The sequence below is a fragment of the Myotis myotis genome, unplaced genomic scaffold, assembly GCF_014108235.1.
Source record: "Myotis myotis isolate mMyoMyo1 unplaced genomic scaffold, mMyoMyo1.p scaffold_m19_p_9, whole genome shotgun sequence".
Lineage (NCBI taxonomy): Eukaryota > Metazoa > Chordata > Mammalia > Chiroptera > Vespertilionidae > Myotis > Myotis myotis.
The window spans coordinates 56,000,937-56,061,884 of record NW_023416401.1 but is presented as its reverse complement, the minus strand read 5'-3'; the positions used below and the strand labels follow the sequence as shown (position 1 = coordinate 56,061,884).

General features: G+C 51.2%; 1 protein-coding gene across 1 annotated transcript; it reads right to left on the bottom strand.

The window, feature by feature from the left end:
* Positions 1–13,410: 13,410 nt before the first annotated feature.
* On the bottom strand, positions 13,411–48,300 carry KIAA1755 (KIAA1755 ortholog). Its single transcript, XM_036323745.1, has 14 exons — positions 48,120–48,300; positions 35,037–35,234; positions 32,644–33,982; positions 31,712–31,900; positions 30,202–30,325; positions 27,759–27,852; positions 26,811–26,897; positions 25,441–25,557; positions 23,754–23,852; positions 22,451–22,599; positions 20,229–20,367; positions 19,956–20,078; positions 19,225–19,446; positions 13,411–14,632 (listed from the first exon to the last, which is right to left on the bottom strand). Exons 1-14 carry the CDS (start codon positions 48,120–48,122, stop codon positions 13,949–13,951), a joined length of 3,567 nt encoding a protein of 1,188 aa, XP_036179638.1. The 5' UTR covers positions 48,123–48,300; the 3' UTR covers positions 13,411–13,948.
* Positions 48,301–60,948: the final 12,648 nt, after the last annotated feature.

Here is a 60,948-nt window from a genome sequence, read left to right as displayed (position 1 = left end):
CCATACCGGCTAGGGCTGAACCAACATTGTGGAAAGGAGACTTCTAACACTATTGCCAAGGTTTGGCAGGGTCACTTCAAGAGAATGCCACGTTGGAAACCACTTTCTTTCACAGTCAGCTTTCAAGAGACAAAGACAGTAAAGATCATTTGACTGTCACCTGTAGATTCTGTTACTGGAAAGGACATCAAATAAAAGACACTCTCATTGGAAGGGACCTTGTCAGGCACCTATCCGGGAATGGACATCTACCCCAGTTGATGGACATCAAGGATCACTGGAGGACGAGAAGCCTTAGACATCGACAAGGCTTGTATGCCTGCTATTTGATATTGAACTCAAAATCTGTTTTGTTTGATTATCTTTAACTGCCTGATAATGATATTAGTCATCATAACAGTGATACTTGTCCTTGGGTCTTTCTACATAGCCCAACTATTTATGATTACTGTACATGTATAATATAACTATTAATACTCTTTCCAGGGCTTGTGTAAATATATTATATGCCAAATTCAGAAAAATGAAACAGAAGACAAAAGTTGGATCATGATAGCTCACAGAATAGAAATGATCCAGAGTTCTGTGTGTGTGGTTTTGTTTGTGTTTTTGAATGAAGGCCATAATACCCAACTCCCTTCCCCTTACCTCTCCTTCCTGTTTTGGGAAAAATTCAACCTCAGTTCAGATTCCATGGTTATAATACTGTCCCATTCCCAGTGGTCAACAAGACAACGTTGATGCTGAGATTTCCTAGCAATGAGCCTTTCCGGTGCTGTGAGACCACACTATCCAATCGAAAGGTTGGTCATTGGATCCTTTGGATTGATTTATGACCAAAGGTGGGAACTGTGGGTGAGAAAATGTTCTGCGGAAAGTAATTTCACAGGGTGATCTGTTCATAAGTTTCTAACTGGGAAGGTCATAGCGGGTAGCCATGCTCCATTCCTATAACTTCTTCACTGAAAGGATTTAAGCAGTTATCAAGCATCTTCTCAGATCACAATGGCCTAATTAGAAATCAACTACAATAAAAACAATGAAGAAATCAAACACTTGGAGAAATAGCAGAAGTAATAATCCTCAAAGTGGGTATTAACTCTCAAGACAGCACATGATCTTGTTAACTCCCCTATAAGGCAATCCCTGCCTTGTTTCTCCCACCTCCTTCCATTCCCTTCTTAATTTAAGATGCACAAAAGAAGCTGCAAACCTCTTATTCTCCAGTGCATTTGAGATCTTGCTCTCTGACATATGTCATCAATTTGGCTCAAATAAACTTATAAAAAATTAAAATTATACTACAGAGCAACAATAGTCAAAACAGCATGGTATTGGCAAGAAAAAAAAAGACATACAGACCAATGGAACAGAATTGAGAGCCCAGAAATAAATGTATAATAAATGTATATGGGCAAATAAGTTTTGACAAAGGAACCAAAAAACACACAACAAAGAAGAGAAAGCCTCTTCAATAAATGGTGCTGGGAAGATTGGAGCGCCATGTGCAAAAGAATGAAACTAGACTACAGTTTGTCCTCATGTACAAAAATTAATTCAAAATAGATCAATGACTTAAATATAAGATCTGAAACAATAAATTACAAAGAAGAAAATATAGATACTAAGCTAATAGACCTTGGTCTTCGAGAAGATTATATGAATTTGACCCCAAAGGCAAGCGAAGTAAAGGCAACAATAAATGAATGAGACTATATCAAGTTAAAAAGCTTCTGTACAGCAAAAGAAACCACCAAAACACAAAAAGGCAACAATCGAACAAGAGATGATATCTACAAACAACAGCTCCAACAAGGGGTTAATATCCAAAATATATAAAGAACTCATACAACTCAAGACCAAACAAACAAACAATCCAATCAATTAAAAAATGGGCAGAAGGCTTGAACAGGCACTTCTCCAAAGACATACAAATGGCTAACAGACATATGAAAAGAAGCTCAGCTTCACTAGCTATTAGGGAAATGCACATCAAAACTACGATGAGATACCACCTCACACCTGCTAGAATGCTATTATTAATAAGACAAGTAATAACATGTATTGGAGTGGTTGTGGAGAAAAAGGAAAACTTTTCACTGCTGGTGGGAATGTAAACTGGTACAATCAATGTGGAAACAGTATGGCAGTTCCTCAAAAAATTAAGAATAGAGTTACTGTATGCCAGCAATCCCTCTTCTGGTTATCTACCCAAAAAACTTGAAAACATTTATTCACAAAGACATATGCACCCCTATGTTCATTGCAGTACTATTCATGTTGGCCAGGACATAGAAACAACCAAAGGGTTTTTAACAGATGACTGGATAAAGAAGATGTGGTACATATATATTATGGAATACTACTCAACCACAAGAAAAGATGAAGTACTACCATTTGTGACAGCATGGATAGAGCTTGAGAATATTAAGTGAAATAAGTCAGTCAGAAAAAGCTAAGAATCATATTATTTCATTCACATGTGGGATATAAAATAGAATTCATACTCACAGACAACAGTATGGTGGTTACCAGAAAGGAGGGGGTTAGGGGTAGAAAAGGGCAAAAGGAGCCAAACATATGGTGATGGAAGGTGATTTGACATTGGATGGTGGGCACACAATGTAATATACAGGCCATGTGTTGTAGAAATCTACACTTTAAATCTATGTAATGTTATTAACTAATGTCACCCCAACAACTTTATTTTTTTAAATACTGGCCCATGGTTCTCTCAAAAAATAAAATAAAATAAAATAAAAGCATTGAGCTAAGAAAGAAAGAAAGAAAGAAAGAAAGAAAGAAAGAAAGAAAGAAAAAGAAAGGAAGACAAAGCATGTGAGGACCCCATCGTGGGTCTGGGCCCAGGGTCCTTGTTGGTTCAAGGCAGCATCAGCGATGCCCTGGGAGCCCGTACTGCCCAGACCCCTCCCTCAGACCCACTCAAGCCCTTTTTGGTCAAACCCAGCCCATGTTCAATCCTGCAGTGGAAACATTCACAGTCGGTGTGGTTAAGCCTTTTTCTTACAAACAATGAAGGAAACAAAAGCAAACACCCCACCCATGCAGCTGCCCTGGTGACCCCACATTTGCAGGAAGATTGGCCAAGCAGATGGGGAAATGTTGAGACAAAACCTGCTGGGAATTGTCTCCCCAAGCCAGAGGATGTGATTATGTGTTGAGGGCTGGAGGGTGGCGTGGGGGTCCTGGCCTGGACCCACATAGTGGAGAACCTCAGAGCAGATGGTCGAAATTGGGCCCCTGAAAGAGACAGGGGCACACTAGCATCACATGACTGTGAGCAGACTTCAGCGTGGAAGGACTCATTGAGATTGGGTTTCTGAGATCCTGAGGCGGGTGTGTGTGTGAGCCAGACCAGCCCCAGTTAGATTAACAACAGCTTCCTGATCCAGCTTTTTCCAGACTTCCACCTCCTCCTCTGTCAGATACTCACCCCAGCAATGGGAGGGGAAACCAGGGCTCAGAGAAGGGGAGGGGCTTGCCTGGGTTCTCCTAGTAAACCAGGGGCTGAGCTGGGACTGGAACCCCAGGCCCTGCCTCCTTCCACCGAGGCGATCAGGCAAGGACCTCTTCTGGCTCAGGATCCCTTGTTTAAACTGGTCTAATCTATATATATATAAAGCCCGTGGCCATGACGACCAGGATGACAAAACAACTGATCCATTCCCCTGGCCCTCAGGCTCTGATTGATCAGGGGATGGTTAATGGGGGGAATCGGGGTCCCTCAGGCTCCAATCAATAGGTGGCAGCAGCGACTGGCGAGTGGCTGGAAGGCAGACCCCTTGGTCCCTCCTTCTGGAGTCCCTCAGGCTCCAATCAATTGGTGGCAGTGGTGGGAGCCTCTCCTGCCTCTGTGACAGCGCTAAGGAGCAGTGAGCAGGTGGGCGGTAAGGAGCAAGGGGTCCCGGACTGCGAGAGGGTTTTCCAACTGTCAGCCTGCAGGCGGACATCCCCTGAGGGATCCCGAACTGCAAGAGGTTGCAGGCTGGCTGAGGGACCCCTCCCCCAGTGCATGCATTTCATGCACCAGGCCTCTAGTTATTAATAAAATAGTGCCACCACCCACTCCTGGCACTTCGTGTGCTGAGCATTTCTCACCCAGCTAACAACAAAGGTGCTGGCACCCACATTTTCCAGAGGAAGACATGTGACTGTACAGGGAATAAACGGTTGAGCTGGGATGAGACCCTAAGCCTAGCACTCACACTTAGGTGCACATCGACCGGGAGGGAAGTGGCCCCCCTGAGGACGCTGAGGATGCTGGGGATTCCCAGCTCTTGCTCAGGTGCTTTGGAGCTTTCTGTCCAGGTCCTTGGCAACTAGAACTCCCAGGACCCCCAGCCAGCTGTGGCTATGTCAATAGGAGTTCCTTCAGGGTGTGGAAGTAGCTGGGCCCCATGTGAGAGAGGGATTGTTCCCCTGGCATCCTGGCAGTTAGAGCCAGGATAAATTCTCCTCGTTTTAATAGATGGGCAAACTGAGGCCGAGGGGGGAAACCAGGTCACCCCCACTTCTAGAGAACTTGAGGGTGAGGAGAAGCTGCAGCTTGACCCTGGCTGACTCCCTACCCACGGCTCCTTCTCCAGGGTGAGTGGGATGCATGGGGATGATGTAGAAACAGGAGTGAGCCAGCAGCTTTCTACTTGCAGAGTCCAGCTGGTCAGACAGTCCTCATGACTCACCCCCACATCCTGGTGGCTCTGAGGCTGCTCTGGCTCAACCCCCCTGGCCCAGCCTTGTTCCTCAGAAGTAAGGAGGGCACCAGACCTGTTAATCCCACCCCCCTCAACCCATTCCCAGGGAGACACGGCTCTTTAGGGAAAGGCAGGGTGGGCAGGGTGGCCATGTAATTTATTGTCCAAACCAAAACACTTTGGGGAGCTATTAATAATTATTTGGGGATAGTAGGCATTCACTAAGACCGTCCTAGGCAAACAGGGATGTCTGGTCACCCTAGTGATGGGTTGTTGCTTAACTTAAGTTATTAGAAGCACAAATGTCAGACACTGAGGCACCAGCTACAGGCTAGGGCCAGAGAGTTCTGAGGCAGGTAGATTTTTGAGAATTCCTCAAGTCATGGGGCAGCCCTCAGGGCATTCAAATCTATGTGTAGAGGTTTGCAACACACACTCTGAATGAAATGGCACTCACTGGGTTCACAGCCTGGTTTTACCTCTTATGGCTGTGTGAGCTCAGGCCTGTTACCTAACTTCTCTGACCCTCAGTTTTCTCATTCATAAAACCAACCGACACCTATAGGACAATTGTGAGGATGAAATTAGATAACCCAGAAATCTTCACAACAATGCTGGCATGGAATAAATGCTCAGTAAACAAGAGGCCATTGTTATTTTGAGTTAGTTTTATTTGTTATTAATTAATTATGCTATGTACCAGGAGGGGCAGACCTGCAGACCTCACAAACAGCCCTCCCCTCCAGTTGTACACAGTCCTATGGGAATGAGGGCCAGGTTAAGGGAGTGAGTGCTGAGCATGAAGAACAGACCAAGGGTTTTCTGACTTGGGTGGGGGCATCAAGGCAGGCTTCCTGGAAGAGGTGGCCTCTGGGCAGAGTTGTATTGTAGTCCAGGCTCTTTGGAAGATTAAGATCATAGCTCCTGTTTCTAAAGAGCTTCTGATGCCCCCTTTGCTCAGTATGAGTACCAGAAAAAGAGAGCTCATTGAAGTTTGGCTTTTTATCTTCATAACCAACTTCCATGCTCTCTTTGAGATGTCAAATATCAAATTCTTTGCCCTCCAATGTTCTTTTGGAGTCCTTCAGCTCACAATGCATCTGCCTAATGTTTTGTCCTGGCTGCAAGGAACATAAGGCCCTAGAGCTTGCGGAAGCATGAAAGGAGGAGTCAGGGCAAGATGGGGCAGGGTGCAGTGGCGAATGGAACCAGGGGTGAGCAGGGCAGCTTGACCTGATGTGGGGGGTGGGATTGCTGCCTCTGGGCCTCTTGAGTCCAGCTCTGGGCCCATCAGCTTTAGTCCTTCCTCACCGAGGACTACTTTTGTGCTTTCTATGGACATGGCTGGACACAGTGGCCCTCTGCCATGAGTCTACACTTGCTCAGTCCAGAAGCTGCCTAGCAAGTGTGATTTTCAAATCCGAGTGAGTGCTGAGCATGAAGGACAGACCAAGGGTTTTCTGACTTGGGTGGGGGCATCAAGGCAGGCTTCCTGGAGGAGGTGGCCTATTGAAAAGAATCCTATTGCTTATCCTGGGTCACATGTCTATGGCCTCATCAAACCAGCATGTGGTCAACAGGCCTGTGATAAAACAGAAGCAGAGAAAACAATGGGTGGGGGCCTTGGACTCTTAGCAAAGGGCCTAGGCTTTCAGGAGGAGGCCACAGCGTGGGCAAGGGCTGAGAGGTGGGGAATCTGAGGCTTTGTGTGGAGAACCTGAGTGGAGAACGTTTACATCATCCCTCTAGTGGCTGCTTGAAGGGTGGATCCGCAAAAGGGAAGTCACGAGTGAATCAGTAGCAGAACCAGAGCTCAAACCCCTTTTCTCTCCCAGCCCACGCGTGAGTGTCTGAGGCATAGGAGGGAGTGGGGTAAGGGAGCTGGGAGAATGAAATCAGGAAATAACCGCCTTCACAGGGGCGATAATGACATTTTAATTTGAAAATTGCAAGGAGACAGGGCTGTGGAGACATATGCAAATTTGTATGCAGATGAGATGTAAATGGGCCTGCCTGCTCTTGCTTGACACACCTGGATGTGGCTCAGTGACAAATCCTAATGGGCACTGCAAGGCTGTGTGATTGATGATCAAAGCCAGCTGGGATGACAACTGCACGCCTCTCCTGGGAGCTGGGAGAGAGATGAGAGTGTTTCTAGAGCGCCCTCTGATGGGAGACCCTGAGGCGCGGCCCTATCTAGTGCAGGAATGGCAAGTTTGGGACACATCGATTACCTCTATCCCTGCTGGCATCCGTGGCAGACATGATCAATCAATCATAGAATTTTTTTCTTACCAAGCCAACCAGGTGCTCTAGGCAGTCCCTACTTATTGATCAACGTTGGCATTCATTCATTCATTCATCCATCCATTCATCTCATAAATTTTGTTGAGTTTTTCCCCTGTGCTAAGGATACATTGAACAGGCAGATTCAATTCCTACTCTCATGAAAATCACAGAGTAGTAGGCAATATAAGCATTAATAAAATAATACAAAATGGCAATTGAGGTAAATACCATTGGAGTGCATGGTTTTTATAAAAGTACATGAAGAAGAAGAACATGTTTTTATAAGAGAGAGTTTTGACACATCCCGTGCAGCCCGGAAAGGTTGACCCTGTTGCTGATCTCAGAAGGCTAAGGAAGGCTTAACTAGTTGACCAGGGAGGAAGGGGGAGAAGGTTCCCGGCCTTGAGACCAGGGAGAGCTTGCAAGCAGACATTGTCTGTGCCACACCCAGATTCTCTATGATCACCTGGTAATTATTGTTAATTATCATCCTATATAATAAAGAGCTAATATGCTAATTAGACCAAACAGCAGACAGACCAACTGTCCGGACGACCTTCTGGTCGAAGCTGTGGCTGCGAGGGGCCGAGCCCCTTGCACGAATTTCATGCATCAGGCCTCTAGTTAAATGATAATTCCTCATTCTTCCCTCTTCCCAGACCCTGATAACCTCTAACCAATTAATGTCTCTATGAATTTGCAGACCTCACAAATTATAGATATTTCATATAACAGAATCATACAATATTGATCTATTTTGTCTTAATTCACTTAGCATAATGTTTTCAAGGATCATCCACATTGTAGCATGCATCAGAACTTCATCCCTTTTTATGGCTGGATAATATTCCCTTTTATGTAAATACCACATTTTGCTATCCATTCGTCTGCTGATGGACACTTGGGTTATTGCAACTTTTAGCTATCGTGAATAATGCTGCAATGAGCATTGGCATAGAAGTATCTGTTTGCATCTCTGTTTTCAATTCTTTGGGGTATGTACCCAGGAGTAGAATTGCTGGGCCATTCTCTGTTGACCTTTTAGAGGAACTGTCACACTTTTTCACAGCAGTTACACCATTTCACATTCCCACCAACATTGCACAAGGGTTCCAATTTCTCTACATCATCACCCACATTTGTTATTTTCCGCTGTTTTGATTATAGCCATCCTAGTGGGTGTGAGGTAGTATCTCACTGCGGTTTAATTTGCATTTCCCTAATGACTAATTGCAGTAAGCATCTTTTTTTTTTTTTTAAATATATTTTATTGATTTTTCACAGAGAAGAAGGGAGAGAGATAGAGAGTCAGAAACATCGATGAGAGAGAAACATCGACCAGCTGCCTCCTGCACATCTCCCACTGGGGATGTGCCCGCAACCCAGGTACATGCCCTTGACCGGAATCGAACCTGGGACCTTTCAGTCCGCAGGCCGACGCTCTATCCACTGAGCCAAACCGGTTCTGGCTGCAGTAAGCATCTTTTCTTTTTTAAAAAAAATATATTTTATTGATTTTTTACAGAGAGGAAGGGAGAGGGATAGAGAGTTAGAAACATCATTGAGAGAGAAACATCAATTAGCTGCCTCCTGCACACTCCCCACTGGGGATGTGCCCGCAACCAAGGTACATGCCCTTGACCAGAATTGAACCCGGGGCCCTTGAGTCCGCAGCCAACGCTCTGTCTGCTGAGCCAAACGGGTCAGGGCAGTAAGCATCTTTTCATGTGCTTGCTGGCCATTTGAATATCTTCTTTGAAGAAACGTCTATTCAAGTTCTTTACACACCTTTTAATTGGACGTTTATCTTTTAGTTGTTGAATTGTAAGCGTTCCTCATATGTCCTAGATGTCAAACCCATGTGATTTGCAGATATTTTCCCCCATTCCGTACGTTGCCTTTTCTCTTTCCTGATAATGTCCTCTGATAGCCAAATGTTCTCATTGTGATGAAACCCAGCTGATCAATTTTTACTTTTGTTGCTCGTGCTTTGGTGTCACATTATTTTACATTTATTTGCAAAGGTCCCTCCAATTCCTGTGTGGAGGACAGGTGAGCGGGGCCCAGGTGGCTGCAGGAAGACCATGGAGGATATATGCCACCCACGGGAGAGGGGATGGAGGCTGGGATGAGGGTGGGGAAAGTGGACGGAGAGAGAAATGGAAGGTTAGAGAGCGATTGGGGGTCGATTTAGAGGCTCTGGGGCAATTCAGGGAAAACTTGCAGGTTTCCAGCCTGGGCGCTTGAATGGATGGTGCGTGAACAGAGAGGGAGGCAGGACTAAGAGGGAAGACCAGGAGTTCCACATGCAAGATGACCAATTTGCCATCATCCTTGGTCTGCTCCCATCCCTCCCCCACCCCCATTTCACAGATGGGGAAAGTGAGGCCTAAGGAAGTACAGTGGTCCCTCCAGGGGCCTCCATCACACCCTAGACAGCAGGGAGTGAAACTATAGGAGCCCCGCCACCAGCCGGAGCACTTCCTCTGCGTGGGGTCACAGGCTCTGGCCTCAGAGAGCTATTTTTCAGCTGGGAGAGGGTGGGGTTTCAGGCCAGATGAGCTTGTCCTGGGCTGGTAGCCAGTTCACAGCCCCCAGAGAACAGAACAGCTCTGTTCCATGAGGGCTGCCTGTACCCTGACCCCGGCCAGCTGTCCTGTCTGGGTCTGATGTGGGCAACTTGAGGGTACAAGGGTGTGGGGTGCCTACCTCAAGAGGCTGACAAGATGGAGGCTCCTGGATTTGGCATTAGTCAGAACCAGGTCCAGATTCTGAGGCTTCCCCTTCTCCATCCCTTCCCTTGCCATGTGGCCTTGGGCAAGCCTCCGCCCCTCTTCAGGCTCCAGCCTCCTCAAATGTAAAATGGGGACTTCCTAGGGTATGACTCTCGGGCACTTCAAAGTTGCAGTAAACGTTGGAAGAGGAAATGGATGGAAGAAAAAGTCCTTTGAAAACTGTAAAGTGCCCACACTTCTGTTTGGACCCAGTCCTACTTGTGCTCCATGCCACTGCCCAGGGGACGTCTAAGGCTTTGCTCCTTCACAAGACGGCCACCCTTTTTCTTTGGAGAAGAAAAAGATCTGGCGTGGAGCTCAGGGATCCAGAGCTCTTACTATACTGGCCCAGCAGGCTTGACCAACCCATTGGACAGATGAGGAAAACTGAGGGGCAGCCATCTGCTCAGAGTCACCAGGCTGGTGAGCCTGGATTCAAAGGTAGGGCTCTTTGAGTCCAAAGAGGAAAACTATCCTTATCCATTCAATGTCCCCATTGGACGGGTAGGGTAAACTGAGAGCCAGAGAGGGGAAGCAACAAGCCTGGGGTCACACAGGCAGTCGGAAACAGGGCAGACGTGGCATGTGAGGCCCTGAATCCCAGGCCGTGCTCCTTCTACCACCCCTTGCCCAACCCCTAGAGCTTAAAAAGGGGCTCCTATCACAGTGGGATATTCATAGTTACTGGCAGAGTTGGGGTTCCTTGTCAGTCCATATTCCTCCCACCAGAACAGGCTGCAAACTTTCTCAAAAATTCCACAGAGACACACTCTACCCCCACATACTCTTTTTACAAATTTTTATTTATTGATTTGAGAGAGACATCAATTTGTGTTCCACGTATTGATGCATTCATTGGCTGATTCTTGTTTGTGTCCTGACCAGGGGTTGAACCTTGGCATATGGGATGACGCTCTAACCAGCTGAGCTACCAGTCCAGGCTCAGAGCAGCCTCTCAGGGGCTGAGGCTTCACTGACGCAGAGCATTGTTGTCACTAGTGGGGAATATCGGGGGAAGTCCCCCCGGGCCCCCACCATGGGCAGCTTAGGGCCAAAGTCAATAAACCAGGTCTCTTTGGACTTCAGGAGACAACTGGGGATCCAGAAAACTAATTAGGACATCTATACGATTCAAAGAGTGAAAAGCTCTTTGGGAATTTACTGGTGGCCTCTGGAGAAATTTATTCCTTAATTTGTCGGTAATGGAAGCAGGGACTGGCTGGGCTGATACCTAATTATAATACTAGGTACCATTTAATGAGCACTTACTATGTTCCAGGCACCTTTCTAAGGGCTTTCCGCATATTAACTCATTTAATACCTACAGCAAGCCTCTGAGGTCTGATTATTCTCGTTTTCCAGTGAGGGAAGCAAGGCTCAGAGAGGTAGCATAACTTGGCTACGATTCACAGCTTGTGAGTGGTGGAGCCTGGGCAGGAACCTGGTCCGTCCAAGTCCAGAGCCGTGTGACTGACCACTGGACTACACTGCCATGTGTGCTACAGGAGACCGGATATGAGTGCTGCCCAAAGGACCACGCCCAGCCCAGCCCAGCCAAGGCCCCTGGGGACAGGGCAGTGGCCAGGCACAGCAGGACTGCTGAGGGGACAAAGCCTGTGGCCACTGCAGACCCAGCAACCGGCCCAGGCTTGTCCACGGGTGAGCTAGAAGCATCAGGTGTATCAAGTCTCAGCTCTGCCGCTCGCTGGGTGTCACTGGGCAAGGCCCCCCACATCTCTCTGAGTCTCCGTTTCCTCCTTATTAAAACGGGGTGAAGTTAGCATTGGCTTAGGATCGTTGTGAAAAATTCAACAGCCCTGGAAAGCTTTTAAAGGGCTTAGCAGTGAAATAAATCAGAGAAAGGCAAGTATCACATGATCTCACTCATATGTGGAATCTAAGTAACAAAATAAACTGATGAACAGAGTGGATCCGGAGACATGGAAGCATGGAGCAGAGTGCGGAATCTCGGAGGGAAGATGGGGGTGGGTGGGCGGGAGGTAATCAACCAAAGACCTTGTATGCATATATGCATAACCCATGGATACAGACAATAGGGTGGTGAAGGCCTGGGGAGGGGGGCGGGGCAGGCTGGAAGGGGCCAATGGAGGAAAAAAGGGGACATATGTAATACTTTCAACAATAAAGAATTATTTAAAAAATAAAATAAAATAAAGGGCTTAGCAGCAGGCTAGGCACAGAGAAAATGCAGATGAATGTTAGCTATTAGTGTTATTATTATTCATTCTTTTTTGTTATTATTACTACATTTCATTTCTGGACCCCTTTTCCCCAGGGGCTGATGTGAGTGAATAGGTTGTTCTTTTTGGAGACAACGGATGCACAAGATGGCTTTGGGGTCCCCCTCCCTCCTAAGGATTCTTGGATCACCCATCCCCCTACTCAGCCCCCCTTATCCCTCACAGTAGCTCTAGTCTCTCCTCCGAAGTCAGTTTCTATCCTTGCACCCCAGGTACCCTGGCTCCCTGCCTGTGGTCCCCACTTGCTGGATGCTGTTGCTATGGCAACAGCATTTAAGAGCCTTCGGCCCCCCTCTGAGGTGACAGGCCTAGATGGAGATTGGCCGATCAAATGTCTCCTGCATTCTCAGGCCTGCCTGGATGGAAGACAGGAGAGAGAACGTAAGAATGAGAGCTGGCTTGGGGTGGGGGGCTAACTCAGCCCTCAGCCCCCTGTGTGCAGACAGCAGCCCCCATTGCTCTGTGTCGCATCACAAACACCTGAGCAGTTGGTTACAAATGCAGATTCCAGCCACAGATGGCCCCAAGGGTCTGATTTTAATGATCAGGAGGGGGACCTTCCCACCCCCTCCCCCCACCCCCAGCCAAGGAAGCTGCCTTAGATCAGCCCTGCTATTGGCTCAGAGGCAGACAGGCCCCAAACCACACTTGAGTCTTGGAAGTCCTGCAGTCACTTTGGGCGTTGAGGTTTGTGTGGCTCTCTCTGCTGTGACAACTCCTGAGAAACCCATTTTGTCTTCCTGGGCCTGCTCCAGTCCTGCCTCCCTCCTTCCACAGCCTCATCTGTGGGAGGACATGTGCCGCACCCTCTTCCCACAGCCAGGAAAATTCCGGGCTAGGCTGGCAGAGGCCATGCTGGTATGCGTCCTGGGCAGAGACCGGGCCCACGCTCTCTCAGGACAGTGACATTCAGGGAAGGGTTGGCTTACTCTGGGCGGGTGGAAGGCTCACTGTCTTCTACGCTAAGATCAGACGTGTAAAGGCCTCTGCCTTTGTCCCCCATCCCTCGGCACCACCTGCTGGCGGGGACACGGCTCCTACCCTTGTCCGGTCCCTACCGCCAGCAGAACCCAGGACTCTGGGCACCACAGGCTGTGCCTAAAGGCAGGTGAAGCCTGGGGGAGGTGGGGGGAGTGTCTGAGGAGACATGGTGGGAAGGGGAGAAGAGAAGACAGAGAACATCAGGGAGTCGAGGGTTCTCCCTGGAGGGCAAGGACCGGGCTGTGGGGGTCCTTGGATGTGAGGTCTGTGGCGGTTGGAGTTGCCGAGTGAGATGGAGAGCAGAGATGCAGCAGGCATTCCCCCCTCCCCTCTCCCTTCCCCCTCCCCTCTCCCTTTCCCCTCCCCTACCTGAAACACTAACTGGTCTCCGGCAGGTCAACGGCCAAGGCCAATGGCACAATGAGTTGCGTGCAGTGATTTGCTTGACAGCACCCCCTTTATTCCTTTCCCAGGCTCACCTCCCAGTGGTTCCTGGGGTGACTATCAAACACACATGCACCTGGATCCTTGTCTCGGGGTCTGTTCAGTGGGTACCTAAGACCAGGAGCCACTCCTGAATCTCTCACTCATGGTTCCGTATGAGGGCAGCGATGCCCCTTGTGTCCCAAGGGGAAGCTGGGTGCCCCTGACCTCCAGCTGGGCACGCGGCCTGCCTATGGCTGAGCCCTCTGGAAGGGTCTGTACTGGGGCGAGGGAGCCAACCCCACGCTCTGCTGCACCCTGCCCTGACCTCCCAGGGTCCGGACTTCTCAGAGTTTCCTGGTGCCGGTTCTTGGCCCCTCGGCACAGGCCACGCACACACCCAGTGCTCAGGAGCCGCGGCCTGACGGGTTTGGTCCCTCAGCAACAGGCCCAGCCCGCACCCCTGGAGCCTGGTACAGGGGGTGGGGGGAGGCTCTGCTCCCAGCTAGAGGGAGGCAGGGGGGCTTGTCTGGGGCGAGTCCTCCAGAGACGTCCGTGAGTCTGTCCCCTCTGAGGAGGAGCTGCCCCCGGTGGGGTGGGGGACCTGCCTCTGCCTGGGGAGCCGCTGCCAGGAGAAGAGGGAGGTGAGAAGCCGCTCCGGGGCAGGGTCAAGGGGCTCGCGAGGGCCCTTGCCTTCACCAGCCTCTGTGGCCTGGCCGGCGTCCAGGGGCAGAGGGCCCGCCTGGAGACGTCTGTTCTGCCCCCCTCTCTCGGCCCGAGGAGGCCAGTGGGGTTTTGGTGACCGATCCAGGCCTGGGTCCCGCCGTCCCTTGGAAGTGACGTCTCCATTCACACCTTGGCCCTTGGCAGCGGTCCGTTGTAGTTCCAGCTGTGCCGCATGGGCACTGGGGCCCAGTGGGCACGGACAGCGGGCCAGTGCCTTCGTCAGGAGGGTCTGGATCTCCCCGTGTCTCAGCCGGGCCTCCTCCCACAGGTCCTGGCCCAGGTCCTCCCGGCTCAGCGAGGCCACCTGCAGCCCCATGGCCGTGAGCTTCTCAGCAGGGAACTCGGACGACAGTCGCTGCAGGTAGCGGTGGAGGCGGCGCTGGCCCCCGGGGCTGGCCTTTGGGTCCTTGCCCAGCCTGAGCTGGGTCATCAGGTCCTGACAGTCCATGTGGAACCAGGCCATCTGGGAGACAAGAGAGGGAGGTGGGGTTCAGGCTGGGAGTGGGGCCAGGGGGGCTCCGTGAGGACAGGATGGGCCTCTCCGAGCAGAGAGAGGACTCGGAGGCTAGGCGTGGCTGGATTGGCTGGATTACATTAGTAACACGCCCCCAAACGTCAGCCCCCTCAGGTGGCCGTGATTTCCTTTGCTGATGGTGATGACAGTGGTTCCCTCTCTTCCCCAGGCACACACACCTGCCGCCGGGAACAGTCCCCAGGACCCTGGGAACCTCAGGCACCCATGGGTCAGTGGGGACTTAGGCCTCCCTGGGACTCAGTTTCTCCTTCTGTAAAATGCAAGGTGTACTAGGTGATCATAAAAACCTTTATGAGAGCTGAATATTCAGGTTCTTGGATTGCATTAGCCCCTTAGGAGTGGTACTCAGGGAGGAGTCTGGCTAATGTTATTGAGCACGGCCAGGCTCTTTGTGTCTCCCGCTGATCACACGCAACTGTACCAACAGCCCATTTGCCAGAGGAAGAAACTGAGGCTCAGAGACGTGAAATCCTTTGCCCAGGTCACACTGCACGTCAGGGAGGAGCTGGGATTGGAACTCAAGTGAGTATCATCCAAGCATCTCCTTGCGCAGGAGACACTGGCCCAGGCGCGAGATCATCAGCCAACCCAGGCCCAGCGGCCCCCTCACTCCAGCCCCTCTGCCCCATTTTGGGGTTCTGCTGTCCCTGCTTCACCTGCAAAATGTCTGCAGGCTGCAAAGGGGCCAACACATTCCCAGCAGCTCGTGAAAAACATCATCTTTCTCTCCATTAATTTAGAAGCTGACAGCGAGCTGTTAGGCTGTGGGGATTGGAGAACCATTTTCTCCGAGGAAACCATCTTTCCGTGGATTAAGGGAACTTGTCTTTAGATAAATGGCTTCATATTCGCGGAAGCTCACGGAGCTCATGGCTGGGAAAGGGCTCCATAAATCTCCCTTAGCGGCGCAATCGTGTTATTATTATTTAGTGCCAAAGCTGCAGCACGCAGGCTCTCCGCCCAGGGCTGGGCCCAGCACTGAGCTGTCCTGTCTGTCTGTCTGTCTAGGATTCCATCTTCTAGGCCGAGCTGGACAGAGATGGATAACACCTCAGAAATCATCTCGCCCCAACCCTTGCTGTGCAGATTAAAATTCAGGGCCAGGGAGGAGAGGGGGCTTGCCCAGATCAAGCAGCGAGAGATGGCCATGGTGGGACCTCAGGTCAGCTGGACCTCATGTACGATTTCTAGTCCTGGGTCAGACGGCATGTTCCCACACACATCCACAGCCCTCCTCCTCCTGCCACCTGGCCAGCACCCCCCCCCCGCCCCCCCAGAGTTCACCAAGCCCCCTGCTGGTCTTGCTCTGGGCACGGTGGACCAACCCAGTTGCCACCTCCGGAGCTCACCTCACAGGTGGCAGACAAGAGAAGAGCAGGTGATGAAATAACAGGATAATTTCAGATCACAAAGGGCCAGGAAGCAATAAGCACAAGGTGATGAGAGAGAATGGGGGGGGGGGGCAGGTACGGAAGGAAGGGTACCTGCAACCCAGGAAGGGTCTCTGTGAGGAGAGGACAGTGAGCTGAGCACTGAAGAAAGACAAGAAGCCAGCCAGTCAAGGGGAAGAGCATTCCAGCTGAGGGAACAGCAAGTGCGAAGCCTCAGAGCTGGAGCATGTTCGGTTTCTCCAGGAAGGGCCAATGGGGCTGAAACTGACGAGCAAGGGAGAAGGTGTGGGGTTATTCACAGTCAATCTAATTCTCTCGGCAAGGAACCTGGCAAGGCTGGCACTAGAGCCAGATGATCGGGTTCGAATCTCAGCTCTGCCACTTCCTAACTGTGTGACCCTGGGTGCTTGGACCTCTCTATGCTTCCTTGTGCACAAAATGGGCATAATAATAGTACCGGCCTCATTGGATTAGTGTGACCATCCAACTATGTGCAAATGACTGAAACCAGGGCACATCATAAGAGCCACAGAAGCATTATGTTACCATCGTCACTGTCATCGTCATCATCATCATCATCGACGAGGAGCTGAGGCCCAGAGCAGTGAGACTGTCTTTGAAGTCACACAGCCCATCTGTACATATAAAAACCTGAGCTACTGAATGACTGAACCACTGGTTGACTGGTCTCTATGACATACACTGACCACCAGGGGGCAGACGCTCAATGCAGGAGCTGGCCCCCTGGTGGTCAGTGCACTCCTATAGTGGGAGTGCTACTCAGCTGACCAATCCATCCAGGTGGTCCACCAGCCCGGTGGCAGCCACTCCCTCCCTCAGTAGTCCTGCAGGTATAATCTCCGGAGAAGGGGCCAGGCACTGGCGGACCGGCGCTGCCTTCACAATCCCGACAGCGCCGCTGGCCTCCTGGAAGTGGCCTTGGGTACTGCGGCTGCTTCCCCTCCCTAGACGCTCTGCAAGGAAGAAAGGATATAAAAGCGGCTGCCAGGTGGCTCCCAGCAACTGGCGCAAAGGTCAGTGGGACAGATCCAGATCCTGGGCCAGCAAGGGCATCCCACTGCTCGCCCAGAGGGCCAATTGTGTCCCGCCTCCCCCCCTCACCCCCCTCTCGGGACAGGCACCAGACGCAGGGCTCATGGCTGGCGAGCGCTGCTATGGCAGCCAAGCCTCTCCCAATCAGTACTGACTGGGCATGAGCCTGCAGCAGGCACAGTGGGGCGGGATGAGTGGGAGCAGCAGGCGGCGTTGGACTTCCGGTTTCAGCCCAATCCCCGCAGGCCACACTGAGGGACCCCACCTGTGCACAAATCTGTGCACCAGGACTCTAGTACAAGCGTAAGCTGCCTCACTCTCTGAAGTCTGTACAGCTGGGAGTAGGAGATTCCTTTGCTGTCATGGCCCACATCTGCCTCCCTTGCCTGCTGCCCCAGGGAGACAGAGAGTGGCCTGTCCTCCCAGAGCCCCTGGCATGATTGACCGGAGTTCTTCCCACTGCCCTCAGAAACATCCTGTGTTCTCTGTCCCGTGTGATGGGCAGGCCTGACAGCTGGGAGTCTGGGGTCAGGCTCTTCTCACGCTCGGTCCTCAGTGGTGAGGGGCAGCTGAGGTCACTGGGCCTGGGCCAGAAAGGTGGGTTCTTGTTCCAACTGGGTCACAGCTCTCCCAGGCTAATACCCATTCTCCTAGGCCTCAGTTTCCCCATCAGAAAATGAGGAACTTGGGAGAGATTTAGAAGAAGTGAGGGCTCTAAAGTCAAATCCTGCTTGACCATCAGCCCTCTGGGGGACCTTGAGCCAGCTACTTTTCTCTTTGGGCCTCAGTTTTCTCATCTGTAAAATGGAAACAATGTTGGCACCCCTCCCTCATAAAGATCTGGTGCGAATTCAGTCAGGCAAGGTTTGTGAAGCACTTACAGGAGGCTCTGGCATGAGTACACAGTCAACAAGTAGACTATCCTCATAATAATCACCTAATCTTCATCATCATCATCATCCTGGCTTAGACGTGGCTAATTGGTTGTCATTCTCCACCTACCTCCCCACCTTTGGAGAACAGAGAGCATGTTATAGGGCATGGACACATCTATGTTCACATTCCAGCTCTTCTTTTCTCCATCTATGTGGCTTTGGGCAAGGCCCTTTCCCTCTTTGGGCCTCAGTTTCCTAATCTGTAAAATGGGCTAATCAACCTTGCCACATTGGGTTGCCAAGAGATGATAGATGCAAAGTAATGGAGTTCCTCTTGCCTCTCACCCCGATACTCTGTGCTTGTCCCCCACCCCTACCTGACCATGGTAGTCCTACCCTCTCCTCCACCCTCCTGGCCAAACTCCAGGTTCCCAGCTAGAACTGAGGTCCCTGTTCTGAACATGCCACCCTCAGCCAATGGTCCCTCCCTCCTCTGCTGGCGCCATCTGTGCAGGCAAGGCATGGGAGAGAGCACTATAATGGTGCCATGGGCTTGCTGTGTGATCTTGGCTAAGTGACAGCCCTTCTCTGATGCTGTTTCTCCAAATCTGCAACAGAGGGGTGAGATAAGATCAAGGTCACCTACAGAGATCTGTGTGTGGGGAGAAAGCCTGTGCTTTTGATTGGATTCTCAGAAATCCCTAGGCTCCTTTCCCTAATCCCAACGTTTAAGAAGCAGGTGAGCCCTAGGTGGTTTGGCTCAATGGATAGAGCGTTGGCCTGCGGACTTAAGGGTCCCAGGTTTGATTCCGGTCAAGGGCACATGCCCGGGTTGCAGGTTCAATCCCCAGTAGAGGGCGTGCAGGAGGCAGCCTATCCATGATTCATTGATGTTTCTATTTCTCTCTTCCTCTCCCTTCTTCTCTGAAATCAATTTAAAACATATATTTTTTAAAAAAGAAGAAGCAGGTGATATCTGAGGGTCACTGGGAGGTTGCCTGATGTAGTGGGTTAAACTGGGTCAGGGACCAGCTGGACTTGGATTTAGGTGAGTGACTTGACCTCTCAAGCTGTGCTTCCCAGCTGGAAAATGGAGGTGATGGATTTATGGAATGAGCGTACAAAGAGACTAGTGTGAGCCTGGGCTGCTCCCTGCCTCCCAGCTGGAGGGTGGGCCGTGCCGGTGGGCTGCAAGGCTCACCTTCTTGCAGAAGTGGTAGAGCTGGAGCAGCGTCTCCAGGTCCGTGCGCTGCCGCTCAGCAGCCATGTAGAAGTGGGTCAGCTTAGCCTGGAAGGTCCGCTGCGTGGAGGCGAAGGCAGCCAGCTCCGGGGGCTCTGTTCCTCCCGCCTCGCGGGCCCCTCCCGCTGAGGCTCCCAGCTGGGCCGCCTGCTTGGACAGCTCCAGGCCTTGCCGGTACTGGGCCTGTGTGAGGGGGGGGGGGGGGCATCGCTCAGCTCCTGCCTTAGCTGAGGCCTCCCACTGCCCCGCTGCTGAGCGATGAGGTTTCCCGTGCCTCAGTTTCCTCATCTATCCAACGGGGCCCCAGGCCTTTGCCGAGGCGGCGTACTTCTCCTAGCTGGGACCCTGCTTAGAGTCACCCTCTTCTGGAAAGCTTCCCGGCCCCAGAGTCTTCGGGTCCCCACAATCTCCCCTTTCTGTCTGTTTCCCTGTTTGGCCCCCACCTCCATCCCCCACTGTTCTGGGAGTTCCCCAAGGGATTCTGAGATGAGTCGGCTTTGGACTTGGGGTCCCTGAAGCTTCCAGAGGAGATAGCATCTAAGCTGAACCCATTATATATCCAAGCCAGTCTCCTCACTGTCTCTGGAAGTCTTCTCACACTTGCCCACCTCCACACCTTGGCTCTGGAGCGCCGCCCCCTCCCGCCCTCTCTCCGTCTGCTCCAGTCCTGCCCCTCAGTCTCAGGGACTCACTGCAGCCTGCAGGAAGAAGTCCTCAAATTCCAGGTGGGCTTTCTGCACTGTCTCCAGGCTCCCGTCCTTGGGAGTCAGCGCTTGCAGGCGACGGCTTCCTTCCTGCTCCATCCAGTTGCTGACCTGGGGAGGGGAGGGAGGTTTGGACACGAGGGGCTCAGGTCCTTGCACCAGAGCAAGTGCCTGGCTGAGGCAGGGCCTGGAGCAGAAGCCCCCATGTGAGGCAGGGCCTGGAGCAGAAGCCCCCATGTCCCAGGCCGCCTCCCCTTTCACCTGGTGGATGGCAGCTTCCAGGCGGCCCATGCGGACACGGAGCTCGAGCCTCCCCAGGAGGTGATTAGATGTGGTGACCAGGACATGCAGCTGTTCGTCCACGAGGCTATAGAGGGCAGTGGCTTCAGCCAGATGGCTCCTGGGAGGCAGTGGAGGGTGAGAGAAGGCCTAAGATGTGCCCCCCACCCCAATACTCCTGCCCAGTATAGGCCTGCCTCGCCCCCCATCTTCCAGCGATTCTGTGGCCCAGACCTGGGTATTCTAGCTGCTGATTTGTTGTGTGACCCTGGGCAGGTCCGAACACCTCTCTGGGCCTCGGCTTTGGTCTACATGGGACTGGGAGGACCATCAAACACAGCAGACACCAAATAATACTCTCTTACCTAGGAGGGTATGAACCAAACTGAACAGATCTGGGTTCAAATCCCAGCCCTGCTACCTTCTAGTCATGGGACCTAGTGCAAATTTCTCAAGCTTTCTGTGCCTCTGTTTTTTCATCTCTCAAAAGTGGAGATGACAGAATCCACTTCACAGACTGCTTGCAAGGGTTAGATGAACTAACTCCTAGACTCTCAACCCTGGCTACATATTAGAACCTGCCTTGGGAGCTTAAAAAATCTCGATGCCCAGGCCCATCCCAGGCCAACAGAGTCAGGTCTGAACGCAGCCTGGACCCCAGTGCTTCCTAAACCTCCCCAGGAGCCAGGCCTGAGAACCAGCTCTCCTGCATTCAAAGCACTTCACACAGCGGTGGGCATAGTGTTTGCTGGCACTTGTTATTTCTATTGCAGTGATAGTGAGTAGCTGTAACATCCCCTCACCAGTCTCCATTTTACAGATGGGAAAACTGAGGTCCAGAGAGAGGGACTGACTCTCAGATATGGCAGTCTGAATTGGAACCCAGTCCATGGCTTTTTCTGAACATAATTTTTGAAAACGGTCAAAGCCAGGAATACATAAATGGATTGTGGACGGGACCCAGGCGTGGTAACACTTGGCTAAAGGGAGGCTTTCCCGACACCCCTCAAATCCCACCCACCATCCTCTGCTCGCGGGTGGTGGGGGCTCGGGGAGGAGAGGGGTGTCTTACTTCAGAAAGAAAAGGAAAAAGGAGATGGAATGGAAGGAACGCCTGCTCGTCTCGCTCTGGGCCTCCCCATCTGACTGGTCCCTGCCCTTCCAGGTGAGGGCCCAGGCTGCGTGAACCTGATGGAAAATGCCAGCTTGCCAGGCGGAGGGAGGAGGGGGGCGGTAGGCGAGAGCTGCAGGGACCCAGCTGCAGAACAAACACGCACAGCGGCTCACACGGGACCACAGCGCCCCCTGGTGGACCTTCCAGTGGTCAACGACCTGGAGGGGCCTCTGGTGACAATAGGGGCCTGGCGCTCAGCCAGTGAGATGGGGTATTCTGGGAATCACAGCCCCACCAGGCCACGTGAGGGGCAGGGTGAGGACTCCACACCTGGTACCAGGGCCCTGCTGCCCAGTGCGCATATCAGCATGACTTTGCCTGTGGCACAGCTCAGGGTGGTGTGTTCAGATTTCTGGGCCAAGTTGCCTGGCCCAAGCCCTGGCCCCACCACATCCCCGCTCTGCGACCCTGGGCAAGTCGCTTAGCCTCTCTGAGCCTCAGGCCCCTCCACTGTAAAATGAGAATACTGCTAGGTTCACCACATGGGTGGGAACTAAACGAGCTACTATTTGTAAAGCCTTTAAAACAATATTGTGCTCATACTACGTGCTATTTAGGCGCTGGTTAAATAAACAAATTGTCCTTGAGTTTATGCAAACTTTGTGTTCTAACAGAGGTAAAGAAATTTCCAATTACTGACTGATTTAATTACTGATTTGCCCCTACACCACCCCTAAGTTTAAGAAAATTGGTACTTTCTAGCAATTGCTTTTGCTGTGGCTCTGAGACCTCACACACCGTGAGGTTCTCCTGGCCAGGCTCAGCTCAGTGTCTGGGTGAGAGAAAGTGCCTGGTCCATGAGTGTGACCGGAAACAGGCAGGGCTGTCCTCCAATGCCCACCCCCGTCTGAAGATGACTGGGGCTGAAGGAGGGCAGCAGAGAAGGGACAGGATATGGGCCCTGCACACATCCCTATCCTGGGCACATCCCTATCCTGGGCATCTGCCGGGCCCACCCTATGTGTCCCCAGCTCCAAACTCCCATCCAGGAAGCAGATGAGGTGGGAGAGGAAAAGATGGAAGTCCGTACCTGACATCTGGGTTGAAGTCCAGCCTGCTGGCCTCCTGCTGCAGCCTGGCCAGGGTGGCTCCGCCTTCCCGCTGGAGGCCCAGCAGAACTGGGTCCCTCAGCACGGCCTCCATCAGCTCCTTGGACTTGTTCAGACACCTGGAGGCCTCCTGCCAGTGTAGGGAGGTGGCCTGAGACCCAGTCCCCACTCTCCCTCTACCACCTTCCAGGGCTGCCCACACCCTGACCATGCCCAACTGCCCCAGTTTGGCATACAAAGTCCTACAGAAAGTCTATCCTTTATCTCTAAAACATCTCCTCAGGCCACTCTTCTCATTGCCATGGCAAGCTCACGGGTCCAAGTGCCATCATCTCTTGTTGGCACACCCATCCCAGCCTCCTCACTGGTCTTCCTGTTACACTCTGGCTCCCCCTGCAGTCTATTCTCTACATGGCAGCTGGAAGGATCTCGGTGCAAATTTAAACATCCTTCTGCTTAAAATTCTCCAGTGGCTTCCCTGCCTGCTGAGAAGGACATCCCAATCCAACTCCTCCTTGATCCAGCCTCTATCCAGAAGATCTTCTAGTTTTCTCCTCCTCCCTTCCCCCAATCATTCTGTTCCACACCAGCCTCCATATTATTCCTGAACATACCAAGCATAATCCCACCTCAGGGCCTTTGCACATGCATGCCCTCCACCTGGACCCCAATCCCCCTCCTATTCCCATGCAGGCTCCTTCTCATCCTTCAGGTCTGAATTTAAATACCATCTCTTCAGGGAGGCCCTCCCTCCTTCCCCATTATTTTCAATCTTATTTTCATAGCATTTGGCATAATTTGTAGCTACATGTCCATTTCTTTGTTCACTTTTTAACAACTACTTCTACCGCTATACCATGCACCCCATGAGGGCGGGAAAAATCAGTTTGCCCAGGCTGGGTCTCTGGGTGCACACAGTGAGTACCCAGTAAATATTAGTCAAATGAATGAATGAAAAACAGGGATGAGCCCAGCCGGCATGGCTCAGTGATTGAGCATCGACCTAGGAACCAGGAGGTCATGGTTCAATTCCTGGTCAGGACACCTGCCCGAGTTGTGGGCTCAATCCCCAGTAGGGGACATGCAGGAGGTAATGATTCTCCCTCATCATTGATGTTTTTATCTTTCTTTCCCTCTCCCTTTCTCTCTGAAATCAGTAAAAACATTATTTTTTTAAAGTAAAACAGGGATGATCATGCCCAGCCTGTCTGTTCCCTTCATTGAGTCCTTGGTCTGAGGAATCTGGGGTGTGGTGAGAGTTTGCCACCCATGCCCCTGGCTCACCTGTGCCCCTCCAGGGGGATCACCCTTCTCAAACTCCTTGATGGATGCCTGTAGCAGGGAGGAGGCCTGGCGGAGGTCAGCAAGGAAAGGGTCTGACTTCTGCAGGACAGAAGTGGGGGTGTCAGCCTGAGCCAGTGAGGAGGGCACCTCCCCCACCCAGGAAGACACAGCAGGGGCCCGAGGTGGTGGTTCTCAAACTCCAGCTGCATCAGAACCACTGGAGAGCTCATTAGTGTCCATGCTGCTGGCCCCCCGTCCTGTGTTTCTGCCCTGTTCCCCTGGGTGGGGCCTGAGAATGTGAATTTGCAACAAGTTCCCAGGTGATGCTGACACTGCTGGTCCAGGGACCACACTTTGAGAACCACCGATGCAGGGAATGAGAGAGGGAGAAAAAAGGCAGGCCTGTACTGTCCCAGGCCAGTGGGGATACCTTGGGGGAGGGGAAGGCAGGGGGAGAGAGTGGGCAGGGGAAAGGGGGACATCCTCTGCCGGGTCCCACTTCAGCCCAGCTCCACCACTTACTCGCTGTGAGGCCTTGGGCAAGTTACTTAACCTCTCTGTGCTTCCGCTTCTTCCTCTGTAACATGGGATCACAGTAATTCCTGCCTTATAGACTGCTGTGAGGATCAGTGTTAGTCTTCCTCTTTACCAGTTTTCTATCCTGGGTCTATAGGTAAGATTTCATTTAAAGGGAAGGTTTTAAAACAAAAATGTAGTTTGAAAGTCACTCGATTAATTGGAGAAGGGAACTGGGGCCCAGGGGACACTAGGAAAGGAGATTTTTCAGTACCCTGTGCCCCACTTGAATTTTGAATGCACTGCCTATTTTTAAACAGACGTGATTTTTAAAAGAAGAGGACCGCATTGTAAGCTGTTCGTATAGACCAGTGGCTCTCGGCGGGGAGTGATTTTGCCCCCTCGGCGACATTGGCAATGCCTGGAAACATTTTGGTTGTCATGGTCAAAGTGGGCAGAGGCCAGTCATGCTACAATGCACAAGCCAGCTCTCAACAAAAAAATGATCCGGCCCCAAATGTGGACAGCGCGGAGATCGAGCAGCCCTGGTCTAGAGAACGCCCTGGCAGACACTGCTGGGCGGGGTTCCAATGCGGCTTACGCTGGTAATCTTCTGCGTGCTGTTGTGTGAGCCACCCCGTCCGGGTGTTAATTTGGGCCAGAGGAGTTGAGCTCACACGGGAAAGGAGCCCCTCGCTGGCGGTTTCCTTATTTCCTCCCTCTTACAAAAGGGAACACGTCTGCTTTTCCCGTCAGACCCTGAGCTCCCGAGGTGTGGGTCCACAGAGCAGACGTCTGTATTTATTTTCAGTTGATGCAGACAGCTCTTAGCATGTGCCAGACATTCTTCTAAACTCCTTACCCCCATTAACTCAATTACTGCTCACAACAACCCCCAACTCTGATTACCCGCCCCATTTTATAGACGAGGAAGTGGGCTCAGAGAAGGTATATAAGTTACCCAAAGTCACACAGCCAAACTGGGATTGGAACCCGGGCAGTCGGGCCCCAGAGCCTGAGCTCTCGATCACTCCATGCTGCACCTTCATTTTAAACTTTTGTCGAATGACTAGTTTTGAACCTGACAGTGTGGATGGATCCATGGGCAGGATAGTGAAGGGAGGAAGGGAAGGAGTGAGGGTACAGGACTAAAGGCTGTGACGGTAGACACCTGGAAGAATTGCACCCACTCGCTGTGGCAGTAGGGGAAGGAGCCTTCCAGGGCTGTGGGCATCTGGCTGGGGTCCACGTGGTGGCTGAGGGCCGTTAAGGAGGTCAGCACCTCCACCTGCAGACAAAAGAAGTGAGTCAGGAGGACCGGGGACTCAGTGTGGGGACAGATATTTGAGAAGGTCCTGTCCAGATCCCAGCCCCAACACCATTCCACCTCGCACAGGTGAGTCTGCCCCTGGCTGTAAGAGTTGCTTTCTGGGCAATGGATTTTCTCTGGGAATTCTGAAAAATCAAAATTCAGAACCAGACCCCGGGTGAGGAATAGCAAATAAACAGCATTTGCCATACCCTTCTGCTGCCTTGGGCACAAGGCAGACATCATTAATCAATCACAGGACTTGCTCCCTCTGAGCTCGGCTCTTGCCCAGCCCAGCTCTCCAGGCAATCACACAAATTGACTGAAGCTGGCCCTAATTTCTTTGTAATCCTGTACCATTCTCTGGTGACCCACCAAGGTGCCGTCTCCTTCTTGAGGCTGTCGCAAAAGGTCACCAAATCCTAGCAGCAACCCCTAAGACATGGAGAAGGGACTAGGTGACTGCTTCTCCCAGGCAGTGAAGTTGGAGGTTTATGCTGGGAACAGCTCTAGACACCTAAGCTTGGGGCTGGGCAGGTTTGTGGTTTGGGGGCCCACTAGTTATTGCTGGTCCTCCAAGTGTGGTCCACAGATCAGCAGCACCAGCACCACCTGGGAGCATGTTGCAGATGCAGAGTCCCAGGCCCCAAACGAACAACTTCATTGGAAATTGCACTTGGACAAAATCCACCAGTGACTCGTAAGCACATTAGCTTGGAAGGCATTTCTCTAGCTCACAATGTGCCCGTCACAAACCAGGAGGGAGGGGCCCTTTAACGCCATCTCCTGAAGCAGGGCAGAGCACTGTGACTGTGGTACCCCGCACCCTTTCCTGCAGAGTCTAAATCAACTCTGCCCCTGAGGCTGAGATACTCAGAGAAACTAGGGAGAGAAATACAGGGAAACTGGGAGGAAAAGACACCTCTGCCTCCAGCTTGCTGTGTGGCCGTGGGCCTCAGTTTCCCCAGGTGCAAAGGAAGTGGGGAGGGTTTGGCTAGATTAAGCTTCTCAGAAAGGTTTCCTGCATGTGCAGCTCTCAATCACGTGGTGGTGCCCACCGGGCATTGCGAGGATTGCCAGGGGCAGGGCCCCAGAGTTGTAGCTCGTGGGCCTTGTATGTATTGACCTTCTTTCAGGGCCTCTCTTCGCTCAGGACGTCTGCAGTTCTTCAGCCCAGCTCAGTGCAAGCCCAACACCTCCTCTCTGCTCGGCTGACGCTGCCTGCCCCTCACCTGGACGTCAGGTAATGTCTCCAGCGGAAGAGCAGTCTCCTTCTCCCTCAGGAAGAGTATGACATGGATGGAGGCTGGGTCCAGAGCCTGTACGAAAGAAGCATTTCGGTGCTGCTCTGCCCAGGCCTTCACGGAGCCCCTGAGCTTCCCCTCTAAGACACAAGCAAATAGGCCACAGGGCCAGGGAGGGGGAGGGGGAGTTGTGCAAGGCTGGGACCCTTGTAGGGTATGTGTGGAGGGTGTCATTGGACATCAAGAGGTCCAAGCTGGGTTGCAAACTTCCCAGATGATCCATCCCCTCTGGGCCTCAGTTTCCCCATCTATACAGTGAGGAGGAGGAGATCAGATCCTGAGGTAAGCTTAAGCCAAAATTCTATTTACTCTGCTGCCCATACCAGCTATGAAGGAATTTTCTCCCTCCCCTATTCTCAGTTCATGAGGTCTGGTGACCTAAGTCTAAGCCAATCAGTGTGTCGCATTTTCCTGACACCTGAGCCAATCAGGGTTAAGGAGACACAAAGCAACTTTTGCTGGGACTTCTGGGAAAAGGTTCTCTCACTCTTTCCTACTGGACTTGAATCCAAGACCATGTAAAGTCAGAACTTCTGGGTGCCAGATTGTCACTAAGAGAGGGGCCTGGCTGAGAAGGGCACCCTCCCAGGAGAACAGGGCCAGAAATGGAGAGAGAATACTTGAGTGACATATTTGAGTCCCCGAATCAAGCCATACTTGACATTGGATCTAACTCCTGGACTATGGAGTCACGTGAACCAATGAAGAACCTTCCTCTCTCAGCCTGTTTGGGCTGGGGTTTCTGCTAGCTGCAACGAGGAGTCCCTGTCTGGGGGCCTGGACCCAACTCTGAGCTCCCAGACTCCATGCATGAATACCAGAAAGCCCTGGTGCTCCCAAGACTTTCTAGGTTGATGTTGTCCACCTCTCACTCACCTGGGTGGCTTCCAAGGCATTGACCAGGACAGGGTGTAGAGGCTGCTTCCTGGCATCTATCACCACCGCCAGCCCCTTGGTTTTATCTTCTGGCCTGTGGGTGGTAAACAGAACTGGCAGTCTTGCTGGATAAACCAGGCCCTCTAGGGGGAAGGACCTAGTGGAAGGTGAGGGAAACTGGCTTCTAGGAGCTTTAATTAATTGGTAGTCTTCATCCTGCAAGACTAAGATCCAACGCCCCTTCCTCCAGGAAGATCTCCTGGATTTTTCTCCAGAGCCCATTGCTCTCTCTTCAATGCTCCCACAGAACCTCACACAACCCTCTCTTACACCCTAATAATCATAAACTATAAGCACTATCCCAGTTGCAGTGGGCAAGTCACCCAGCACTCACCTACCCCTTTTGTGTGGGCAGAACTCTCATTTTGTTCAAGAATCCAAGTTCCACCATATGACTGTGCCCCCCACTCCCCACCACCCCCACCACAGGGGCTAGTTTCTGATTAGTTGGGGCCAACAGTAGGGATCTAATTCCTCTGGCCAATGATAGGTTTCAATAAGGGTCATGTGACATATTTTTGGCCAATGAAATATGAGAAGTTTGCTGGGGAACTTCAGGGAGAGAAGTCTCCCCTTTAAGAAGTTTTTACAAAGAGCTATAAGGCAGAGACACAAAATGGTACATTTCCTTACCAGATAATACATTTTAAATGGAAATGTGTTACTTACAGCCAAAACACCCTAACTGGTTCACATCGCACTTTTCAGCAATCACCTTGGATTTCCCAAACTGGCCCAATTGTCAGAACTTGTTAAAATACTGATCCCTCAGCCCCAGGTCCACCTGGTCCACCCAGACATCTGGTTGTAAGAGGTGGGGCCAGGGAATCTGTGGGCTTCCAAGTGACCTTGGCTATTCTGACCATCAGGCAGGTTGAGAAAATAAACCCACTGCCTTCAAGCCTTACCAGCCAGTTCACAGACAGAGCCAGGGGTGCCAGTGTGGGGCGGAGCTGTGGCACTGCCTTGGTGCATGGTCACCTGGGCACGCTGTTCCATTTAGCTGGGAGTCCATTGCCCGTCTGCAAATGGGGATACTAGTTTCTGCCTCAGGGGAGAGCAGTTTGTTTCCACACCTGCCTCAGCCACCAGCCTAGAGGCTCCTAGGGCACAGGACTCAATGTGAGGAGCGTCTGGGTCCCTAGAATGTCCCAGCTTGAAGCCAGGCACAGAGCAGATGCCCAGCAATATTGATTCAACGCAGGAGAGAAAAGCAAGCCCAGCACACAGGAGCCCCGAGGACACCGTCTTCCACAGTTTACGTTGCAGCTCACCCCCACCTCTTGTGCCCACACTTGGTCCCCCCCTTTTGTTCAGGTGAGCCTCAGAGAGGGGAGGTTACTGCCCCCAGATCACACAGCAAGTGAGTGGGATTGCAGGGCTTTGTGTACCATGCTGGCCACTTCTCAGCACTGAAAAGGGGGTCCCATCTCCCTGTCAGGTCAGAAAAGCCACTCCACCTTGGACAAAAGGAAGAAAAATCTCAGTGGCCAGCTGGTGGAGGTGGTGCCTTCCATGGGGTGGAGTGCATGGAGAAGGTTCCATTAGTCCCTCCACCCCCGCCCCTAGCAACAGAACCGCTAGGTTGGGTTGGGGTCAATACCCATAGCCCTGAGCAAACATCACTTTTGAGACCATCTGACTGGGGCTGGGACTCAGAGGAAAGGATGGTACCTTTTCCCTAGCCAGTCCAACATGAAGTCCAAATGGTGGGGTGGGAGGTTAGAAATCAGCCTGGGTCACTCATCACTCACTCACTCACTCACTCACTCACTCACTCACTCATTCATTCTTTCACTCTCTCATTCATTTCATTCATTCACTTAGTCACCCTCCATTTGTTCAATGAATATTTATAATTCAGATGTCAGCTCTCAATTACCACCTCCTCAGGGAAGCCTTCCCTGATGTTCCAATTGGAATTAGTCCACTCACCCCTCTCACTCTACAACTGTGGTCCTCAAAAGGTGGTCCACAGTCCAGCAGCATCAGGATTATCAGAAAGCTTGTTAGACAGGCCCCTCCCCAGACTTACTGAATCAGAAACTCTGGAGGTGGGTCTCAGCCCTGTTTTAGCAGCCCCTCAGGCTGATGCAAGCTCGAGTTTGAAAACCACTGACCTACAACAGTCCTCTGGGTCCTTCGCCACACTAACGCTCCTGAGAATTGCTTGCCCATGGTTCGGTTTTTTGGCACATCATCTGTCTCCCTGTCCTGCTGGCAGGGACTAAGTGTGTCCTGCTTTGTCTCCACCATCTGGGGACTGGCTCTGGGAACAGATGACTGGATGGAAGGGTATGGTGTCTCTCCACTGGGTGCCTTGTCCTAGGCCCTGGGCTGAGAGGTTGGAAGGATGGAGTGGCCAACCAGCCCAGCCTCTTACCTGGGGACAGTGCACAGGTAGGAAAGCAGCTTGGTGACCTCTGAGGCTGTGCACCATGGTGCCTCCCAGGCCCCCTGGGGGGTTGACACCAGAAGCAGGGGCCGCCCAGCCCTGTCCCGACCACCTGGAGGAGAGAGGACACACATGTGCAGTGAGAACTTTGGTGCAACCCTCTCTACTGGGACCTCTCTGTGGCCTCCAAGCCTTTGCCCACACTGGTCCCTTCCTACCCGCACCTCCACCCCCACCCCCACCCCCATCCATTAATTCTAAACTCTTATTCATCCGTCAAAACCCAGCTCAAAAGCCACTTCCTCAGAAAAGTCATCCCTGAATTCCTCCTCCATGCAGCAGTAGCCTCGCCTCCTCTGGACTCCCTCTGTCCTGGGCACCCTGGAGGTAAAGCTCATGGAATCTGTCCTCCCACAGTCTCCTGTATGGCCCCATCGTAACAAGTTTTTTTACATTGTTGTAGTAACCTGTTGAATTTTCTCCGCCACTAGAATATAGACTTTTTGAGAGCAGAGAACACATCAGACTTGCTCCCTGCTGAATCCTCAGTGCTAAGCTCAGGGCCTGACACACAGCAGGTGTTCAGCAAATACTAATTGCAAAGGTGAATGAATATTAAACAGAAATGATAATGCCCTCTGTGCTGGATGCTGTTAACGCCCCGCCCAGACCCCCTCATCAAGTCAGGGCACTCATCTTCCATGGCCATACGTATCGGCTGTAAATGGCTCACAGATGCCCTCTTCTCTGAAGACGTGCCCTCGGCTGAACTGGAGCCTGGGCTCATCCTGCCTCCCATCCCAGGATCAGCCCGGGTTGATGACTAACAGATGCCCGCACAAATGGTCAGTTGCCTGCACCTTAAGATGGAACCAGCTCTGTGGGATCAGGCCACATCCTTGCTTAGCTCCTCCCCCACCCTGACCTGCTTCCCTCACTCCCCTTCTGAGAGTAACCTTCAATAGGATCGCTGTCTCTGGCTCAGTTTCTAGGGAATCTGACCTAAGACAAACACCTTCCCTGCCTTATTAAAAGTAGAATGTATGTACATGAGTAGATGAATGGGTGGGTGGAAGGATGGATGGATGGATGGATGGATGGATGGATGGATGGATAGATGGGTGAGTGGGTGGTTAGGTGGATGGATGGATGGATGAATATTTGGATGGATACCTAGAAATTGCTTTTATGCAGGGTGGGGCAAAGGTAGGTTTACAGTTGTGAGTACATGAGACACAGAGTTTATTTTTGTATTATTATTTATTAATTATTGTATTATTTTCCATATGAACAACTGTAAATCTACTTTTGCCCCACTTTGTATAATCCAACATCTTCATTGGAAAGATGAGAAAACTGAGGCTCAGTCCAGAACACAGGTCTCCAGAGCTGTCCATGTCTTCCCCCACACCCACCAACATGTGAGGATGCCCAGGGACCTCACCCCCCCGCCCCCCACGTACCCTCCCCCTCCACCTGCCCCTATGATCCTGAGGACCTGGCAGGCACGCTATCCGGGAGTGGATGATCTCCATACTCAGAGCCCCGATCCTGGGCTCGGGCCCTGGTGGCTCCTCATCCAGAGTGGGGCCTCTTTCTGTAGAAGCTTCTGGGAAACCAGCCTTTCCTCCAGCCAGTGGGCCTGAGTCAGCAGTGGGGCCAGATGTTTTGGTCTGAGTTGTTCCAGCTGGGGAAAAGCAACAATAAAGGAAACGGTGTTAAGCAGAAGATGGATTTTTCCCGGGGGGGGGGGGGGTGCAGGTAGGGGGGGGAGGGTAGGAGAAGAGGAATGTCCTTCTGACTGAGAATGATAGCTTACAACTATTGATCTCCTACTGTGTGCCAGGCTTGTGCAAAGCTCCTGCCTTCTGATGTATCTTTGAACCTCAAAACAACCCTGTGATGCCCGGCTGGCATGGCTCAGTGGGTGAGTGTCAACCAGTGAACCAGGAGGTCATGGTTTAATTCCCGGTCAGAGCATAGGCCCCGGTGGCAGCTCGATCCCCAGTGTGGGGCTTGCAGGAGGCAGCTGATCAATGGCTTTCATCATTGATGTTTCTATCTCTCTCTCCCTCTCTCTTTCTCTCTGAAACCAATAAAAATATATTTAAAACAAACAAACAAACAAACAAACACCCAACTCTGTGAGATCCCATTGCTCAGAGAGGGAGAACTGAACTTGGAGAAATGAAGTCCTTGACCAAGGTCACCCAACCTGGAGTGTGGACTCAAGCCATCAAAACACAGTCATAACCCCTTGCTCAATTCCAGAACCAAAGCCTTCAAGACTCTTGACATGCCACCTGGTTCTCTGAACTGCTGAGACTGAGCAGCCAGGGGGGTCTCTGTCCCTAACAGCCTGCACCACCTTGTCACTTGATCTGGTCAGAGAACAGTTCCCCTGTCCAGCTATGTAAGTGGACACCTTACCTTTCTCCAAGCACTTGGCTCGGTTGGGTTTGGGTGAGTAGAGTGAACACAAGACCTTCCAGGGCCCGTCATGCTGGAGCGAGGCTCTCTCTGGGGGCACGGGAGCTTGCCTCTGCCCCTTCAAGAATGAGAATTTGAGTCCAAGAGATGGGGATCTGGAAGAGGAGGTGTTTTGACCAGGGCCAGTCATGGGCTTGGGAAGTTTCCCACTTCCCTGTTTGGTCCTCTCTCCCATCTTGGTCTCAAGGGCTGGCGCAGCAGGAGGAGAAGCTGGGCACAGCTGGGGACAGGATGCTTGTTTTTGCCCAGGCCTGAGCTGGACCACATTCTCTGGGTTTCCCAGAGATCCCTGCCTCTTGGAGGCAGCTGACTCTTCTGAGACATCTGTCCTGAGGCCAGAGGCACAGCGCAGTGGGTTCTCAAGGACGTTGAGGTAGGGCTCCTGGGGCTGGCGTTCTAAGTTGTGGGAGGGGGCTTTATGGTTGACCTTTCTCCTCAAGCTCAAAACACAGGGATCTTCCTCCAATCTTGCTGGCTTTGCACAAGCACACTTTCCCAGGGGAGGTCCCCTACTGGCCCCTGAGAGAGGCAGCATGCTTTGAGACAAAGGGATTTCTTTAGTTCCAGATAGCTCCTCCAGTGCCCCACGGGATGTGTCCACCTCCCTACTCACAGGCTCTCCTCTGCTCTCTTGGGAAAAGTCCAGGAGAGCCACATACTCTCCCTCTAAGTTCTGGCTGGCCACATCGTCCATCCTGAAGGCCACCTCCCCAGGCCTGGCTTGCTCCACCTTGATAAGTCCAGGGTACTTAATCTCATATGTCTCGTCTTTACCCTTGGCCAAGCTCTGGCCAAGCAGCACCTGGCTGCCTAGAGACCTGGCCTGGTGCAGCTCTTGGGGGCCACTTAAATCCAGTGCCTCTAATTGAAGGGAACCCCAGGCCCGGGAGAGAACAGTCACTGCTTGGGGTTTGTCATCCACAAACTCTGGGCTGGTTATCTTGGTCCAGGGCACAGGAACAATCCCCTCTTCTGAAGCTACCAGGCAGTTGTGTAGGGGACTTCCCTCAAAGTCATTGTTGAAGGCCTCCAGCCACTCCTGGGTGAACAGTGTCGGGTAGGATGACACGGGAACAGGCTTCGTGTCCACTGTGCGGAGGTCTAACGAGAGGCACTTGATCATGATGCAGACAGACTGCTCCTCCTGAGGCTCAACTTGAAGGTAGAAGTCACTCTGGCGCAATAAGAGGGGATTGAGAGGGGCCAGGTGGACCACAACCTTGTCCTGCAGGCACAGCGGCCAGCCCTGATGCAGGAAGAGGCAGTGTGTATAGGGGGCCTGCAGAGAGAAGGGGATGATGTCAGAGAACCTGACCCTGAAAACCCCATCTGAGGATCTTCTCCCTTTCCTCTCCAAGAAGGAATCTTGAACAGGTTGGGGGCTAAGGTGAGGCCAGAGAGGTGCCGAGGATGTAGCATCTAAGGAAGCCCCGCTGTCAGGGTCCTACAACTCGCACAGCCCTGAGAGTGAGTGCCTCTGACATGCTGTACCTTCGATGCCTCTTGTCTCACCCTGGTCTTGGCCCTGACCTTAAAAACACTTGCTAACCTACTGGTCCAAGAGAGAAAAGCTTGAGCTCTAGGCACTAGTTAGCAAGTCCATTATCCATGAGGATTGCCCTATTGACTCATGCTCTCTTCTCCTCCCCACCTATTAAGCCTGAGCCTTCCCCGATAATCTCATATAATCTGGCCGCTGTGATTGGTCCAGGGATGGACACAAGACCCAAGCCTGGCCAATCAGGACCCTTCCTTGCAATTTTTCTATCTGCAGCTGATGGGAAAGAATTCATCTTCCCCTCCAGGAGATGGTTTGAACCCAGAGTGGTCCTGGGCTCCCGCCTTGCAGGAACACTTATCCTCTAAGAATGACGCGGTCAAGCAAGGAAAAGCAGAGACGGAGACAGAAGGTCCTTAAGGGAATTGATCGGTGGATAAATTCGGGTCAGAGGCCCTGTCTGAGGAAGGACCCATCATTCGCAGTCAATGAGTCCTGCCTAAAACACTTTTCTTTCCATTTTGCCTCAGGAGCTGCCTCCCTGAGATCTGGGTTTGAAGGGATCTGGGAAGAAAGGCCTCAAGGGCTTCAGAGAAGGTCTGGAACATTCTCTGCTATTTCTATTGAAGCTGTTCTACTTCAGCCAAGGCAGCCTGGCAATGCCCACAATGCCAACCCCAAGGCAGGCTCCTGGGGGCCGGGGAACCCACACGACCCTTTATCCACACCTTCCTCCCTGCTAGTGAAAGTGCAAATACAACGGGCTCCTGGATGTCAGAGAGTAAAGGGCCAGTGGCCCTCCTGCTCCATTTGGAGGGCATTCTTTGGGACTTACACAGGCTGCTTCTCGGACTTGCTCACATAGGCGCTTGGCAGGGATCAGGAAATCCAGGAGGAAGCTCAGCCCGTCCCCCCGGAAGTCAGCGTCCAGGAGGTGGAACACCTGCCCCAGGACAGTGGGCGCTGTGGCCTCAAAAGGTGGGTAGAGGCCTGCCAGGGCGTTCTGGATGGCTGCGTCCAGGGATGGAGGGTCCTGGGGGGACAGGAGAGGAGGATAAAAGTGATAGAAGCAGTAATTACAAGGGTAGAAGCCACTTCCCATGACCTTCCAGGCCCCATATGACTGAGGCCCCTGTAACTCTCTGACCTCCTCTCCTGCTCCTTCCCCTCACTCACCTCCTCCAGCCACACTGGCTTCCTTCCTGTTCCTCCACTCGTGACCATCCCACCTCAGAGCCTTTGTACCGGCCGTCCCCTCTGCCTAGAATACTCTTCCTCAAGACATCCTCATTGCCTCACTTCCTGCAGGTCTTTGCTCAAATGTCATTCGCTAGTCCAAGGTGGAATGGAGGAATGAAGGAAGGCATCCAAGTCAGGGTCAGAGGGAAAGGGGAGGTCAGCATCTGCCAATCCCACCACCTGGATGACCTGCAGACCTGCATTTTGAAGCTGAGCTACCAGTGAATCTGAGCCTAGATCAGACAACCCCAGTCAGTATGCAAGTGCCTGAGTGATAGATAATAAGTGGCTGTTTTTTACTACTGAGTTTTGGGGTGGTTTGTTACACAGCAATAACTAATTGATCCAAGTCTATATAATTAACATATGAGTCCCAGATTCGTATATCCAGCTGCTTTCTGGACACCTCCCCTAGAGGTCTATCAGACACAGACCATCAACATATTAAACTCAACTCAGTACCTTCCTTAACCTACTCCTCCCCGCCACATTCCCCACTGTGTCCCCACATCAGTAATGAGCCCACCAACAATCAGCTGCTAGGCCAAGAAGTCTGCTTATCATGCTGCCCCCTCCTCCTGCCTCCCCTGCCCACAAACAGCCCTCAGCCACGTCCTATACAGTCTTCTTGCCTCCAACAGCTCACCAACACACCCGCTCTGCTCTGTTTTGCTCCCCTGACCCCGCCCTGATCCAGGTCCCCATCACCTGTTCCATTGAATCACCTCCTCATTGGCTTCCAACCTCTAGTCAGCCTCACTTCCAGCCACTCTACCAGGACCCCCGACTTTCTCAAAAGCAAGCCTGACCTCCTCAGTCTCCTGCTCAAAACCTTAAAGGTTCCCCAGTGCCTTCAGAAACCATCAGCCTCCAGGCATCCAGACCCTCCGTGATCTTGCCACTGTGCGCCTCTCATGCGTCTGCCAGGATGGCACATGCATTCCCTCTGCCAGGATGGCACATGCATTCCCTCACCTCCAGGCCTTTGCACATGCTGTTCCTTTCCCCAGGATGCCTTCCACTTCCGTTCCCTCTTCATCTGGCTAACTCCTCATCCTTCAAGATTCAAGTCCACCGTCATCTCTTCCCAGAGATTTTCTCTGACCCCTTCCCTGCCCCCCCTCCTGCCCCCATACCCCCTGGGTCAGGTGTCCCCTTTTCTGGGTTTCTATGGTGCCCCTGTCATAGCAATTCCCACACTATTGTTGACTCTCTCAATGGACTCCAGGATCCCTGAGAACAGAAATGGCAAGCAGAATAAGGGCCCCCTAAGATGACCATAGCCGAGTCTCTGGAACCTGTGAACATGTTACCTTATAGGGCAAAGAGGAACGAATGCTGCAGATGAAATAAAGGTTGATGATCGGCTGATCTAAAATAAGGAGATTATCCGGGATTATCCAGGTGAGCTCAATCCAATCATAAGGGTCCTCAAAAGTGCAGGAAGGCACAGAAGAGGCAGGAGCCACAGGGAAATGTGACCGTGGAAGAAGGATCAGAGAGATGCGACGCTGCTGGCTTTGAAAATGGAGAAAGAGCCAAGGAATGCGGACGGCTCTTAGGGGCTGGAAAACACAGCAGGTTCTCCCAAGAGGCTCCAGAAAAGAATGCAGCCTGCCAACGCCCGATGTGAGCCCAGGGAGACCCCGTTGGACTTCTGCTCTATGGATCTGCAAGACAATTGACTCACGTTGCTTTAAGTTACTACGTTTGTGATCATTTGCTTCAGCAGCAATAGACACTGACACAGCAGGCACTGGCTCCTATTGCTCTAGGGCAGCGGTTCTCAACCTGTGGGTCGCGACCCCTTTGGCGGCCGAATGACCCTTTCCCAGGGGTCGCCTAAGACCATCCTGCATATCAGATATTTACATTACGATTCATAACAGTAGCAACATGACAGTTATGAAGTAGCAACGAAAATAATTTTATGGTTGGGTCACAACATGAGGAACTGTATTTAAAGGGCCAGAAGGTTGAGAACCACTGCTCTAGGGTCTTCAGTCCCTGGCACCAAATAGGCGCTCAGTAAATGTTGTGGAAAATGGAACCAAATGTTCCCCTCTCAACCACAGTTTTTCCATCTGTAACATAGGCAAGTTGGACAAGGGCAGAGGTTTCCATCCAGATACAATAACAAAATCCATGGATATGATTTTCAACCTTTGAGAAGCATATGGAGGCCATTCTGGGCACCCCAGCTCCAAGGCCATCTATCGAGGAATGTATAGGAAGAGGAGAATAAATAAGAATCATCATGTATATAGTAGGGGTCCCTGGAGACAGGGAAATAACACTGGGCCTTAGAGGAGGAGGAAGAAGGCATTTCTCGAGCCCAGCAAGATGTCAGGAGGCTGTAAAACAGGGAACACTAGCCCAGGGCACTTAGACAAATGTCAGTGTCACCGCTGTGTCTTCAGTGCCCACACAGTGCTGGGCACAAGACAGCCCCATCACTGCTTGTAGAATGAATGAGTGGATGCCTACAGCCCCTGCTCTGCAGGAAAGAGGCACCTGGCACTGTCCTGGTAGTAAGTTCAGGTACCTGATGCCGAAAGTGCACGTTCCCAGGAGAGGGTGTTTTCACACTGAGGGGGAGGAGGGTCTTTATTTTTTTATTTTTTTAAAATATATATTTTATTGATTTTTTACAGAGAAGAAGGGAGAGGGAATAGAGAGTTAGAAACATCGATGAGAGAGAAACATCGATCAGCTGCCTCCTGCACACCCGCTACTGGGGATGTGCCTGCAACCAAGGTACATGCCCTTGACTGGAATCGAACCCGGGACCCATGAGTCCGCAGGCCAATGCTCTATCCACTGAGCCAAACCCATTAGGGCGGGAGGAGGGTCTTTAATCTGGCAGACTGGTTGGCTCATCTGGCCTGGAAGCCTCTTCCAATGCTCCCCCCCAAGCAAGGCTAAGCTCCAACAGTGGTTTATCCCCAGCCGTGCACTCCTAACGATCGCGGTGGGAACGGGAATAGGGAGTTAGAGGACCACGTCTAATATCCATGAGCACAGACACACTAAGTCGATCAAGCAGCACGTCCCCCGCCACAGGCCCTCCCCACACCACCCGCCTTCCCTGGGGCATTGGCCCCCGGGTTCCACATCACGGTGCCACCTGGGGCAGCTGCCTTCCTTCTCTGGGCCTCTTTCCTCGTGTGCACATGGAGTTGGCCTAAGTTTGCTTCATTTTGTTTTTGGGACTTTAGTCATTCACTGTCACCTTCATGAATGTTAGCATATGCTAGCCATTTTTACTATTAGCACTTACTGTTTTTTTCAAACCCATTCACTTTTTAAAGACTTGCATAATTGTATTTTAAATGGAGACTCTGTGTCACCATACTGGTTATGAGAATGCAGCCAGATTGCCCACGTTCAAGTTCTGGCTCTGCCACTTACTGATCATGTGACCTGGCAAGTTTTTGTGTATTTTTTTTTTAACTCTTCTCTGCCTCAATTTCCTCATGGGTAAAACTGTACCTGCCTAAAAGAGTTGAAGGAGATTCAATGATAAAATAAACATATTCTCTGCATGGGACGGCCACCTAGTACACACTCATTAAGCAACAGCCACCACTGCTACTTTTGTGTTCATATTACAGTTATTATTTTGTCATCACTTTAAATGGAAAAATCTGTATCAACTGGCATAAATACAATGAAACTCCAAAAATAAACCAGCAAAGCATTGGGTGGTTTTTATATTATTTTATTTATATAAATATGTTTATATTTATTATTATAATAACTATAGTATGTATCTTATATAAAAATATTTATATAAATATTATAACAACTAAATAATAAATAGTTCTTATGTAAAATTATTTTACTGCTCTGTTTCTATAAATTATTTAAAAATTTTAAATCCTCACCTGAGGGTATGTTTTTGTTGTTGTTTTATTGATTTTAGAGAGAAAGGGAGAGAACATTGATGTGAAAGAGAAACATCGATCGGTTGCCTCCTGCACACAACCCAACTGACAACTGAACCCACAACCTGGGCATGTGCCCTGACCTGGAAATGGGACAACACTCCAATCAACTGAACCACAGGGCTAGAAAATATTTTTTAAAAAAATAATGAAAACAAATACTGCCATTAAATTCTAGAGACAGCTGGTCACTTCCTAAAGGCTCAATAATTTTCTCTCTTCCAAAAAAAGGTTGTCCTGCATTAGGAAGGTGGTAAAAGACAGGCAGAGTTCTCGCTGGGTCCTCAGGAGATCAGAGAATTCAGAAGGCACCGACCCTCAACACACCATTCCATGTCATTTAGCTCCAGTCTGTGTCCCAACTGTGGTCTGCATCCCAGCCTCTGGAAGCAATGAGCTAAACCATCTCTTCCTTGATGTGCCTCAGTTTCCGAATCTGTAAGGAGGGATTCTAGTTCTTATCCTGTCTCGCTTAGAGGTTGACCTGGAGATACAAGATTACAGATGTAGGGGATCTTGGAATAAGTAAAAGGCGATGCTGCTGCTGCTGCTACTGTTATAAGTTACTTATTTTTACTCATCCTGTCAGACGAAGCTCAAGTCCTGGCCTCCGTGTAAAGACATCTTCCCCCTCCTGGTCCCTTCCACTTACCGTCACCCCAAGAACAACAACAGTGTCCAGATGTCTACTATGCACCAGGGCCTCTATTCATACTCACTTGCTTAGGCACACGGAGATCTTAGGGGCTAAGCAGAAACATCCCATTTTTCAGATCAAGAAACTGAGGCTGATTTTGCCCAAGTTCCCACAGAGAAGACAGAGCCAGAATCCAACCCAAGTCCAGATCAACCAAGTGCGCCCTCCTCTCCGGTCCTTATGCTGGTCAGTTTGGGGCCACCAGCAGCCGCCAGCCTCAGGGGTGGCCTTCCCAACGGCCCCTCCTGCGCTGTTTCGCGTGGCCCTGGAAAAGCTGTTTGCCTCTCACAGACCAAGGCTCGCAGCCTGGGACGCCCTTGGCTTTCACAAGTTGGCTCAGCTGCCTGCACACACGGTAACCATTTAAGGGGCAGCCAGTAACGAGGAAGAATGTTCCAAGTTAACAGGACTCCGAGCTCTTGGCCAGAGCGTTACCTGCCACAGCCTGAACCCCAGGGGCTCATAAGCTGTCCATGTACTGGGGGAAGCACGCCGTGAAGGGGACCAGGCGGCGGCAGGAAGGAAAGCTGGCGACTCTCCATCCACAGCCGACCTGGCAGCCCAGCCTGGGACCACAGGAACCCAAACACCACCGTCCAGACGTGGGCCCCTCCAAATGATTTCCATGAAACTTAATCGACCCGTTTCCATTCCTTCTCCGTGAGCGCAGCCCGGCTGGGCCTTTAACTGTTCCTCGGCAGGAGCCCAGGCAGGAGACAGCGTGACGCTGGAAGGGAAGAAGGGAGACGGGCCAGAGCGGTGTGCAGCCTCAGCCCCGCCCTGCAGCCCAGGCCAGGGAAGGAGCCCCCAAGGGGACAGGCCGAACCAGCCCACAGGGCTGGCACCTAACAATGCTCACGGGCCTTCTGGACTGACACGGGGACCTTGTATGGAGCTGATGGACCCCCAGCAGTTCCATTTGGGCAAGGGGAGAGAGAAGAGGAAGGTTTTTGTATACTTCTGTCTCAATGTCTTTGTAATGAGCCTCTATTATGATTGTAATCCTGAGTATTATCTGTATATAGTAAAATAAACACACATGAAGTGCACAGGGTAGTTACATGCTCCTGGGACTACTGCCGCCATCAATATACAGGACTTCCACCACCCCAAAAAGAGGCCCCCTCCCCGGCCACCCCGACCCCAGGAGCAGCCACTCTTCTGACTATTGGAATGTTTTAAAAGAGAAATCCCCACAGCCTGCTCTCCACTGTGGAAAACGGTGTGTGAGCCAAGAGACCATCAAAGAGTGTTAACGGTGGTTCCCCCTGAGGGCTGCAAAGGGGAGAGGCACCATTTTAATTCTCTTCGTAGTTTCACTGGATTTTCCAAACATTCTGTATCCAGCTTGTAGGACTTTTATAATCGTTGGGGGAAAATACAAGTGCGATGGTGTGTGTTTTTAAGGCTGGTTCTCTTTTGAAATGGTCTCACCAGATGTTGTTAGTTGGGCCTTCTGAGATGTGGCTGAACTTTTCTTAAATGTCCAGGTTTATCGTTTGCTCCAACAGGCAAAATTTTAGTATCTCTTAGCATCGGCACCTCCTAGCTTGGGAAGGGAGAGGACTCAGAAAAGCTGAGGTGGGCAGTGTCTTAAGGCTGCCCTCAACGCCTGCTCCCCACCAGGGCTGAAATGCCTAGGGAAGGTGGGATTACATCCTTGACTCACTGGGCGACCTGGGTATCAGTTTCCCGATGTGTAAAATGTAGGCATTGGTATCCCGGCTGGTATGGATCAGTTAGTTGGACGTTGTCCCATGCACCGAAAGGTTGCCGGTTCGATTCTGGGTCAGGGTAAATGCCCGGGTTTCAGGCTTGATTCCCGGTAGGGAGCATGCGGAGGCAGTGGATTGATGTTTTGCTCTCACATATATGTTTCTCTCTCTCCCTCTCTCCCTTCCTCTCACTCTAAAAATCAATAAAAAACTGATGAAAAAAAATCTTTTAATGGGGGCATTGGGTTTATCTCTCCCCAAGCGCCCTTCCAGCAGGGCCATTCTAGAATTCAGATATAATTAGACCCAGGGAGAGCCTAAACCAGCAGCCACAAATGCAAATGCCTACAGGGGCCTGACAGGTGATGTGGAAGCCAGGGTGAGCCAAATGTGAGAAGACAGGCCTTCTAGCACATTGGTGAATGGCCCCAGCAGTCATCCTCGGTGCCTGGGAGGCAATAGGGAGTAGTGGGGCCTGAAGCACACTCCTCATCTCGTCAGCTTTAGCTGAGGGTTGCCTTAGCCTATGATCCATTGATATTTTAGTAAAACCTCCCAATTTTTTAAAGGTTGGCCAAAACAAACACATCTGTGAACCAGATACACCCAGTAGGTGCCAGGCTGTGACCACCACCCTCAACTACCTGGGACACTCCTCTGAATCTCCAGGCTGGAGATTCTAAAGCCAGCATCCTGTTGCTCTGGCTGCCAGAAAGTTCTTGCTCACTTCCAACTAAAACTTCTACCCGAAATCCTTATTTTTGTGTGGGTGGAGGTATGAGTGAGAATTGGCTTCTCATAAAAAAAAAAAAAGAAGCTTTCAGAAACTGGAAAAAACATTCCAGAGTTACAGTAAACCGAGAAGCAAGTGGGTGTCAGATTACCCATGTTCAAGCCCAGCCCTGTCATGTCCCGTTGGTGTACCCTTGAGCAGGTCACTTCACCTCTCTGAGCCTTAGTTTTGTGTTTGCTCATCCCTTTCTCTCCTAGCCCTTTGCCCCTGCCCTAGGGTTCACCATCTCTCACCCAAACTACATGGCAATAACAATTATAACTGCAGTTTCTTCTTACTGAGCAAGCCTTCCATGTCAAGCCTATGCGAAGCACTTTCCGTATATTATTTTATTTCATCTTCCAAACAAGCCTATTGAATGGGTATTTTTATTCCCATTTATAGGCTCTATTGCCAGTTAATGGTAGAGCTGGGGCATGAACCTGTGCAGATAACTACCACCTCTTCTGCCTCTTCTCCAGGCTCCCTGACACCACACCAGGCTCCCATTGGCCACCACAGTGGCCTTTGTAACCCTCTACTGCTCAGCAACCTTGAGTGATTCCCCGCTGCCTAGCAGCTCAGCCTGGCATTGGTGGCCCATCAGTCTACACCCAGCATACCTTTCCTACTCTTCTAACACACTTTACACTCTAGCCAGGGCTTCCCCATCACCCACATGCTGCGAGCCTGAGTTTTTCTTGCTATTCATCTGTCCTCATTTACTGTTTACTTAATATTGTTTATTATTTACTTCACACTCATCTTTTGGTCAATTAATTTTCAACTTAAATACATTTATTTGTATCTATGATCACATGTGTATGTTAATTTGGATTATTTCCTAACACTCATCAAGATGAAAAGCTGTAAAATAAAAAATGTTCATCTAAGTGCCATCTAAAGCCTCTCCTTCAAGGTAGTATGCTAAGTGCAATAAGTCAGACAGAGAAAGACAAATACCATATGACTCCACTTAAGAACAAACAAAATAATTCTTCACTAAAGAACAAAATAAATGAACAATAGGTTCATAGATACAGAGAACAAATTGATGGCTGCCAGATGGGAAGGGGGTTGGGAGGCTAGGTGATCAATAGTCAATAATATTGTAATAACTATGTATGGTATCAGGTGGGTACTGGAATATGAGGGGGAACACTTTGTAAAGTATATGATTATTTGACCACTATGCTGTACACCTGAAACTAATCTACACGAATAAAAGACAAACATGCAAATTGACTGTACCTTTGCTACACCTTAAGCCACACCCACCAGCCAATCAGAGCGACTATATGCAAATTAACCCAACCAAGATGGCGGCCGGCAGCCACAGAGCTGGAGCAAGCAGGAGGCTTGGTTGCCCCAGTGATGGAGGAAGCCAAGCTTCCCGCCTGCCGTGGCGGCTCTGAGCTCCACTCAAAGCAACAAAGTTTCAATTATAGAAGGTAAATAAACCCCAGATACCTGCTTTCAGCCAGCTGTGGCCATGGAGCTGGAGTGAGCAGGAGGCTTCCCTCCTGCCCGCCCTGGCCAGCTCTGAGCTCCTCTCAAGGCTACAAAGTTTTAATTATAGAAGGTAAATAAATCCCAGGATAAAAAAAGAAAAAAAGAAAAAAAGGAAAGGCTGGGAGCTTCTGTCACTGGGGGGGCTTGGCCAGCCTGAAAACGGCCCTCAGCCCCTCACCCAGACTGGCCAGGCACCCCAGTGGACCCCCCACCCTAAAGGGGGTGTGGCCAGCCTGAAAACAGCCATCAGCCCCTCACCCAAGCTGGCCAAACCTCCATGGGGTCAGGGTCCCCACTGGGGTGGGGGGGCTTGACCAGCCTGAAAACAGCCATCAGCCTCTCACCCAGGCTGGCCAGGCACCCCAGTGGGGACCCCCACCCTGAAGGGGATATGACCAGCCTGCAAACACCCATTAGCCCCTCACCCAGGCTGGCCAGGCACCCCAGCTGGACCCCCACCCTGATCTGGGACACCCTTCAGGGCAAACCAGCCGGCCCCCACCCAGGCACCAGGCCTCTATCCTATATAATAAAAGGGTAATATGCAAACTGGCCCTAACAGCAGAACGACTGGGACTGACTGGTCACTATGACACACACTGACCACCAGGGGGCAGACACTCAATGCAGGAGCTGCCCCCTGGTGGTCAGTACGCTCCCACAGGGGGAGCTCTGCTCAGCCACAAGCCAGGCTGATGGCTGCCAGTACAGCAATGGTGGTGGGAGCCTCTCCTGCCTCCTCAGCAGCGCTAAGGATGTCCGACTGCATCTTAGGCCTGCTCCCCACTGGCAAGTGGACATCCCCCGAGGGCTGTCGGGCTGCCAAAGGGATGTCTGACTGCCAGCTTGGGCCTGATCCCCCGGGGAGTGGGCCTAAGCCAGCAGGTGGACATCCTCCGAGGGGTCCCAGACTGCGAGAGGGCACAGGCCGGGCTGAGGGACCCCCCCAAGTGCACAAATTTTTGTGCACCAGGCCTCTAGTACAAAATAATATTGAACACAACCTGTAACTGAAAAATAAAATCAAAACAAAGAGCATGAAAAAAAAAAAAGTAGTAAAATGAAATCTCCCCTCTGAAGACCCAGGTGCCTCACTTTGGGAAGCACGGTGTCCCTCGCTGGCCCTGGGCAAGCTCCCTCCCACACTTCAGAGCCCTGTTCCACCTCCAGCTCTTCTCACGACACAGGTGCTTCCAGGCAAAGAGATGGACTCCCACCGCCCATCATGCAGCCTAGAATTCTCAGTGAGTGGGCCTGCCCAGGGCTTACACATCTCTCTCCCTGGGCCTGGCAGGCACACAGTAGGTGCTTTGGGGGAATAAATTGAATTGACTCAAGCAGTTTTTCTCAAAGTGTACAATACGATCACAGGTGGCCCAAAAGATGATTTGGGGAGGGCATGAGCTCAAAAAGAAACCACAATAAAGAGGTTACTCCAGTTCTCTTCTGGTGCTCTTGATGACACCAAAGAGAAAGTCCCAGTTCAGTGCCAGTATGTCTTACACACCTCTCAACACTTAGTCATTACTCCTTTTAACAGCAAGAAAGCAGTCCTGGGGCTTGGAGTCATCCACAGTCAGCCTCATCCAGCCAGAATTTTCTAACATGGATTTGCCTTCCTTGTATTTTCCCCCCCAATTAATTCCTGTTTATGACAAGGGATACTGATTTTTCATGGTCATGACATAAAATTTCCTTTTTAAATATATTTTTAGGTTTAAAAAGTAAATTTATATAAATAAAAATATTGAGCAAATGATAAGTAGTATATTTTATTATTTGCTATATCCAGTCAGTGGATATGCAAAAATGGTTCTGGTGATACTAAAATTACAGAAATATTGGACTGAATAAACCCTAAGCTCCTTTGTCCTAAGATGCTCTGACACTGGGCTGTTTCCGAACATTAGATAGCCATTAATCAAAGCATCCCACAAAAATTACAACTGTGGTCAGTGACACGAAGGAGAGATATTCAGTGAGAGTCAGGAAAATCAGGAAAGGCTTTCCTGAGGAGGTGACATTTGGGTGGAGATGTACATAATGAATGGGATTTACTAAGGGTAGGAGTTCCGCCCAGCAGAACAGCATGTACAAAGGCACGGTGGCTGGAGGGAACACGAAACATAAGAGGCTCTGAACCAAGGTCAGAGTGTCTGCAGTATAGAGGTGAGGCCAGAGAGGTGGGCAGGTGACAACCTTTAATACTTAAAGACAACCGTGGGAGGGAGATCTGCCCATCATTCCCATTCAGAAGAAAAAGTTGCTCATTCTTTGAGAGGACTACCCAGATCTTAGGGTCTGGGCTTCAGCAAGGAGTTTCTGGATTCTAAAAATAATAACTAAGTTAGGTCCAAAACCAGGTAAGGTTTGGCAAACATCACTTGGCAAACATCACAGCTCTGGGGTGGCTGTGACAGCCGAGTTCGGGTTCAGAATTCATGCTGTCCCACTTCTGACTTCTTGGCAGGGTGACTGTGGGCAGCCACCTAAGCCCTCCGATTCCCAGGTCTCCATCTGTGGAGTAGCAATACCAGCAGGTTTCTCTTAGAGTTGGTGTGAGTTACAGGGGCTCCTGCATGTACATTGCCCAGTGAATAACATTAGCTTATGATTATTGCCAAACAGCTCCAACGGCAATGTACGCATACCCCTGCCCTGCTGGTGTATGGATTGAGGAGCCTGCTTTTGCAATGTGTCTATGGTGTGTACGCAGGTGTGTGCCCCTATTTTAGCAGTATGAGAGAGCAGGAGGACAAAGCTTGTACATGAGAGGGCACATGTGTTCAGCTGTGTGGGTCAGCAGGAGCATGTTTTGGTCTGTATGTGTGTGTCCGTGTGCGTGTATACACATCTCTATACAGCAGTGGTTCTCAACCTGTGGGTCGCGACCCCTTTGGGGGTCGAACGACCCTTTCACAGGGTCACCTAAGACCATCGGAAAACACATATATAATTACATATTGTTTTTGTGATTAATCACTATGCTTTAATTATGTTCAATTTGTAACAATGAAATTGGGGTTCACCACAACATGAGGAACTGTATTAAAGGGTCGCGGCATTAGGAGGTTGAGAACCACTGCTATGCAGAAATCTTCTGTGGGTGATGTGCACACAGTGAAAACCCACACACACTCACACGGTAGTTCACAGTCAAGGGGTTAAAGCCCTGGCCTGTCTTCACAGCCCTTTTCCAAATCCCACCACCCCTGCGATCTGTGTGAATCTGCCCGGGGCTCCTGGGCCTGTCTGGAGCTGGGTTAGGATTCTCTGAAAACAGACTTTTCTTTCATTCTCTGCGCGCACGCACTCACACACACTCACGAGGGCGCGGGCACGCACACGCCTGTCCCAACCTTGAGGTGCCAGCCCAGGAAGTCACAGTATGTGGGCACTGCCCTCTCCCCGCTCCCCTAGACCTACCTCCCACCCAGTCCCCAGGGGAGCACCTCGATCAGGGCAATGTGCATAGCTGACTTTCCTGCCCTGAGTCTGAAATAGCAAAAACACCCCAAGTTTTGGTGGCAACTTCCTCCTCTCCGCTCCTCACCCTTAACTCTGCTTGCCCTGCACCGCCTGACTGTGCTCCGAGGGCCTTTAACCCCCACCCCCATCCAAACCTGTGTGGGGACGGACAGTGGGCATGTCTGACGCACAGCCCCACGTCTGAAATGCAGCACCACCCCAAGTTGGGTCCACGGCCCAAGAGCCGGGATTACAGCTCTGACTTGGGCCGTGGGATGGGGCAATATCAAAGTTTACAAGTCATCCCGTCTTACTCGTCCACTTTGCACATGGAGAGCCAGAGGCCCAGAATGCAGAGGGAGGCAGCGCCGAGGGAGGCAGCGCCCAGGGATGGGTCTCTGCAACCTCCCCCCGCCTCCACTACCCCTGCTGGGGGGTGGGAGGGGACGGCATTTAAGCAGAGCCCTGGTGGGCTTCTAAGGGTCGTCTGAGCATAAAAGGTTGGGGTCAGCGAGGACCCCGCCAAAAGAAGACAGAGGGAGGTGGTCCAGACTTTGGCAGGCGTTACCATGGTGACAGCGGGGGCGGCTTCTCCTCTCCTGGGCGCCGGGGCAGTCCAACCGTCGGCGGGTCCGTCTGTCCGGTGCAGCCCGGTGCCCAGCCTAGCACTGGAGCGGGCTGGCCCGGAGCGCCGGTCCCAGCCTCATCGCGGAGGGGAGGCTGGAGAGGCCGGGAGAGGAGGTGCCCGAGAGGCGGTGAAACCGAGACTGGAGACGGTGAGAGAGGCAGCGGTGCGGCCCCGCCACCAGCGAGGGGCGGGGCAGGGCGGGGAGGGGGGGGGCGGCCGGAGGTCCCCGCCCGGGTCGGAGCGCGGCTCCCCGCGTGGGTCCCGGTGGCGCGACGGCGGCCTTTTGTGCCGGCGCCTCGTCCCCCGCCCTGCCCGCCGCGCGTGATGAGAACCAGGCGCCCCCCTCCCGGCTCCAGGCCGCGCCGGCTGCCAAGGGGAGCTCAGCCGGCCCTGCAGCCGCGTCCCACCCGCCCCTCCTCTTCCCGCCGCGCCCCCTCCGCCTCGCAGGCCGCCCGCTCGACTGCCCACATTTGCAGACTGGCAGAGCGGGGCCGTGCTACCAACTTCGGAATCAGACCCGGTTCCCAGCCCTCTCGTCGTCCACCTTTCAGTTGAGGCATTCAGACAAGTCACGAACTGTCTTGGGCCTCAGTTTCTCCATCTGTAAAATGGGGCTGATTGTGATAGGTGATGACGATGATCCCTGCCTCTTAGCTTTGGCGGTGAGGAGTCAGCATCCTGTGTCTCCCAGATAACGACTGCCTGTGTGACCTCAGCCAAGCCACTGCTCCTCAGCTTTGAGGGAGACTAGAAACTAGATGATTTCTGGTTGGATGACTAGGATCCGTCAAACATTGTGCCAAGCACTGAGCCAGAATAAATCAGAGTCTCTGCCCTCAGGTGATGTACAACCTAGTGAGGAAGATAGGCAAGAAACACATAAACAAGAGAAAAACAACTTAAGGTGGTAACTGCTGAGGAAACAGACAAATGATGGCATTGGGACTGTAAGGGGATCACATTAGAGCTGGTTGTCTCAGAAGGGACAGAGAATCCTAGATCCGAAAAAAAGGAAGGAATCAGGTGAAGAGTGGAGGAAGGGTGGGGGGTGGGGGGAGGGAAGGGAGGGAACAGACTTCTAGGCAGAAGGAACAGCATGTGCAAAGGCCCTGAGGGGTTATTAAGCTTAAAGAAATGGGGAGAAAGCAAAGAAGGGAAAATGGACGAGTGCAGTAGTAAGACTTTAAATTCAAAACCCAAGCCTTATTCAAAGCTCATCGCTCACTCCCAGAGGTTACCCAGTCTTTTAGCACAGAGAACCTGAGCTAGACGCCGGCCCACCTGGCCGTGTGACTTTCAGCAAGTCCCTTCATACTCCTGGACCTCCCTTTGCTGGCTGTTAATTTGGGACTAATAGTCCCCAATAGTTCCACTGTGCCAGGCAGCCCAGAAGATCCCACAGTAGCATTTACTAAGTAATCACATAAGCCCTCCCCAGCCTGCAGGAGCCAGTCTGGATGGGTTTGGTATCACGACTCCAGACATGAGTTGGGAGGAAACAGACTTGCTGATTGATGGCAGGTGCAGAATTCCACTGAGAGTTGGGGGAGGGGGGTTGGAGGTTCTAGAGTCCCAGCTTTGCAGTGACACAGAACTGACATGACAGCTAGTATTCTGGGTTTTCAGGAAACAGAGTAACTGAGATAGTTAGGTAGGTCAGCCATGGGTTAGCTGGGTATCAGGCGCTCACAGAATCAGCGAGAAAGCGGGGAGCTGTCCTCTGGAAAGCGCGGCAGCAGGCAAGATGGCAGAAATGAATTTTAAACCCTTGATGACTGACGGCATTACATCCAGACAGACACACACACCAAAGTAGAGCTTCCTACGTGTCAAGTACTTCTCTCAGTGTGTAACAGTTATGAGAAAAATGCTACGATTGTCCTCATTTTAAAGATGAAGAAACTGAGGCACACAGACGCTATGCAACTTGCCCCATGTCAGATAGCTGGTAAACTGTGGAGTCTGGCACTGGACAAGGCCATCCATTTCCAGAAATGATGTTCTTAATTAACCCCCTTGCTGTGCTAACTGAATGACTCTCAAGCCTTCTCTCACTCCTTGCTGGATTCAGAGACTTAAAGAAAGATTCTAATCATGTGCCCAAGATCCCCTAACACTGAACATATCAGGACTAGTCAGTCACCTAAAAGGAAATAGATTGCGTAAGAAGGGTGGGAATGGAGGATCTGAAATGGTGTACAAATACATGTTCATTGCAGTCCACCCCTTGGGCCGCTCGACATGCTTTGCACCTTTATTCCCATGCCTGTTCCTCCAAAAATGCTCTCTACTGACACAATACAACTCCGCATGCACCCCAAAACGTGCACACACACATGCATACACCCTCATACTGTGTGTGACCTCAAGGAGGTTCACCTTTTGGAACCTCAGATTCATCCTTTGTAAGACAGGGAGAATACTATTTACTTCTTCACCGGACTACGGTGGGGGTGAAATGAGTTAATGAATGTGAGACGCCTTACACTGCCCCTGGTAGCCGGTAGAATTAACACGACAACCATAAAACGGTGTTGTGTTAGGGGCCAATGGTGAAGCCAGCCTGCAAATACCCAGGCTTACATGTTGGATTGGACTGGATTCATCACGCAGGGACTTTCCAGAGGTTTTTCCAAGGATTGCGCAAGTATTTATTTCCTCTCTCTTTGGTAAATGAATAACTGAGTCGTGCTCCAGTTGCTGCACTGGATTTGGAGAAATAACAAAGCCCATCACTGGTCTTACACATGGCGGAGTGGAGAACCGGGGAAGCAATGTGGCGATGGGCTCTGCTACCGACGTGCTGTGTAGTTTTGCATAGATCCCTCCCCTTGTGGGGCCACAGCTTCCTCAGCATAAAATGGATATTATAATCCTCCCCTCTATGAGACTTATGAAAATCCAATGAAATAATTCATTGAAAGGGCATATCATACATCCCTGGCAAATGGTTCTGATATTGATTCTGATGTTCTATTATTCTGATACTAGAGGCCTGGTGCACGAAAGTCGTGCAAGGGTAGGGTCCCTAGTCCTGGCTGGCGATCCGGGCCGATCAGGTTACCCACCTCCCCACCTCCCCACCTCACCGCCTCCTCCTTCCCTCGCTCCCTCAGCGCCCCACCACCACCCCTGGCTGCCCGCCATGTTGCACACCACCCCCTGGTGGTCAGCACATGTCATAGTGAGCGACTGAACTCCCGTTCTCCCGGTTGAACTCCCGAGGGGACACTTTGCATATTAGCCTTTTATATATATAGATCCCAGGGCCAAGTGTCAGGACATCTCACAGGGGACAGTCTCACTTGGGGAAAGAGAGCTGCCTAATTGAAACAGAAGGTCATGGAATTCAGAATTCATTCATTCAATGAATATTTATTTGTTTCTACTATAAAGATAGCAAAAACTTGGCACACATGTGGACACGCCCTCCTCTCCACTCATGGGAGACATCATTCATCAGTCATGGAATCAGAGTCCTCCTCCACACAGAACCTGGGCAGCTCTGTCTGATTGGCCAGCATAGAGTCAACACCTACCCCTGGACTGCATGCAGAGGGGAGAAGTTCTTCACAGAAACCAGAAAGAGGGAGATGGAAACACAGGTTAAGTCAACACATGCTTTTTTCATTGCCTACTTCATAAACTCTGGAAAGAAAAGACACGGTTCTCTCCCTTAGCGGCCTTCTCTTCTTGCAGGGGAAAATTGAATGTTTAAATGAGCTTCCTGATACAAGATCTGGGGATGGGAGTAGAGGAGACCTGCAGACACAGGTACCTCAGACACTGCCCCACCCTCTCCTAGGATGCCCAACATCTGGTGGCCGGGACACAGATGGAGACAATCCATGAGAACGAAACCTCGCGGAGCCCCTGAAACTTAAAACTCGCCTTGTTCAACTGTCCTAAGTTACAGCAGGGAGAACCACCCAGAGACGAACGACACCCAGTGCCACACGGCCCAGCCAGGACAACTACCTGCCATACACGGTCTGCTCCTGAAATTGCTTCATGGCAAGCATGTCAAACTCGCGGCCGGCGCATGCGGCCCGCCTTCGCTCAAGTCCCTCCTTGCCCACTAACTGCCTGGAGGGCCATGGAGGTTTGCCTGAATTCTCTGCCCTTCAGTCTTCTCAGCTGTACAGTGGAATCACTGACCTCTGCTGTGTCTCCCTCCCCTGCTGGCCATGAGGCAGTAGCCAGGAGCATTTGTCATATCCTGCAAGGGACAGGAGTCGTGCGATGCATTGATTGATTGCCCATTCTATGCCAAGGACAGTGTGCTGGATGCTGGGGAACACGACAGACCGCCCCTGCCCCCATATAGCTCACAGTGCAGTAGGGAATCAGATCCTTACAATGAATGCATCACACACCTCGTGGTGAGGTGGTTAAAGGTGCGGAGCTTATATCAAAGGAACCCAGTAGATTCTCAGGGTCTAGGCAGTCCGCTCTGAAGGCGTAAGCTTAGATCTGGAGAGAGGAAGAATTAACTAGTTAAAGAAGAACTAAGGAAGAACATTATAGTCAGACGGAACAGACCTGCAAAAGCTCTGCAGTAGGTGAGCAGGTTGGAGGCACAAAAGAGGCAGAGTGAGAGGGACAGGGACCTGAGAAGAGGTGGGAGAGGTGGGCAAGGCTCTGCAGATCACAGGAAGCTTCAATTTCCTCCTTAGAGCCAGGAGAAGCCATGGAGGGAATTAAGGAGGGAGTAATGTGATCACTAGAGGAATCAAAAGATTCCTCTAGCTGCTGGGCGGAGGAGACAGGGGAAGGGGGGCTGGAGAAGAGTCTAGCTCTAAGGCCGGTGGAAACCAAGGCCAAGGCCCCAGGGGAACTTGGGGTTGGAGGCCCCAAGACCTGGGGTGCTGAGAGCTGTCCTACTTCCCCCAGCCCATCCCTTAGCCCCAGCCCCCGCTGGGCCCTGCATCTCTAGGGTTTCTCTCACCCCATCCCCCAGTCCAGCCCTTTCTTGTTATTGTGGGACAGACTCCATCAATGACTCATCCAGGACTTGGGTTTCTTGTTCCAGCCGTCCTCCCCACAACCCCCTACTTCCTTCTGCTTGGAGCTCCTCAGGCCCACAGTTCTCGCCCTTCACCATGTTGGGTGGCAGCCAAGAGCCCTGCCAACTTGGGCGGCAGGTCTAAGAAGGAAGGAGCTGGCACCCAGCCAGCCTCGGGCACCACCCACGTTTTTGTGGTGTTGTGATTTTGCGTATCCTCTTCCCCCTGCCAGGAGATCCCCTTTGTGCAAGTCCTGTTCATGCTCCACTCCAGGGACCACCTCCTCGGGGAAGCCGTGCCCAGGGCACCTGGTCTTTTCATCCATCCCTCAGGAGCTCACCTTTTGGTGAGGGAGACAGGGAGTGCAGTGACGGAGCCGTGGGCTGTCGGGTGGATGAGAAGGAAGCCAGTAACAGACCCAGAGGTGGGGCAGAGGAGGTTTCCCAGAGGAAGGGACGTTTGCACCTGGTTGTGAAGGAGGAATAGGAGTTCCCTGAGGGGAGAAAGATGGGAAGGCATTCCAGGCCAAGGAAACTGTGTGATTGCAAGTCATTTCTGTACTGTGGGAAAGGGGCCTAGTGCATTGTTGAGTGAATGAATGTTTGGGGAGAACACTGAGAAATTTGGTGTGGCAAATCAGAATTTGCAAACTGGTGGTGTATGGGCCACACCAGGCAAACAGAGGGTTTAAAAAAACACATAAATTAGCTGTCAACCTCTAACAATAAGAGATTTCACATAAACTTCTGGAGCTGGGCAGCCTCTCCTTTCATCCAGGCCCATGGTATCCAGCTCATCAGAGTCCACACCTGGTTCAATTCTTGGGCCCTGTGGGCATCTGAGGTTTCACCCCCGATCTAGATGATATGTTCAAGGTTCTGGACAGGGCGAGGCACTCAGTAAATGTTTGATAACCAGGTGGATGAATGGTGTCGTGACACCAAAGCACATCCACAAATTTCTTAAAACACCTCCCTCCCTGAGGTGGGCTGGCCTTAAAGACTTACCTTTAAAGAACCAAATGTAGAGGAAGTGACAGTGTGTGACTTTTGAGACTAGGTCATAAAACACATGTGGCTTCTGTCTTGCTGTCCCTTGGATCCCTCTCTGTGGGGGAAGCCGGCCACCATGTTGTTCGGACACTCAAAGAGTTCTACGGAAACACTCATGTGGCAAGGAACTGAGGCCTCCTGCCAAGACCCAGCCCCAACTTCCAGCCATGAGTGCAGCGACCTTGGAAGCGGGCCCTCCAGCCCAGTCAAGCCTTTGGATGGCTGCACCCCCGCTGACAGCTTGACTGCAAACTCACGAGAGACCCTGAGCCAGAACCACCAGCTAAGCTGCTCCCAAAACCTGATCCAGAGAAAGTGTGTGAAACAATGTTTATGGTTGTTTCAGACATTGAGAGAGAGGCAATTTATCTGTCAATAGATAACTAATATGGATGGGTGGGTGGGTGGATGGATGGATGGATGGATGGATGAATGAAGGGATGAATGGATGGATAGACAGACGGATAGACAGCTGAATGGATATAAAGTGCTTTAAGGAGGGAGGAAGATTCCATTGTGAAAGCAAGTGGGCATTAGATCCCAACTGAGTTTGTCATCCTGACAAGCTGAAAGTTCGTAACCTCGGAGTGCCATGTTCATCTCTAAGTTTTAGGCAGGTCATTCATGCAGCGAGGTAGGGGAGGATGGAATTGATGAACCGGAAAGCTGAGAGGTAAGCAAGAGTCTGGATCAGTCATCCTGGGAGACAGGGTGCCCTGCACCTCCAAATCCAGCTTCCTCAAGCAGCAGCCCCCCCAGTCCTCTGCACCCCATAGCCCTGGCTCCGTCATTCCTCAGCCATGGCTGGCCCTCTGAACTGTGGAGGTCAAGACTTCGGCATTTCTCAGAGGCCAAGTCATCCTCTTCTCTCAGAGTCTTCTTTGTGTAGAGGAAGCAGTTGCTCCCCAGCTGGTGAGGAGAGGGAGGGGCTCACAGTAGGGTCAGTAGCATTCAGAAACCTGGGGGGAGGGGGTACGAGGAGCTGTGATGCCATGTGAAGACCCCATTGGCCCCTCGGCATGATGGGGAACACAAATACCAACCACCACTTGGATAGATCAACCCTGATCCAGTCTATTGGGGTTGTTGGAAATGACCCACCACGTGTTCTGGGGAAATATATATGAGAAGTTTTAGTGCAAATCAGACTGCACTGAAATGCCATTTCTCATCTCTGTAACTGGCAAAGGTTCAAAAGCCTGGCGACACATGGTGAGGCTTTGAGCAAACAGGCACCCTCCAACATCTTTAGTGAAATGTTAATTGGCAGCAAGCCTTATAGAAGGGAATTTGGTAATATCTAATAGAATGACATATGCTGTACCCTCTCCCCCAGGATTCTTACTTCTATGATTTAACCTAAAGATATAATTCCACAAATATGAAAAACATATGTGTATGTTATTCATGGAGGCATTGTTTATAATAGCAAAATGTTAGAATGCCCAAATGACCATCCATAGGCAACTGGATGAATGAGCTACGGTACCACACAAGGGCAAGTTATGAGCCATATAGGCAGGGAGGAAGGTCTCCATGAACCTAGATGGAGTGATGTACAGCATGTGTTGTTAAGCAAAAACACAAAACAGAAGCAAAGTGTAAAGCACTGCATATAGTAGGCTACCTTTCACGTAAGAAAAACATTTTAAACATTTATTTATTTACTCACATACTCATTTAATTATGCAAAAGAATCCCAGGAAGTATAAATAGCAAACTTACTGAAAATAGTTACTCATGTCTACAGCCATACCACCCTGAACACGCTCGATCTCGTCTGATCTCGGGAGCTAAGCAGGGTTGGGCCTGGTTAGTACTAGGATGGGAAAATCGTTACTCATAAGGAGTTAGTGCAGCGGTTCTCAACCTGTGGGTCGCGACCCCTTTGGCAGTCGAACGACCCTTTCACAGGCGTCGCCTAAGACCATCCTGCATATCAGATATTTACATTATGACTCATAACAGTAGCGACATTACAGTTATGAAGTAACAACGAAAATAATTTTATGGTTGGGTCACAACATGAGGAACTGTATTTAAAGGGCCAGAAGGTTGAGAACCACTGAGTTAGTGGGAATACAATGGAGAAGAAAGAGATGGGAGTGGGGTTTCCCTGAATATATTTTTATACTCTTTAACAGTGTAAACATTTTACATTTTCAAAAATAATAAAAAGGTGAAAATTGAAACCCTAAATTTGAAAACAAAGAGAAAAAATGAACTTAACTATATGTCAAATTAATATATACTGGAGACAGCATGAACTCATGCTTCGCTTACAATAGATACAGCTGTAGATAGAGAGGCAGATTGATAGATACAGATGGAAATATTTATAGATATGTGTGTGTGCAGAAGCTAGTACATACACATATATTCCCTTGTTCCATCATTGTCAAGGCTTGGAGGCAATGACACCCCAGTAACAACTAGCACACCTAGCACCCGAGTCTTGGTTTCTAGTACCATTCTCCGATGGAAGAAACCAGAGCTTTTGGGAGAAATGGCTGATTCTAGGGCTGGACTAGGAAGTGTCCAGGATGAGCCTGGAGCACCTCATAGTGCCAGAAAGTAAGGAAGTGCACAAACAATGAAGCCCACAATGACGGAGAGGGAACACAGGGACCAACCCAGAGAGCTTCTAATAACCAAATATGGAGCCATCTGAGGGAGAAAATCGAGCATCGTGCTGACATAAATAAATAAGAGGGAGAGAAGAGACAAACCTCCCATGCAGAAGAATCCCCAATAATTTATGTGGATGCTTCGCCTCAAGGAGAGGGAGCATAACTCCCCAGTCCGAGAGTGTGGTCACTCACAGTGACTTCCTTCCCAAGAGCCGTGAGGAAAGGGGGAAAGAGTAACATGATGCTGGAGAAACCCCACGGGCACCACGTCTGCCAGGTGCCAAGGTCAGCAGCCACAGTGGTAGGTCCTGTTGATGGTATGCGCCCTGGGTACGCTGTGCAAGAATGGGGCAATGGAGGTACAGGCTGCCTTAGACGCCTTCATTCTGCCCCCACCTGCCTTGCAGAGATGCCCAGAGAGGGCAATAGTCTTCTCTAAGTCTGTCCCTGGCAGAGTCAGGATCCACACTCATTGTCCTGACCAGGAATCTACCCCCAAATCCCAGAGTGCTGGGAATGGCAGGCGTTGAACAAGCCTCTCTATGGCATCACAGTGGGAACACCCACTTCACAGAGAAGGTAAGGGGCTCAGAGGGCTGGTGGGATCCCCCCACATTGCCTTGCAGTGGCAGAGCTGCAAAAAAATAGAAAGCTGGGCTCCCCAAGCCAACCCCCCCCAAGGGTCACAGCTTAACCTCATTTACCCCAATTCCTGGGATTCTCAGCACTGACATGTCTCCGAACTCATGGGGACAGCACCTTCCCCCCCATGGCCCCACTTTGAGGGCTCCGGGGCCACCCAAGAGCAGCCCAGGTCTCCTCCTGGGGTGGAAAGGCCCAGGCAGTGTGAGAAAGTCAGGCAGATGGTGTTGTGGCAGCAGCAACAGGGCGGGGGCCAAGGTCAGACTGCGGCCTCCCCGGCCGGCCAGCCGCCCAGAACTTAGCTCCTGATGAAAGGGCTGACTTGTCCTCAGCAGCTGTGCTTGCTTTGCTTCCCCTTTCAGTCTGCAGTCCTGATGGGGGAGGGGCACTCGTCTTCTTCCCGCCTGTGCCCCCGGCCCCACCAGGGAGTCCTCCCGGACTGTCCTCCAGGGACCAGCTGCCAGGTTCCCCTCCTCGCTTGTCAAAGCAGAACCTCAGGTCTGCAGAGTGAGAAGGGGCCTCAGAGGCCACGGTGTCCAGTGGTTGCCACATCAGCATGCCCCAGGTGTGTGTGGCATGCAGACATGTCCCTCTTCTCCAGGAACAGAACCCCCAGGGCTAGGAACTTCAAATATACAGAAGTTGTATTTTTAATAAACACAACTGCTTAGTGAGATGCCAGGTTCCACAGACTGAGAACAACGGGGATCCAGAGAGGAGCATGGACTTGCTCAGGGTCACAGAGCGAGCTTTATAGCTAGACCCAAGCCAACTCATTCATTCATTCATTCATTCATTCATTCATTCATTCATTCATTCATTCCTGCATTCATTCATTCATAAAATCACTCACTTGGCACTGACCATACTTGGCTCTGTGCTAAGGGTGGACCACAGAGAGAGTTTGCACACAAGATGCTCACAATAAGCCAGCAAGAAGACAGCTGAGCAGGAAGGGAAGGGTGTCCCTTGAGTTTGGAAAGAAGTTCTTTCACTCCTTCGAACAACAAATATTTTTATGGAGTTCCTACTGTGTGCCAGGCATTGTTCTTGGCACTGGAAACAGTGAGCCCAGCGAAGTTCCTGCTGTCATCAGCGGGATTAGTCTGCTGGGGCTGTCATAACAAAATACCACAGCCTGGGCGGCTTGAACAGCAGACATTTATTTTCTCACAGCTCTGGAGGCTGGAAGCCTGAAGTCAGGGTGTCAGGCGGGCTGCTTCCTCCGGGGGTGTGAGGGGAGGGTGCGTTCCAGGCACCTCTGCCTGGCTTGTGAATGGCCATCTTCATGTGCGCACAGCCTCCTTCCCGTGCATGTGTGTGTCCAAATCTCCCTTTATAAGGACACCAGTGGTGTTGGATCAGGGCCCACCCGCATGACCTCATTTTAACGTGATCACCTCTGTAAAGACCCTGTCTCCAAATAAGGTCACATTCGGAGGCACTGAGGGCTAGGGCTTCAGCATATGAGTTTGGGGGGAGCACAATTCAAATCCTAACGCCCACCTTACAGTCCAGTGAGGGTGACAGATGATAAGCAAATACGTATGTGATGCCTCAGGAGGTGAGGGTTGTTGGGGAGAGAAACAGCGGGACAAGCGGAAGGGGTTGCTCTTATCTATGGGGTGGAAGGTTCCAGAGCTGAGTGGGGAGGGTGGCCTGAGGGCAGGAAGTGGAGTCTTGGGACCAGGGAGACAAATGGGGCTTTCAGGAGGTTTGGCTGAGGGGAGGGGGAGGGCGTGGCGTGGCGGGGGGGGGGGGGGGTGGGGGGGTGGGGGGAGGAGGCAGGGAGGATGGATCGTAGCTGGAAGGAGGCCTGGGATCAAAGAGAAGTTTCATCTGATTTTATGATAGAGAATTCTGTGAGCTGAGAGGACTCCAAAAGTTCAGAAAAGAGGAGGTTCCGGAAGCTGGGAGGAAGGGAGAAGGGAAGAGGCAGGTGTACATGCAGGAATGTTAGGGAAAAGTGGGAAGCAGGTGAGGAAGCGATCTGCTGGGAGTGGAGGTGCAGGGGGTGTAAGAGCATGAGGAGGGGGAGGTTGAGGGCTGGGCTGAGAGACTCAGGAAGCTTGAGTGTGGGGCTCCCCAGACCTTAGACCCAGACCTCCCTCCGGATCCCCCAGCAGCCCCTGCAGCCTCTGTCCTTGCCATTTCCTCCCCATCTCCCCCAGGACCCTCCTATGAGGTCCGTGGGACACTCCCTCCCATCTGCTGTCCACTCCGATCAATGGACGCTGTGTTCTCTCTTGCTCCCCCTCCACATGTCCTCCTATCCCAGGGACCACATGGCCAAGACCACAGCAATCTCCATCTGGCTGAAAGGAAGTTCTGCCTCCACATATCTGCCAATATTTGAAAATTTTAAGAAACTGTTTTGTCTTCACATCCATGGGACCCTGCCCCACCTTTTGAAAACCCGCCAGTAACTGACTCCCCATCGCTCAGTAAACAGAATCCAACACTTCCGAGTGGCCTCCAGGACCCTGCGCGGCTTGGCTTCTGTGGCGCGTAAAATGTCTTTCATTTTGGGAAGGTTTTAGGCTTGCATAAGGATTGCAAAGATGGCATGAAGACTTCCCCTCACCTACGTTCCCCTAATGCAGTGGCTCTCAACCTTCCTCATGCCGGACCCTTTAATACAGTTCCTCATGTTGTGGTGACCCCCAACCATAAAATTATTTTCGTTGCTACTTCATCACTGTAATTTTGCTACTGTTATGAATCGTCATGCAAATATCTGATATGCAGGATGTATTTTCATTGTTACAAATTGAACATAACTAAAGCACAGTGAATAATCACAAAAACAATATGTAATTATATATGTGTTTTCCGATGGTCTTAGGCGACCCCTGTGAAAGGGTCGTTCGACCCCCAAAGGGGGCACGACCCACAGGTTGGCAACCCACAGGTTGAGAACCGCTGCTCTAATGTTTACATCATATATAACCATAGTACTTTTATCCCAACTAAGGAATTAACATTGGTCCAATGATGTGCTACTTTCATAGTAAACAAAAATCATTATGGATTTCTTTCATTTTTATTGTGGCATAGTCTACAGATACAAGGTATGAATGTACAGTTTGAAGAATAATGATAAATGCCTGGCACCCACCAGTCTGTTTAAAAAATAGAACATGACCGTTACCTTGGCACGATCTGTGCCCCTCCCTGATCAAATCCTCCATTTCAATGATTGTACCCACAGATTTTTTGGTTGTTGTTAATCCTCACCCAAGGACATTTTTTCCATGGATTTTTAGAGAGTGGAAGGGAGGGTGGGAGAGGGAGAGAAAGAAACATTGATGTGAGAGAGACACATTGATTGGTTGCCTCCCCCATGTACCCCAACTGGGGCTGGGGATCGAACCTGAAACCCAGGTATGTGCCCTTAACTGAGAATCAAACCCACGACCCTTTGGTGTATGGGCCAACG

Bases quoted from the DNA above. Each gene is read 5' to 3' on its own strand.
- KIAA1755 (XM_036323745.1), bottom strand. The intron at 23,853-25,440 runs GTGTCTACCGTC...TCTGTCCTGCAG, and splicing joins AGTGGGTGCAATTCTTCCAG to AAGTCAGACCCTTTCCTTGC. The intron at 20,368-22,450 runs GTACGGACTTCC...ACTGCCTCCCAG, and splicing joins GACTTCAACCCAGATGTCAG to GAGCCATCTGGCTGAAGCCA.